The 65,407-nt window shown below is 62.4% G+C and overlaps 7 protein-coding genes across 13 annotated transcripts in view; 5 read left to right on the top strand and 2 right to left on the bottom strand.

Annotated features, from left to right (window-relative positions):
- LOC135292018 (protein timeless homolog) overlaps positions 1 to 1,859 on the top strand; it is a 12,267-nt gene extending 10,408 nt beyond the window's left edge. For 2 of the 4 annotated variants that reach the window (XM_064406265.1, XM_064406263.1), the window contains exons 23-29: positions 182 to 353; positions 431 to 499; positions 573 to 691; positions 767 to 899; positions 982 to 1,018; positions 1,148 to 1,251; positions 1,400 to 1,859. In XM_064406265.1, coding sequence (XP_064262335.1) covers positions 182 to 353; positions 431 to 499; positions 573 to 691; positions 767 to 899; positions 982 to 1,018; positions 1,148 to 1,251; positions 1,400 to 1,536 — 771 coding nt within the window. In that variant the 3' untranslated portion in view covers positions 1,537 to 1,859. Of the gene's footprint in view, positions 1 to 181; positions 354 to 430; positions 500 to 572; positions 692 to 766; positions 900 to 978; positions 1,019 to 1,147; positions 1,252 to 1,399 lie in introns of all 4 variants that reach the window. The other 2 variants (XM_064406264.1, XM_064406261.1) reach the window with 1 other exon arrangement.
- A 65-nt stretch (positions 1,860 to 1,924) lies between these two features.
- Positions 1,925 to 2,970, top strand: LOC135292020 (apolipoprotein F-like). Its single transcript, XM_064406267.1, has one exon. The coding sequence runs from the start codon at positions 2,101 to 2,103 to the stop codon at positions 2,968 to 2,970; it is 870 nt and encodes a 289-aa protein (XP_064262337.1). The 5' UTR covers positions 1,925 to 2,100.
- Positions 2,971 to 4,425: 1,455 nt separating this feature from the next.
- LOC135292022 (signal transducer and activator of transcription 2-like) lies at positions 4,426 to 25,185 on the top strand. Its single transcript, XM_064406269.1, has 25 exons — positions 4,426 to 4,456; positions 5,371 to 5,422; positions 5,532 to 5,586; positions 5,699 to 5,830; positions 5,905 to 6,055; positions 6,136 to 6,234; positions 6,317 to 6,409; positions 6,488 to 6,566; positions 6,647 to 6,732; positions 6,823 to 6,971; positions 7,047 to 7,205; positions 11,449 to 11,601; positions 13,233 to 13,253; positions 15,069 to 15,162; positions 15,748 to 15,804; positions 16,520 to 16,603; positions 17,352 to 17,450; positions 18,933 to 19,068; positions 19,160 to 19,209; positions 21,353 to 21,441; positions 21,513 to 21,649; positions 22,661 to 22,849; positions 22,954 to 23,011; positions 24,661 to 24,866; positions 25,172 to 25,185. Exons 4-25 carry the CDS (start codon positions 5,700 to 5,702, stop codon positions 25,183 to 25,185), a joined length of 2,334 nt encoding a protein of 777 aa, XP_064262339.1. The 5' UTR covers positions 4,426 to 4,456; positions 5,371 to 5,422; positions 5,532 to 5,586; position 5,699.
- Positions 25,186 to 27,761: 2,576 nt separating this feature from the next.
- Positions 27,762 to 32,513, bottom strand: IL23A (interleukin 23 subunit alpha). The gene is made up of 4 exons (XM_064406255.1): positions 32,289 to 32,513; positions 31,433 to 31,531; positions 29,603 to 29,728; positions 27,762 to 27,918 (listed from the first exon to the last, which is right to left on the bottom strand). Exons 1-4 carry the CDS (start codon positions 32,511 to 32,513, stop codon positions 27,778 to 27,780), a joined length of 591 nt encoding a protein of 196 aa, XP_064262325.1. The 3' UTR covers positions 27,762 to 27,777.
- Positions 32,514 to 34,240: 1,727 nt separating this feature from the next.
- On the top strand, positions 34,241 to 56,366 carry LOC135292014 (PAN2-PAN3 deadenylation complex catalytic subunit PAN2). 3 transcript variants are annotated; one of them, XM_064406256.1, is made up of 26 exons: positions 34,253 to 34,378; positions 35,440 to 35,720; positions 40,489 to 40,658; positions 42,313 to 42,433; positions 43,006 to 43,083; positions 43,175 to 43,442; positions 45,083 to 45,425; positions 47,227 to 47,323; positions 47,792 to 47,911; positions 48,001 to 48,120; positions 48,195 to 48,323; positions 48,440 to 48,639; positions 48,949 to 49,091; positions 49,352 to 49,458; positions 49,834 to 49,932; positions 50,306 to 50,382; positions 50,866 to 51,007; positions 51,249 to 51,386; positions 52,005 to 52,064; positions 52,142 to 52,232; positions 52,314 to 52,471; positions 52,560 to 52,703; positions 54,113 to 54,292; positions 54,408 to 54,501; positions 54,585 to 54,782; positions 56,211 to 56,366. In XM_064406256.1, exons 2-26 carry the CDS (start codon positions 35,448 to 35,450, stop codon positions 56,243 to 56,245), a joined length of 3,585 nt encoding a protein of 1,194 aa, XP_064262326.1. In that variant the 5' UTR covers positions 34,253 to 34,378; positions 35,440 to 35,447; the 3' UTR covers positions 56,246 to 56,366. The 3 variants fall into 3 exon arrangements, 2 of the variants coding, with proteins under 2 accessions (XP_064262326.1, XP_064262327.1); XM_064406257.1 differs by having other exon boundaries at positions 34,254 to 34,378; positions 48,952 to 49,091; XR_010354606.1 differs by lacking the exon at positions 56,211 to 56,366 and having other exon boundaries at positions 34,241 to 34,378; positions 54,113 to 54,321; positions 54,585 to 54,723.
- Positions 36,550 to 40,454, bottom strand: LOC135292017 (uncharacterized; the record flags this gene model as incomplete). Its single annotated transcript, XM_064406260.1, has 3 exons — positions 40,443 to 40,454; positions 37,402 to 37,550; positions 36,550 to 36,634 (listed from the first exon to the last, which is right to left on the bottom strand). Coding segments are annotated over exons 1-3 (246 nt in total), but the record flags the coding sequence as incomplete, so codon positions are not given.
- Positions 56,367 to 57,186: 820 nt separating the features above from the next.
- Positions 57,187 to 64,780, top strand: LOC135292015 (protein canopy homolog 2-like). Of its 2 annotated transcripts, XM_064406259.1 has the most exons (6): positions 57,187 to 57,321; positions 58,946 to 59,143; positions 60,081 to 60,196; positions 61,295 to 61,492; positions 61,582 to 61,678; positions 64,043 to 64,780. In XM_064406259.1, the coding sequence occupies exons 2-6, from the start codon at positions 58,966 to 58,968 to the stop codon at positions 64,084 to 64,086; spliced, it is 633 nt and encodes a 210-aa protein (XP_064262329.1). In that variant the 5' UTR covers positions 57,187 to 57,321; positions 58,946 to 58,965; the 3' UTR covers positions 64,087 to 64,780. The 2 variants fall into 2 exon arrangements, with proteins under 2 accessions (XP_064262329.1, XP_064262328.1); XM_064406258.1 differs by lacking the exon at positions 57,187 to 57,321 and having other exon boundaries at positions 58,803 to 59,143.
- Positions 64,781 to 65,407: the final 627 nt, after the last annotated feature.

Raw genomic sequence — 65,407 nt, 5'->3', positions numbered from 1 at the left:
CACCCTGGGGGCACCCAAACAGGGTCCTGTCCCCATCCTGGGGACACCCAAACAGGACCCTGTCCCCATCCTGGGGCTGGAGGGTGCTGGGCTGTGCCCTGGGGTGCTGTCCCACCCTGGGGACACCCAAAAAGGGTCCTGTCCCCATCCTGGGGGCACCCAAACACTGCTGGTCCCACAGGCTGCCACAGGTGTCCCAGCCATGCCCACCCAAGACAGCTCAGGGGAGGATGAGGACAGCGAGGAGGAGGAAGAGGAGGATGAGGACGAAGCAGAGGAAGGCCTCACAGAGGAGCACTGGGTGCCCGAGGAAGGGGCTGGGCAGGACCTGGCGCAGCGCCTGCATCGGGAAGGTGGGCGAGGGGCTCCAAACCCCCCCGGGGGGGCTTGGCGAGGGGCTGGACCCCGTGTCACCTTGTGCTGTCCCCAGGGCTGGCCGGGCCCCTGCGCTGGCTGGAGAACTGCCTGCGGAGGGCAGCGGGGGACCGCGAGGAGGACGGTGAGCGGGGTGGGGGTCGGCCGGGGGGGGGGTCTGCGGGGTCGGGGTCCCGCTGAGGGCGCTCCCCTTCCAGGCGTGTCCCACCCGGTGCCGCTGGTGCCGCTGACGGAGGAGAACGAGGACGCCATGGAGAACCGGCGCTTCCAGAGGCTGCTGCGGCAGCTGGGGCTGCGGCCCCCGGCCAGCGAGCAGGTGAGGTCGCTGTCCCATCCCTGTCCCCATCGCTGTCCCCAGCACAGCCCTGCAATGTCCCCCCCGTCCCCCCAGGAGTCCTTCTGGCGCATCCCCGCCGCCCTCACCCCGCAGCAGCTGCGGCGCGCGGCCGCCTCCATCGCCCACCGTGGCCCCTCAGGGTCCCCCCAGGACCTGCCAGGGCCACCCAGGTGTCCCCAGGAAGCAGGTGAGGGGTGGGGCTGGGGGTGTGGGACCCCCCCCGGGTGTGGGGCTGGCTCTGAGCCCCCTCTCCTTGTGCCCCTCAGCAGAGCCGCTGCCGGCAGGGCTGGGATCAGACTCGGAGAGGTGAGACTGGGATTCCCGTCTCAGCTTGTGGGGTGTCCTGGGTTTGGGAGGGGTCTTCTCCCTGCCTGGGGAGGGGATTCAGCCCCCTGTGTCCTCCCCATGTGGGGCTGAGCTGTGGAACCCCTGCAGCGAGGAGCCTGTCCCCGTCCCCGTCGCCAGCCCGGCACGGCCGCGCACCAAGAGGCGCCGGGAGCTCGCCAGCGAGGATGAGGATGAGGATGGTGGGAGCTCAGGTGGGTTCAGCCCCTCTGCTCGCTCCTGGGGGGGCTCAGCGGGCTCTGGGTGTCACCAGGGGCGCTGCTGGGCCGGGGTTGTCCTCTCCCTGTTCTCTTTGCCATGTCCCCAGGGGGCTCAGCCCTCTCTCCTCTTCCTCATCCGCAGGCACCGAGCCGGCCCCGCCAGCTCCCCACCCCGAGGAGGATGAGGAGGAGGAGGAGGAGGAGGAGGAGGAAGATCCACAGCCCCGGGGGAGGCGGAAGCGCCTCCGCTGCCTGGAAGAGGAAGAGGAGGAGGACTGAGAGGCTTCCCTTAGGCTGCCTGTGCCCAGGCCTTGTGCTGTTTGCTGGGCTTTTTGCAGATTTTATTGGGTTTCTGCAGGTTTTCTGGGGTTTCTACAGCTTTTCTGGGGTTTCTGCAGATTTTCTTCTGCAGGTTTTTATGCTGTTTTTAAAGGCTGCACAAACAAGTTTCTCCACCATCCCCCTCCTTCCTTTAGTGTCACTATCTCTCTGTTTTACCCCAAATTCCTTTTCCTCAGCTGTTGGGGTTGGGATTTTTTTTTTTTCTTAGAAGTTTTTAAATCTAGCCAGGGCCTAAATAAATAAAAGCGACTTTTGCCCTTCTTGGGTGTGTGTGGGTCTGCCGGGGGGCTCAGGGAGTGCCCAGTCCCTGGCCCCGTGTCGCAATCCCTGATAACAGCGGCTATAAATCGGTCACGGGGCCGGCGCGGCCGCAGCGGCCGGACAGGGCAGGGGACGGCGGCGAGCGGGTGAGCCTGGGCACGGGGCGGGCACGGGGGGCTGCAGCCGCGGGGGTCTCACGGCAGCTCCGTCCTTCTCCCCCCTCCCAGAGCCACCACCACCATGATGTGGATTCTGCTCTTCCTCCCGCTCCTCATCCTCGGCGGCGCCGCGTCCGTCGTCACCCCCGGTCTGGCTGCCGGTGACCGGGCGCTGCTGGCCGAGCTGGCGGGGCTGGCAGAGCCCGTCCCTCGGCGGGCACCGGGCATCCCGTGCCGCACCCTCGGCCCCGACGCCCTGCCCGGTTTCTCGCGGCTGCCGCCGCTGCCCCGCGGCCTGGCCCGCGCCGCCATGGCGCTGGCGCTGCTCAAGGCTGGCTGTGCCCCCCAGGCCGACGCCGCGGCGCTGCAGCTGGCACGGGAGCTGGGGACCCCCCGGGCCGCGGCGCTGCTGCGGGGGCTGGCACAGGTACCGGGCGCTCCGGTCCCACGGCCGCTGGCGCTGCTGCTGCTCAGCCTGGCACGGCCGGGGGGCTCTGCCTGCGTGGATCCCACCCGGCTGCGGACCCCCACAGAACCCACGGCACCCTCGGGCTGGCAATTCCCGGTGGCCCGGCCGTGCCGCGGCGCCGCGCGGCGTCGCCGGGAGGACGAGGACGCCTGCAGCCCGGCGGGGGAGCGGGAAGCCCACCGCGTGCTGGACTGGGTGCCGGGAGTCAGCATCTTCTACAACCTGGGCACCAGCGTCTACTTCGCCTTCCAGGGCTGCCAGGCCACGGCGTCCACGCGGGCGCTGGAGGCCGCCGAGGACCTGGGCTACGCCGGGCTGGCGGCGCTCACCGGGGGCCTGGGGGGCCCGGTGGCCTTGGGGGTGCAGCTGGGGCTGCAGCCGGGGCTCAAGGCGGGCGTGCGGGCGCTCGTCGGGTACTTCACGTCGGCCGGGGAGCCCTCGCCGGTGCCCACCGCCCACAGCGGCGCCGTGGTCATCGTCTGAATAAAGGGCACGTGTGGCACTCGGCGTCTGGGGACGGATCGATGGATGAGGGGTCACCCTGCCCTGGGGCACCCGGGCCTCGGCCGCGTGGTGGCAGCGGGGCTGGGCTTGTCACTGTCCCTTTGTGGCTCTGTCGCTGTAGGCCCTGTCCCCACAGCCAGTCTGTACCAATGGCCACGCTGCCTTGTCCCTGTCCCCATGGCTCTCTCCTGTCCCTGTCCCCATGGCTCTCTCCTGTCCCTGTCCCCAGGGCTCTGTCCCTCCTGTCTGTCCCTGTCCCCATGGCTTCCTCCCTCCAGCCTGTCCCTGTCCCCAGGGCTCTCTCCTGTCCCCATCCCCAGGGCTTTCTCCCTCCCTCCAGCCTGTCCCTGTCCCCATGGCTCTCTCCTGTCCCTGTCCCCATGGCTCTCTCCTGTCCCTGTCCTCATGGCTCTCTCCCTCCTGTCTGTCCCTGTCCCCACGGCTCTCTCCTGTCCCTGTCCCCATGGCTTCCTCCCTCCAGCCTGTCCCTGTCCCCATGGCTCTCTCCTGTCCCCATCCCCAGGGCTCTCTCCCTCCTGTCTGTCCCTGTCCCCTTGGCTCTCTCCTGTCCCTGTCCCCAGGGCTCTGTGTCCCTCTCCCCATGGCCCTGACCCTGTCCCCATCCCTGCAGATTCTCCCTGACTCTGTACCCCTGTCCCCACAGCTTGTCACCGTCCCCCTGGCTCTGTCACTGTCCCCCTGTCCCCATGGCCTGTCCCTGTCCCCATGGCCTGTCCCTGTCCTCAGGCTGTCCCTGTCCCCATGGCTCTGTCCCTGTCCCCACCCCCCTGGCTCTGTCCCTGTCCCCAGGCTGTCCCTGTCCCCATGGCTCTGTCCCTGTCCCCATGGCTAGTCCCTGTCCTCAGGCTGTCCCTGTCCCCATAGCCTGTCCCTGTCCCCATGGCTCTGTCCCCATCCCCATGGCCTGTCCCTGTCCCCACAGCCTGTCCCTGTCCCCAGGCTGTCCCCATCCCCCTGTCCCTGTCCCCAGGCTGTCCCCATCCCCCTGTCCCTGTCCCCAGGCTGTCCCCATCCCCCTGGCTCTGTCCCCACGGCCTGTCCCTGTCTCCCTGGCTCTGTCCCCATCCCCACGGCCTGTCCCTGTCCCCAGGCTGTCCCCATCCCCCTGGCTCTGTCCCCATCCCCATGGCCTGTCCCTGTCCCCATCCCCATGGCCTGTCCCTGTCCCCAGGCTGTCCCGGTCCCCTCTGTCCCCGTCCCCGTCCCCCCGCCCATCCCGGGTCCCTCCCCCGTTCTCCGCTGACCCCGCCCCATGACCACGCCCCCATAATAACCCCGCCCGCTAAGCCACGCCCCTCGCGTGACGTAAAATTGGGGAAACGAACAAACATGCTCAAAGCCTCCCGCTACGGGGGCGTGGCCTCGGCGCCGCTCTCCGCCAATCAGCGAGCAGAGCGGGGAGGGGGCGTGGCCAGCCCGCCTTCCTGCTCCGGTGGCGGCCGAGGTGGGTCGGGGGTCCCGGGGGGGACCGGGGGCGGAACGTGGGCGGTCCTGGAGCCCGGGGAGCCCCGGGGAGCCCCGGGGGAGGCGGGCACAGGCAGGGCACCCCGGCTGGGGCACACAGAGCGTCCCTTGGAGGGCTGTCCCGCTGGGCCGGGGGCGTTCGGGGGCACCCACCCCTGCGGGAAGGGCACCGGGGGGTACCCGGGGGGTTCAATGGGGGTCCGGTCTAGGGGGGCTTCTCAGGAGGGGCCTGGGGTGCTGCACAAGGGGTGCTGGGGGTCCTCTTGTGGGCGTTCTGTGCGTGTGCCCCCCGCCCCCGGTGGGGAGCCCCCCTCGGCTCAGCCCCTGCTCCCACCGCAGGACGCGGCTGCCGGTCCGCGACCACCCCCGCGGGAGCCAGGGGACCCCCGGGAGCTGCCGGGGCTGAGGCAGAGCGCAGGGAACCCCGGGACCACCCAGGACCAGAGCAGAGGGGACCCCCGGTACCACCCAGGACCAGAGCAGAGGGGACCCCCGGGACCAAGCAGAAGTGAGGGGACCCCCGGGACCACCCAGGACCGAGCAGGAGCAGAGAGACCCCCGGGACTACCCAGCATCAGAGCACAGGGACCCCCGGGATCACCCAGGACTGGAGCAGAGGGGACCCCCGGGACCACCCAGAACCAGAGCAGAGGGACCCCCGGAACCACCCAGGACCCCCTGAAGCAGCCAGGACTCAGCAAGAGCAGAGGGACCCCCGGGACCACCCAGAGCTGAACAGGAGCAGAGGGACCCCCGGGACCGAGCAGGAGCGAGGGGACCCCCGGGAGCAGCGGGACCCCCGTGCACAGAGGGACCCCCGCGAGCAGAGGGGACCCCCGGGCACAGAGGGACCCCCGGAACAGAGAGACCCCGGGACCACCCAGGACTAAACAGGAGCGAGGGGACCCCCGGGAACAGCGGGACCCCCGGAGCAGCGGGACCCCCGGGCACAGAGGGACCCCCGTGCACAGCGGGACCCCCGTGCACAGAGGGACCCCCGGGAGCAGCGGGACCCCCCGTGCACAGAGGGACCCCCGGGAGCAGCGGGACCCCCGTGCACAGAGGGACCCCCGGGAGCAGCGGGACCCGGGCTGCCGGTGCTGCGGGCAGGTACGTGGCGTGCCAATGCGCCCAGCTGGCACACGCGGCTGTTTCTCACCCTGCGCTCCCTCGGTGGCCCCGGGGGGGTCCCGGGTGCGCCCCTGACCCGCTGTCCCCCCAGCATGGCGCAGTGGCAGGAGGTGCAGAGCTTGGCCAACACTTACCTGGAGCAGGTGCACCAGCTGTACGCGGGCTCGGCGCTGCCCATGGCCGTGCGCCAGTCCTTGGCCGCCTGGATCGAGACCCAGAACTGGTACCGGGGGGGGGATCCGGGGCTGGGGAGGGGGTCCCCGGGGTGGGCGCGGTGCTGAGCCCGCGCTGCCGCAGGCGCCAGGCGGCGGAGCCGCTCTGCTCGCAGGCGCGGATGCTCTTCCACTCCTTACTGGTGGTACTGGGAGAGCGCCTGGGCAGCCTGGGCTCGGACCGCGAGGATTTCATGCTGAAGCACAACCTGCGCAAGGCTCACCGCGACCTCCAGGTGCGCTTCGGGGCCGGGGGGAGCGCGGTGGGGAGGGGTCTCAGGGGCTCTCTCACCTCCCCGAGCCCCCCCCCCCGCAGGCGGAGTTCGAGGAGGAGCCGGAGAGGTTCGCCAACCTGGTGGACAACCTGCTGCAGGAGGAGCGGCGGATCCTGCGCCTTGGGCAGGCCGGGGGGCAGGTAGGGCAGGGCTGGGGGTGCCCCCCAACGCCCCCCGGGGGTCCCGCGGCCGCTGCCCCCCACCCCATCTCTCCCTCCTTAGGGGGGCTCGGCCCCCGCGCCCAGCCCGGCCCCGGAGAGCGGCCGGGAGCAGCAGATCCAGCGGCGCTTGGCCGAGTTCCACACGGCCCTGCAGGTAACCCCGCGACCCCCCAGACCCCCTCGGAGCCCCCCGGGGGCTGCCCGGCCCCTCCTGAGCCCGCTGTGCCCGCAGGAAGCCGAACGAGCCTTCAGGCACCTGGAGGACTTGCAGGACGCCTTTGACTTCTGCTACAAGGTGCACTACCAGCCAGGTGAGCCCCGCGCCGGGGAGATGGGGGGGTGGGCACCGCCCCGAGCCCCCCAAAACCCTGAGCCCGCTCCCTGCCCGCAGGTGAGGAGAGGAATGGAGACCCCGAGTACATCCAGGAGCTCCAATCCCTCCAGGCCAAACTGCAGAACCTGGACCGGCAGCGCCGGGTGAGATGGGGGGGCTCGGGGTGGCCGGGCTGAGTTTTGTGGGGGTCTTACCCCTCTGAGCACCCCCTTAAGAGCCACATCTCCCCCCAGGAGGTGCTGGCTCAGATGCAGCAGCTTTTGGGGCGCAGCGAGACCCTGCAGGAGCTGCTGCAGCAGGAGCTGGGGGGCTGGCGGGTGCGGCAGCAGCACCTGTGCCTGGGGGGCACCGCCGACACCAACCTGCGCCCGCTGGAGACCTGGTACGGCTTGGGGAGGGGGCTCGGGGGGCTCGGGGGGCTGCGGCCGGGCCCCTCTGAGCTCCCTGAGCCTCGCAGGTTCACGGAGCTGGGCCAGGGGTTGTTCCAGCTGCGGCAGCTGCTGCGGGCGCTGGGGGAGCTGCGACAAAAGGTGACGTACGCCAGGGACCCGCTGGTGGCAGAGACGCCCCTGCTGGAGCAGCGGCTGCAGGAGCAGCTCACGCACCTGCTGAGGAGGTTGGGGCCGCGCCGGGAGGGATGGAGGGAGCAGGGAAGGGAGAGGGTCCTCCCCCGAGGGTGGTGGGGCGCTGGGAGGGGGAATGGGGATGGTGCCGAGGGTGGCAAGCAGTGTTTGAGCAACGCTGCCAGGCATGGGGTGGGGTTTTGGGGTGTCTGTGCAGGGTCTGGAGTGGGATTGATGATGCTGGTGGGTTCCTTGCAGCTCTGGGTGTTCTGTAATTCAGGAGGTTTTGCCCCAATTTTAACTTGGAGAGCTCTCCAGGGAATGGTGACAGTCCCAAGGGTGACAGAGCTCTGGAAGTGTTTGAGCAACGCTGCCAGGCATGGGGTGGGGTTTTGGGGTGTCTGTGCAGGGTCTGGAGTGGGATTGATGATCCTGGTGGGTCCCTTGCAGCTCTGGGTGTTCTGTAGTTCAGGAGGTTTTGCCCCAGTTTTAACTTGGGGCAGCTCTTCAGGGAATGGTTGGTGATGGTGCCAAGGGTGGCAGAGCTCCCAGAGTGTTTGGGCAACACTGCCAGGCATGGGGTGGGATTTTGGGGTGTCTGTGCAGGGTCTGGAGTGGGATCAATGATCCTTGTGGGTTCCTTGAAGCTCTGGGTGTTCTGTAATTGAGGAGCTCAGGGAGGGTTTTGCCCCAATTTTAACTTGGGGCCGCTCTTCAGGGAATGGTGACGGTCCCAAGGGTGGGAGAGCTCTGGAAGTGTTTGGGTAACACTGCCAGGCACGGGGTGGGATTTTGGGGTGTCTGTGCAGGGTCTGGAGTGGGATTAATGATCCTCATAGGTTTCTTGCAGCTTTGGGTGTTCTGCAATTCAGGAGCTCAGGGAAGGTTTGGGCAATGCTCTCAGATTTGGGGGAAAGTTTGGCACCTGGAGGATTTGCACTTGTGGCAGCTCTCCAGGGAATGGTGACAGTCCCAAGGGTGACAGAGCTCTGGAAGTGTTTGAGCAACGCTGCCAGGCATGGGGTGGGATTTTGGGGTGTCTGTGCAGGGTCTGGAGTGGGATCAATGATCCTTGTGGGTTCCTTGAAGCTCTGGGTGTTCTGTAATTGAGGAGCTCAGGGAGGGTTTTGCCCCAATTTTAACTTGGGGCAGCTCTCCAGGGAATGGTCATGGTTCTGAGGGTGGCAGAGCTCTGGAAGTGTTTGGGTAACACTGCCAGGCATGGGGTGGGATTTTAGGGTGTCCATGCAGGGTGTGGAGTGGGATCAGTGATCCTCATGGGTTCCTTGTAGCTCTGGGTGTTCTGTAATTCAGGAGGTCAGGGAGGGTTTGGGCAATGCTCTCAGATTTGGGGGAAAGTTTGGCACCTGGAGGATTTGCACTTGTGGCAGCTCTCCAGGGAATGGTGACAGTCCCAAGGGTGACAGAGCTCCCAGAGTGTTTGGAAAACACTGCCAGGCATAGGGTGGGATTTTGGGGTGTCCATGCAGGGTCTGGAGTGGGATCAGCGATCCTGGTGGGTCCCTTGCAGCTCTGGGTGTTCTGTAATTCAGGAGGTTTTGCCCCAATTTTAACTTGGAGAGCTCTCCAGGGAATGGTGACGGTCCCAAGGGTGACAGAGCTCCCGGAGTGTTTGGGCAATGCTGCCCCACACAGGGTGGGATTTTGGGGTGTCCATGCAGGGTGTGGAGTGGGATTAATGATCCTGGTGGGTCCCTTGCAGCTCAGGGTGTTCTGTAACTCAGGAGCTCAGGGAGGGTCCAGGCTCTCAGGGATTTGGTGAAACATTCTGTGGTGTCCTGTGCTGGGCCAGCAGCTGGACTTTGATCCTGGTGGGTCCCTTCCAGCTCTGGATGGTTCAGGAGGTCAGGCAGAGGTTGGACAGCGCTCTCGGGTGTTGGCATTTAGGATTTTTGGAGCTGTCCTGGGACTCAGAGATTGTTGTGGGCCCCTTCCCACCTCAAGGAGCATTTGAGAAGGCTCTCAGGGACAGGGTGGGATTTTGGGGTGTCTTGAGTGTGGAGCTGGGCTTTGATCCCTGTAGGGCCCTTCCAGCTCAGGATATTCCATAATTCCAGGGCTCAGGGACTGTTTGGACACCTCTGTCAGGCCCTCAGTGCTTCAGGTGTTGGGATTTGGGGACTGGGAGGACTTTTGGGGTTGTCCTGTGCTAAACCAGGAGTTTGACTCCTGATGGGTCCTTTTCATCTCTGGGTGTCTGGACACCACTCCAACATTGGGATTTAGGACTGGGCAGATTTTGGAGTGGTCCCATGCCAGAAGTTTGACTCCTGATGGGTCCCTTCCATCTCTGGATGTTCAGACACCACTCCAACATTGGGATTTGGGACAGGGCAGGTTTTGGGATGGTCCCATTCCAGAAATTGGATTTCTGATGGGTCCCTTCCATCTCTGAATGTCTGGACACGACTCAAACATTGGGATTTAGGACTGGGCAGGTTCTGAGGTGGTCCCATTCCAGAAGTTTGACTCCTGATGTGTCCTTCCCATCTCTGGGTGTTTGAACATTGGGATTTAGGACAGGGCAGGTTTTGGGGTGGTCCCATTCCAGAAGTTGGATTTCTGATGGGTCCCTTCCATCTCTGGGTGTTTGGACACCTCTCAAATGTTGGGATTTAGGAGAGGGAAGGTTTTGGGGTTGTCCTGTGCCAAGAGTTGGACTTCTGATGGGTCCTTTTCATCTCTGGGTGTTTGGACACCACTCCAACATTGGGATTTAGGACTGGGGATACTTTTGGGGTTGTCCCGTGCCAAACCAGGAGCTGGAGATGATTCTGAAGGGTCCCTTCCATCTCTGGGTGTTTGGACATGACTCAAACATTGGGATTTAGGACAGGGCAGATTTTGGGGTGGTCCTGTGCCAGAAGTTGGACTTCTGATGGGTCCTTCTCATCTCTGGGTGTTTGGACATCACTCAAATGTTGGGATTTGGGACTGGGGATACTTCAGGGGTTGTCCCATGCTAAACCAGAAGTTTGACTCCTGATGGGTCTCTTCCATCTCTGGGTGTTTGAACACCACTCCAACATTGGAATTTATGACAGAGCAGGTTTTGGGGCTGTCCTGTGGCAGAAGCTGGACTTTTGAAGGGTTCCTTCCATCTCTGGGTGTTTGGACACCACTCCAACATTGGAATTTGGGACAGGGCAGATTTTGGGGAGGTCCCATGCCAAACCAGGAGCTGGAGATGATTCTGATGGGTCCCTTCCATCTCTGGGTGTTTGAACACCACTCCAACATTGGGGTTTAGGACTGGGGGTACTTTTGGGGTTGTCCCGTGCCAAACCAGGAGTTTGACTCCTGATGGGTCCCTTCCATCTGTGGATGTTTGGACGTCACTCAAACACTGGGATTTGGGACAGGGCACATTTTGGGGTTGTCCCGTGCCAGAAGTTGAACTTCTGATGGGTCCTTTTCATCTCTGGGTGTTTGGACACCACTCCAACATTGGGATTTAGGACTGGGAGGAATTTTGGGGCTGTCCCGTGCCCAGCCAGGAGTTGGACTTGGTGATGCTGATGGGTCCCTTCCATCTCTGGGTGTTCAGACACCACTCAAACATTGGGATTTAGGACTGGGCAGATTTTGGAGTGGTCCCATGCCAGAAGTTTGACTCCTGATGGGTCCCTTCCATCTCTGGATGTTTGGACATGACTCAAACATTGGGACTTGGGACAGGGCAGGTTTTGGGGTTGTCCTGTGCCAGGCCAGGAGCTGGCGATGATCCTGATGGGTCCTTCCCATCTCTGGATGTTTGGACATGACTCAAACATTGGGATTTAGGACAGGGCAGGTTTTGGGGTTGTCCTGTGCCAGAAGTTGGACTTCTGATGGGTCCCTTCCATCTCTGGGTGTCTGGACACCACTCCAACATTGGGATTTAGGACTGGGGATACTTTTGGGGTTGTCCCATGCCAAACCAGGAGCTGGAGATGATTCTGGTGGGTCCCTTCCATCTCTGCGTGTTTGAACACCACTCAAACATTGGGATTTAGGACTGGGCAGGTTCTGAGGTGGTCCCATTCCACAAGTTTGACTCCTGATGTGTCCTTCCCATCTCTGGGTGTTTGGACATTGGGATTTAGGACAGGGCAGGTTTTGGGGTGGTCCCATTCCAGAAGTTTGACTCCTGATGGGTCCCTTCCATCTCTGGGTGTCTGGACACGACTCAAACATTGGGATTTAGGACTGGGGGTACTTTTGGGGCTGTCCCGTGCCAAACCAGGAGTGAAACCTGCACGGCTCCCCTCCACCCGGGCTGTCCCGTTTTCCCAGCGCCTTCGTGGTGGAGCAGCAGCCCAGCACGCCCAACGCCGGCAAGCGGCCGCTGGTGCTGCGCACGGCCGGCAAGTTCTCGACGCGCGCGCGGCTGCTGGTGCGGCTGCACGACCGCAACCGCGGCATGGAGGCCAGGATCCACATCGACAGGTGCGACACGGCGCCGCGGAAGGGCCACAGTCAATCAGATTAGATTAGATTGAGTTAAATTAAATTGTTTGTTAAATTAAATTAAATTAAATTAAATTAAATTAAATTAAATTAAATTAGACTAAATTAAATTAAATTAAATTAAATTATTTTGTTTGTTAAATTAAATTAAATTAAATTAAATTATTTTGTTTGTTAAATTAAATTAAATTAAATTAAACTAAATTAAATTAAATTAAATTAAATTATTTTGTTTGTTAAATTAAATTAAATTAAATTAAATTATTTTGTTTGTTAAATTAAATTAAATTAAATTAAAATAACTCAAATTAAATTAAATTAAATTATTTTGTTTGTTAAATTAAATTAAATTAAATTAAATTAGACTAAATTAAATTAAATTAAATTATTTTGTTTGTTAAACTAAATTAAATTAAATTAAAATAGATCAAATTAAATTAAATTAAATAATTATGTTTGTTAAATTAAATTATTTTGTTTGTTAAGTAATTAAATTAAATTAAATTAGATTAAATTAAATTAAATTAGACTAAATTAAATTAAATTAAATTATTTTGTTTGTTAAACTAAATTATTTAATTTGTTAAATTAGATTAAATTATTTAATTTGTTAAATTCATTAATTTAATTCAATTAAATAACAATTATATTATTTAGTATATTAATATTTAAAATTATTCAATTAAATTATTTAATTTATTAAATTAAATAATTATTACTAATTATATTGTTGTATTTATTAAATTAAATAATAATTATAACTATTTCTATTATTGAATTTATTGAATTTATGCTTTATTAATTTATAGCATATATTAATTTTTTATTCAATGAAATTATTGCATTTATAAAATTAAACAATGATTATAAATAACTATTTAATTTATTCATTTTTTATTTATTAAAGTAAATTATTTGAGACCTTAATCCCATCCCTTTAATTAATACAAAAACAGCTCCAGGGGGCACTTAAATTATTTAATTTATGATATCAATAAGTATAAGTATTATATTATTTGGTTTATGAATTGAAATAATAATTAGAACTAATTCAATTATTGAATTTATTTAATTTATGCTTTATTAATTTATAGTATATATTAAATTTTTAATTTATTCAATCAAATTATTGCATTTATAAAATTAAATAATAATTATAAATAATTATTTAATTTATTCATTTTTAAATTCATTAAAGTAAATTATTTGAGACCTTAATCCCATCCCTTTAATTAATACAAAACCAGCTCCAGGGGGCACTTAAATTATTTAATTTATGATATCAATAAGTATAAATATTATATTATTTGGTTTATGAAATGAAATAATAATTAGAACTAATTCAATTATTGAATTTATTGAATTTATGCTTTATTAATTTATAGTATATATTAAATTTTTAATTTCTTCAATCAAATTATTGCATTTATAAAATTAAATAATAATTATATTTAATTTATTCCATTTTTTATTTATGAAAGTAAATTATCGAAGACCTTGATGCCATCCCTTTGATGAACACAAAAGCAGCTCCAGCCCCCCCGAGCCCCCCCTGCCCGCCCGGGGGTCCCGCTGGCCCTGACCCCCCCTCCCCCCTTTGTCTCTTGCAGGGACCCTCCCAACATCAAAGGGTGAGAGCTGGGGCAGCGCGGGAGGGGCTGCGACCCCCCCCCCCGGGGGTCCTGAGCCCCCCCCCCACCATCTCTGGGGGGTCCTGAGCCCCCCTGACATCCCTGGGGGGTCCTGAGCCCCCCCCCCCCACCATCTTTGGGGGGTCCTGAGCCCCCCTCACATCCCTGGGGGGGGGGTCCTGAACCCCCCTGACATCCCTGGGGGGGGTCCTGAACCCCCCCCCCCCACCATCTTTGGGGGGTCCTGAGCCCCCCTCACATCCCTGGGGGGGGTCCTGAGCCCCCCTGCTATTCCTGGGGGGTCCTGAACCCCCCCCCCACCATCTCTGGGGGGTCCTGAGCCCCCCTGACATCCCTGGGGGGATGGGTTCTGAACCCCCCTGACATCCCTGGGGGGGGTCCTGAATCCCCCCCACCATATTTGGGGGGTCCTGAGCCCCCCTGACATCCCTGGGGGGGTGGGTTCTGAAGCCCCCTGCCATTCCTGGGGGGTCCTGAGCCCCCCCCCCCACCATCTCTGGGGGGTCCTGAGCCCCCCTGACATCCCTGGGGGGTGGGTTCTGAAGCCCCCTGCCGTCCTTTGGGGGGGTTCTGAACCCCCCCCCCGTCATCCCTTGGGGGGTCATAAACGCCCCCTGACATCCCTGGGGGGGTCCTGAATCCCCCCCACCATATTTGGGGGGTCCTGATCCCCCCCTGACATCCCTGGGGGGGTGGTCCTGAACCTCCCCTGCCATCCCTTGGGGATTCTGAATCCCCCCCCACCATCTTTGGGGGGTCCTGAAAACCTTCCCTGCCATCCCTGGGGGGGGTCCTGAACCCCCCTCTCCATCCCTGGGGGGGTCCTGACCCCCCCTCTCCATCCCTGGGTGGGGGTCCCAACCAGGGCTGCATCCCCCAGGGGTCTCAATCCCACCCCCAGCCCCTCTGGGGGTCCTGATTCCCCACCCCCAGCCCCTGAGGGAGGGTCCTGAATCCCCCCCACCATCTCTGGGGGGTCCTGAACCTCCCCTGATATCCCTGGGGGGGTCCTGAACCTCCCCTGACATCCCTGGGGGGTCCTGAACCCCCCTGACATCCATGGGGGGGGTGGTTCTGAAGCCCCCTGCCATCCCTGGGGGGGTCCTGACCCCCCCTCTCCATCGCTGGGTGGGGGTCCCAACCAGGGCTGCATCCCCCAGGGGTCTCAATCCCACCCCCCAGCCCCTCTGGGGGTCCTGAACCCCCTCTGACATCCCTGGGGGGCTTCTGAATCCCCCCCCACCATCTTTGGGGAGGGTCCCAAACACCCCCTGCCATCCCTTGGGGGGGTCCTGACCCCCCCTTTGCCATCCCTGGGGGGGTCCTGACCCCCCCTCTCCATCCCTGGGTGGGGGTCCCAACCAGGGCTGCATCCCCCAGGGGTCTCAATCCCACCCCCAGCCCCTCTGGGGGTCCTGATTCCCCACCCCCAGCCCCTGAGGGAGGGTCCCAAACACCCCCTGCCATCTCTGGGGGGGTCCTGAATCCCCCCACCATCTTTGGGGGGTCCTGAAAACCTTCCCTGCCATTCCTGGGGGGTGGTTCTGAAGCCCCCTGCCATCCCTGTGGGGGGTCCTGACCCCCCCTCTCCATCGCTGGGTGGGGGTCCCAACCAGGGCTGCATCCCCCAGGGGTCTCCATCCCACCCCCCAGCCCCTCTGGGGGGGTCCCAACCCCCCCCCCCCACAGCTGGGCAATGTCCCCTCCTGGGAGAGGGGGGGGGTCCTGCCCCTCCCGGGGGTCCTGCCCCCCCCGGGGGTCCCGCCCCCCCCCAGCCCCGCCTGTGCCCCGCAGGTTCCGCCGCTTCAACATCCTGACCTCGAGCAGCAAAACGCTGCTGGCCGGGGACAGCCCCCAGGAGGGGCTGCTCTGCGACTTCCAGTACCTCGTAGGGACCCCCGACCCCGAACCCGCACCCCCAGAACCCAAATACCCCCCCCCAGACCCCACATCCCGCCCTCAGACCCGCCAATCCCCCCCCAGACCCCAAATCCCCTCTCCAGAACTCAAATCCCCCCCAGACCCCCAAATTGACCCCCAAATCCCCCCCAGATCCCAAATTTGCCCCCAGACCCCAAATCCCCCTCCCCAGACCCCAAATCCCCCTCCAGACCCCAAATTGACCCCCAAATCCCCCCCCAGACCCCCAAATCCCCTCCCGACCCCCAAACTGACCCCCAGATCCCCCCCAGACTCCCAAATCCCCCCCAGACCCCAAATCCCCCCCAGACCCCCAAATTGACCCCAAATCCCTCCTAGACCCCAAATCCAACCCCCCAGACCCCAAATCTCCCCCCCAGACCCCCCAAATCCCCCCCCAGACCCCCAAATCTCCCCCCCAGACCCCCCAAATCCCTCCCCCGACCCCCAAATCCCCCCCAGACCCCAAATCCCCCCCCAGACCCCAACCCCCCCCTCGGGGCGGGGGTCTCGGTGGGGACCCCAGCCCAGGCTGGCTCTGCCCTCCCCGCAGACGCTGAAGGAGCAGAAGGAGAGCAGGGCTGGCAAGGGCAAAGGTGCCAGCGGCGAGGTGGGCACGGGAGCGACTGGGAGCGACTGGGGGGGACTGGGGGGGACTGGGAGGGACTGGGATGGACTGGGAGGGACTGGGAGGGACTGGGAGGGACTGGGAATGGGACTGGGATGGACTGGGAGGGACTGGGAGGGACTGGGAGGGACTGGGAGGGACTGGGAATGGGACTGGGATGGACTGGGAGGGACTGGGAGGGACTGGGAGGGACTGGGATGGACTGGGGGGGACTGGGAATGGGACTGGGGGGGACTGGGAGGGACTGGGATGGGACTGGGATGGGACTGGGATTGAACTGGGAGGGACTGGGATGGACTGGGAGGGACTGGGAATGGGACTGGAGGGGACTAGGATGGACTGGGAGGGACTGGGATGGGACTGGGATTGAACTGGGAGGGACTGGGAGGGACTGGGAATGGGACTGGGAAGGACTGGGGGGACTGGGAGTGGGACTGGGAGGGACTGGGATGGACTGGGAGGGACTGGGAGGGACTGAGAGGGACTGGGAATGGGACTGGGATGGACTGGGAGGGACTGGGAGGGACTGGGAGGGACTGGGATGGACTGGGGGGGACTGGGAATGGGACTGGGGGGGACTGGGAGGGACTGGGATGGGACTGGGAGGGACTGGGATGGACTGGGAGGGACTGGGAGGACTGGGATGGACTGGGATGGACTGGGAGGGACTGGGCCGGGTGGTGCCACCTCCCCGCAGGGTCCCCTGGTGGTGACGGAGGAGCTGCACCTCATCACCTTCACGCTGGCTTACGCCTACTGCGGGCTGGAGCTGGAGCTCGAGGTGAGAACGCCGGGCTCGGCTGCCACTCCTCTCTGCCCCAGCTCGGGGAAAGGCGGTTCTGGGCAGGCCGAGCTTTGCAGAAGGAGTCTGGGCTCTTCTTTTGGTCTTCAGTTGAGTTTATTGTTCCTTATCTACAAAGTTTTTCTGTCTGTCCAGCGGGGGTCTGATCAGCAAGGCAGCCAAGGGCACTCTCTCCCGCCCACGGGGTCTCTTTTATAGTAAAAACTACGTGTAAGATATTTTTACCTTCAATTTCCAATACTTTTCGCCCTTGTTAACAAGTGCACTTTCTCTATGGACCAATCCACACATGCCAACATCATCCTGGACATGGATGCCAAGGAGAAGAAAGAAGAAGGACGGGGCACGCCCAAATCCCTCCATTTTAGAACCCCTGACCCCCATGTACAGAATTTCAAACCCCCCTGTACAACATACAAAACCCCCCTGTACAGTGCTCTAAAATTTTCCCCTTCACCCTGTGATTCCTACTTAAATTTTTGTGGCCTGTAGTTCTTTATATAAGGTTGGCAATTAGCTCCATTAATTAAGATCAAGGTTGGCAATTTGCTCTATGAATTAAGATCGAATTTTCAGGTGTCTTTGGCTTCCTGCCAGGGCTTTTAGACATCCAGGGCATCCAGAGAGATGCTCTGGGTTCTGACATGGGGGCTGGGGGTGCTGGGGGGGTTTAGGGGGGCCAGGGGGCGTTGGGGACAGCCAGCCTGAGCCCCTGTCCCCTCCCCAGGCCACCACGCTGCCCTTTGTCATCATCTCCAACAACAACCAGTTCTCCAGCGCCTGGGCCTCCATCCTGTGGTTCAACATGCTCAGCTCGGACCCCAAGGCGAGCGGGACCCCCTGGGCAGTGCCAGCCCTGCCTCGTGTACCCCCTGCTGCTGCCTGTCCCCTCCCTTGCCCAGCCTCTGTCCTGGTTGTCCCCTGTGCCCTGTCCCCGGGTCTAGGCCTGGTCACTGCCCCATCCCCGGTGCAGATCTCTGTCCCCTGCTCCCAGTGCCCTGCTCTGCCTCATGTCCTTGTCCTTGTCCTTGTCCTTGTCCTTGTCCGTGTCCTTGTCCGTGTCCTTGTCCTTGTCCTTGTCCTTGTCCTTGTCCATGTCCTTGTCCGTGTCCTTGTCCTTGTCCTTGTCCTTGTCCGTGTCCTTGTCCTTGTCCTTGTCCTTGTCCCCTGCCCTGCTTTGATGCTGTCCTTGGTCCCTGTCCCCTGCTGCTGCATTTCCCTGTCCCTTGGTCCCTGTCCCCTGCCCTGGTGCCTGTCCCCATCCCTTGAACCCCATCCCTGGCCACTTATCCCATCCCTTAATCCCTGTCCTGTCCCTTAATCCCTGTCCCATCCCCTTGTCCCTGTCCTGTCCCTTAATCCCTGTCCCATCTCCTCATCCTTGTCCTGTCCCCTGGTCCCTGTCCCATCCCCTTGTCCCTGTCCTGTCCCTTAATCCCTGTCCCATCCCCTGGTCCCTGTCCTGTCCCTTAATCCCTGTCCCATCCCCTGGTCCCTGTCCTGTCCCCTGGTCCCTGTCCCCTGCCACTTGTCCCCATCCCCTGGTCCCTGTCCCCCTGTCCCCTGCTCCAGTGCATGTGCCCCCCTCTCCGTGTCCCCCTTCCCTACCCGTGTCCCCCCTCCTGGCCTTTCCCAATGTCCCTGTCCCTCTCCATGTCCCCATGCCCTACTCCAGTGCATGTTCCCATCCCCACCTCATGTCCCCTTCCCCGTGTCCCCATCCCCTCCTGCTGTCCCCAGCCCTGCTCACCCCGTGTCCCCCCGTGTCCCCCGTGTCCCCCATGTCCCCCATATCCCCCATGTCCCCTGCTCACCCCATGTCCCTCGTGTCCCCCCATGTCCCCTGCACACCCCGTGTCCCCCGTGTCCCCTGCTCACCCCCCATGTCCCCCGCTCACCCCGTGTCCCCCCCATGTCCCCCATGTCCTCCGTCTCCCCTGTGTCCCTCGTGTCCCCCATTCACCCCGTGTCCCCCCCCGTGTCCGCCGTGTCCCCCTGTGTCCCCTGCTCACCCTGTGTCCCCCCCGTGTCCCCCGCTCACCCCATGTCCCCCCATCTCCCTCGTGTCCCCCCCGTGTCCCCCCGTGTCCCCCGTTCACCCCGTGTCCCCCCATGTCCCCCATGTCCCCTGTCTCCCCCGTGTCCCCCGTGTCCCCCGCTCACCCCGTGTCCCCCCCATGTCCCCCATGTCCCCTGTCTCCCCCGTGTCCCCCCATGTCCCCTGCTCACCCCGTGTCCCCCCATCTCCCTTGTGTCCCCCTGTGTCCCCCCGTGTCCCCCGCTCACCCCGTGTCCCCCGTGTCCCCAGGCCCAGCAGTTCTTCTCGTCCCCGCCGCCAGCCCCGTGGCCCCGGCTGGCCGAGGTGCTGAGCTGGCAGTTCCAGAGCGTGGCCGAGCGCGGCCTCAGCCGGGACAACCTCCTGATGCTGGCCAAGAAACTGCTGGGTGAGGCTGGGGACACGGGGGACATTGGGGACACGGGGGGACACGGGGGGACATGGCTGCACTGTCCCCCTCACCCTGCTCTCGCCTCAAGGCTCGAAGCCGTCCCTGGACAGCGCCGTGGCCTGGCCCAAGTTCTCAAAGGTCAGTAGGGGCTGTCCCCTCTGTCCCCGTGGCCCTGTCCCCTCTGTCCCCCATGTCCCCCCATGTCCCCATGCCCCCATGTCCCCCCATGTCCCCCCCATGTCCCCCCATGTCCCCATGTCCCCCCATGATTCCCCATGTCCCTCCATGTCCCCATGTCCCATGTCCCCCATGTCCCCATGTCCCCATGTCCCCCATGTCCCCCCATGTCCCCCCATGCCCCCCCATGTCCCCATGTCCCCATGTCCCCGTGTCCCCATGCCCCCCCATGTCCCCCCATGTCCCCATGTCCCCCCATGCCCCCATGTCCCCCATGTCCCCCATGTCCCCCCATGCCCCCATGTCCCCCCATGTCCCCCCCATGTCCCCCCATGTCCCCATGTCCCATGTCCCACATGTCCCCATGTCCCCATGTCCCCATGTCCCCCCATGTCCCCCATGTCCCCCGATGTCCCCCATGTCCCCATGTCCCCCATGTCCATGTCCCCATGTCCCCATGTCCCCCCATGTCCCCCCATGTCCCCCCATGTCCCCCCATGTCCCCCCATGTCCCCCATGTCCCCCATGCCCCCATGTCCCCATGTCCCCATGTCCCCCCATGTCCCCATGTCCCCATGTCCCCCCATGTCCCCATGTCCCCCATGTCCCCCCATGTCCCCCCATGTCCCCATGTCCCCATATCCCCATGTCCCTCCATGTCCCCTCCATGTCCCCATGTCCCCATGTCCCCATGTCCCCATGTCCCCCCATGTCCCCCCATGTCCCCATGTCCCCCCATGCCCCATGTCCCCCATGTCCCCCCCATGTCCCCATGTCCCCCCATGTCCCCATGTCCCCATGTCCCCACCATGTCCCCATGTCCCCATGTCCCCATGTCCCATGTCCCCATGTCCCCATGTCCCATGTCCCCACCATGTCCCCATGTCCCCATGTCCCTCCATGTCCCCCCATGTCCCCAGTCCCCATGTCCCCCATGTCCCCCGATGTCCCCCATGTCCCCATGTCCCCCCCATGTCCCCATGTCCCCATGTCCCCCATGTCCCCATGTCCCTCCATGTCCCCATGTCCCCATGTCCCTCCATGTCCCCCCCATGTCCCCATGTCCCATGTCCCCCCATGTATGTCCCCCGATGTCCCCCATGTCCCCATGTCCCCCCATGTCCCCCATGTCCCCCCATGTCCCCATGTCCCCATGTCCCCATGTCCCCCCATGTCCCCCGATGTCCCCCATGTCCCCATGTCCCCCCATGTCCCCCATGTCCCCCCATGTCCCCATGTCCCCATGTCCCCATGTCCCCCCATGTCCCCCCATGTCCCCATGTCCCCCCATGTCCCCCCATGTCCCATGTCCCCATGTCCCATGTCCCCATGTCCCCATGTCCCCCCATGTCCCATGTCCCCATGTCCCCATGTCCCCATGTCCCCATGTCCCCCATGTCCCCCCATGTCCCCATGTCCCCCATGTCCCCATGTCCCCATGTCCCCCATGTCCCCCATGTCCCCATGTCCCCATGTCCCCCATGTCCCCCCATGTCCCCATGTCCCCCATGTCCCCATGTCCCCATGTCCCCCATGTCCCCCATGTCCCCATGTCCCCATGTCCCCATGTCCCCCATGTCCCCCCCATGTCCCCATGTCCCCATGTCCCCATGTCCCCATGTCCCATGTCCCCATGTCCCCATGTCCCCCATGTCCCCATGTCCCCCATGTCCCCATGTCCCCATGTCCCCCATGTCCCCATGTCCCCATGTCCCCATGTCCCCACCATGTCCCCATGCCCCCATGTCCCCATGTCCCATGTCCCCGTGTCCCCATGTCCCCATGTCCCCATGTTCCCCCATGTCCCCCATGTCCCCCCCATGTCCCCCGATGCCCCCCCATGTCCCCATGTCCCCATGTCCCCATGTCCCCCCATGTCCCCATGTCCCCCATGTCCCCATGTCCCCATGTCCCCCCATGTCCCCATGTCCCCCCCATGTCCCCCCATGTCCCATGTCCCCATGTCCCCCATGTCCCCCATGTCCCCATGTCCCATGTCCCCATGTCCCCCCATGTCCCCATGTCCCATGTCCCCATGTCCCCATGTCCCATGTCCCCATGTCCCCATGTCCCCATGTCCCCATGTCCCCATGTCCTCCCTCAGGACGGCCCCTCCGGTTTCTCCTTCTGGGCCTGGCTGGACGGGATCCTGGGGCTGATCCAGGAGCACCTCAAGCAGCTCTGGAAGAACGGGTAGGAGCAGGGCTGGGGAGGGGTCTGGGGGTCCCGGGGGGGGCCGCAGGAGCTGACGGTGCCTCCCCCAGACTCATCCTGGGCTTCGTGAGCCACAAGCAGGCCGAGAAGCTGCTCAAGTCCAGGAGGACGGGGACGTTCCTGCTGCGCTTCAGCGAGAGCGTCCTGGGGGGTGTCACCTTCACGTGGGTGGAGCACCACGAGACAGGTGAGTGACACCCCCGGGACCCCCCCAGGACCCCCCGGGACCCCCCAGGACCCCCCAGCAGTGCAGCAGTGGAAGCCTCAGGAGATGGGATTCTCCAGGTCCATGGTGAGGTTTATCACGCCTGATAAACCTTTGTGCTGAGCAAATTTTGGGGAGACCCTGGAGGTTCAGTTCCACTGTAAGGCACAGAAAATAAACCTCCATTCCCTGGAGTTTAGCAAGCAAGAGGAGAAATTCAGATTCAGGTTAAAAATGGATGAGGATGGTGAAGCTGAATTCAGATTTAGGTTAAAAATGGATGAGAATAGTGAAGCTGACTTTGAATTTAGGATAAAAATGGACGAGAATGGTGAAGCTGAATTGAGTTTTAGGTTAAAAATGGATGAGAATGCTGAAGCTGAATTCAGATTTAGGTTAAAAATGGATGAGAATGCTGAAGCTGGATTGAGTTTTATGTAAAAAATGGCCAAGAATGGTGAAGCTGAATTCAGATTTAGGTTAAAAATGGATGAGATTGGTGAAGCTGAATTCAGATTCAGATTAAAAATGCATGAGAATAGTGAAGCTGAATTCAGATCTAGGTTAAAAATGGATGAGATTGGTGAAGCTGAATTCAGATTTAGGATAAAAATGGATGAGAATGCTGAAGCTGAATTGAGTTTTAGCTTAAAAATGGACAAGAATGATGAAGCTGAATTCAGATTCAAAATGGATGAGAATAGTGAAGCTGAATTCAGATTCAGGTTAAAAATGGACAAGAATGGTGAAGATGAATTCAGATTTAGGTTAAAAATGGACAAGAATGGTGAAGATGAATTCAGATTTAGGTTAAAAATGGACAAGAATGGTGAAGATGAATTCAGATTTAGGATAAAAATGGACGAGAATGCTAAATCTGAATTGAGTTTTATGTAGAAAATGGACGAGAATGGTGAAGCTGAGCCCCATGCCTGGCACAGCTTTGTGGCACACGGTGTCACCCTCCTGCTGACCCCACTGTCCCCCCTGCAGAGTCCCCCACCTTCCACGCCGTGGAACCCTACACAGCCTCGGAGCTGGTGTCGCTGGCCCTGCCCGACATCATCCGTGACTACCACATGAGCCTGGAGGAGAAGAACCCAGAAAACCCCCTCAAGTTCCTGTACCCCAGCACCCCCCGGGACGAGGCTTTCGGGCCCTTCTACAGCCAGAGGCTGGAGGGTATGGCCTGGCACGGCCTGGCACGGCTTGGCACGGCTTGGCACGGTTTGGAACTGAGCCAGGGCAGCGCCTGCCACCCCCCTGAGGCCTCTGTTTGTCCCCAGGGAGCCTGAGTGAGTCCCAGAAGTACCTGAACCGGCGCCTCATCCGCGTGTCCTCCAGGTGAGGGGCTGTGGGGACACCTCTGTGGGACTCTGGGATCCCCCGACCCCCATCCCTGATCCCAATCCCCATCCCCAACCCTGATCCCAATCCCTGACCCTGATCCCTGTCCCTGACCCGATCCCTGATCCCTGACTGACTCCAATCCCTGACCCCCATCCCTGATCCCAATCCCCATCCCCGACCCTGATCCCAATCCTTGACCCCAATCCCAATCCCTGACCCCAGTCCCTGATCCCCATCCTAATCCCTGACCTCAGTCCCAATCCCTGACCCCAATCCCCATCCCCAACCCTGATCCCTGACTCTGACCCCAATCCCTGACCCCAATCCCTGATCCCAATCCCCACCCCTGACCCCAATCCCAGACCCCAATCCCAGTCCCTGATCCCAATCCCAACCTCTGTCCCAAACCCCTGACCCCTGACTCCAATCCCAGACCCCAATCCCTGACCCCACTCCCTGATCCCCATTCTAATCCCTGACCTCAGTCCCAATCTCTGACTCCAGTCCCAATTCCTGATCCCAATCCCTGACCCTGATCCCTGTCCCTGACCCGATCCCTGATCCCTGATCCCTGATTGACTCCAATCCCTGACCCCCGACTGACTCCAATCCCTGACCCCCATCCCTGATCCCAATCCCCATCCCCAACCCTGATCCCAATCCCTGACCCTGATCCCCATCCCTCACCCGATCCCTGATCCCTGACTCTGACCCCAATCCCTGACCCCACTCCCCATCCCTGACCCCAATCCCCAGCCCTGACCCCAATCCCTGACTCCAGTCCCTGACCCCAATCCCAACCCCTGACCCAAACCCCTGACTCCTGGCTCCAATCCCAGACCCCAACCCCTGACCCCAATCCCAACCCCTAAGCCCCATCCCAATCCCTGACCCCAATCCCAATCCCTGACCCCAATCCCTGCCCTGACCCCAATCCCAGTCCCTGACCCCGATCCCTGACCCCAATCCCAATCCCTGACCTCAATCCCAATCCCTGATCCCAATCCCAACCCCTGACCCCAACCCCTGACCCCAACCCCTGACCCCAATCCCTGACCCCAATCCCAGCCCTGACCCCAACCCCTGATCCCCATCCCTGACCCTGACCCAAATCCCTGACTCTGACCCCAATCCCTGACCCCAATCCCCATCCCTGACCCCAATCCCTGACTCCAGTCCCAGTCCCTGACCCCAATCCCAGCTCTGACCCCAACCCCTGACTCCTGGCTCCAATCCCAGACCCCAACCCCTGACCCCAATCCCAACCCCTGACCCCGATCCCAGTCCCTGACCCCAATCCCTGCCCTGACCCCAATCCCTGCCCTGACCCCGATCCCTGACCTCAATCCCAATCCCTGATCCCAATCCCAATCCCAATCCCAACCCCAACCCCTGACCCCAACCCCTGACCCCAATCCCAGCCCTGACCCCAACCCCTGATCCCCATCCCTGACCCTGACCCAAATCCCTGACCCTGATCCCTGACCCCGATCCCCAACCCCAATCCCAATCCCTGACCCCAATCCCCGACCCCAATCCCAATCCCTGACCTCAATCCCAGTCCCTGACCCCAATCCCCGACCCCAATCCCAACCCCTGACCCCAACCCCTGACCCCAACCCCTGTCCCCTGTCTGTCCCCAGGCCCCCCAGCAAGCAGCAGACAGAGGAGGAGCTGGCGGTGGCCACGGAGAACCTGGAGACGCTGCGGCTGCAGCCCCGGGGGCAGGGGACACCGGGGGGCCTGGGGACACCGGGGGGCCTGGGGACACCGCAGGGCCTGGGCACACCGCAGGGCTTGGGGACACCGGGGGGCCTGGGGACACCGGGGGGCCTGGGGACACCGCAGGGCTTGGGGACACCGGGGGGCCTGGGGACACCGGGGGGCCTGGGGACACCGCAGGGCTTGGGGACACTGCAGGGCCTGGGGACACCGGGGGGCCTGGGGACACCGCAGGGCTTGGGGACACCTCAGAGGGTGGCCACGAGCCCAGGGACACCACAGGGGGTGGCCACAAGCCCAGGGACACTGCAGGTCACCCCTGGGACCTTGGGGACACCACAGGTGATAGCCACAAACCAAGGGACACTACAGGTGGTGGCCATGAGCCCAGGGACACTTCAGGTCACTTCTGGGAGCTTGGGGACACTTCAGGGGGTGGCCACTAGCCCAGGGACACTGCAAGGGGTGGCCACAAGCCCAGGGACACTGCAGGTCACTTCTGGGAGCTTGGGGACACCACAGGTGGTGGCCACGAGCCCAGGGACCCTGCAGGTCACGGGCTTGGGGACACTGCACCCACAAAGCCTGGAGCCACCACAGGTGCCATCAGCGGTCCCCAGCATGCAGGGGACACTGCAGGTGACACCAGGGGCTGTGGGGCCCGTGCAGGTGCTGCCTGGGGGGCTGCAGGTGCTGCAGGTGTGCCCAGAGGACCTGGGGACACCGCAGGGGACAGTGGGGACGCTGCAGCTGGGAGCTGCGGAGCCACCACGGGTCCCCGAGGAGCAGGGGACACTGCCAGCCGAGCTGAGGGACCTGGAGCTGCTGCCGGGGGGACAGGACATGCAGGAGCTGCTGCAGGGGAGCCGGGACGTGCAGGAGCTGCTGCTGCAGTCGCTGGAGGGGCTGGAGGCGGCCCCGGGGACCCCGGGGACCCTGGGGACACTGGGGACACTGGGAGTGGCCGAGCTGATGCCCGACGTGGTGGCGACCTTGGAGGAGAGCTTGCAGCTGAGCCCCGGTGAGTGTCGGGGCTGGGGCGGGGACAGAGGTGGCACCTGGGCACTGAGGTGGCACCTGAGCACTGAGCTGTCCCCCATATCACTGAGCGGTCCCCTGGGCACTGCCCTGTCCCTCTGGTCACTGCCCTGTCCCCTGGGCACTCAGCTGTCCCTGGGTCACTGAGCTGTCCCCGGGCACTGCCCTGTCCCCATGTCACCGAGCTGTCCCCTGGTCACTCAGCTGTCCCCTGGGCAGTGCTCGGTCCCTCTGGGCACAGAGCTGTCCCCCAGGTCACCGAGCTGTCCCCCGGGTCACTGCCCTGTCCCCATGTCACCGAGCTGTCCCCATGTCACCGAGCTGTCCCCCGGGTCACTGCCCTGTCCCCATGTCACCGAGCTGTCCCCATGTCACCGAGCTGCCCCCGGGTCACTGCCCTGTCCCCATGTCACTGCCCTGTCCCCATGTCACCGAGCTGTCCCCACGTCACCGAGCTGTCCCCGTCCCCTCGGCAGGCAGCGCTGCTCTCCTGGACCAGCACGATCCGTTCCTGCCGCAGCCCGAGGACTCGGCCGTGCCCTCGGTGCCCTCGCTCTTCACCGACTTCCCCCCGCTGCACATCGACGCCAGCGACTTCCAGTGACCCCTGCCCGGGACCCCTCCCCAGCGACTTCCAGTGACCCCTGCCCGGTCCCTCCGTCCCTGGGACCCCTCCCCAGCCCCTCCCGGGGACCCCTCCCCGGTCCCTTCCCTTCTCTCCCCGATCGCTTCTGGGGACCCTTCCCCGGTCCCTTTCATTCCAGGGACCCCTCCTCAGCCCCTTCCCTTCCAGGGACCCCTTCTGGGGACCCCTCCCTGGTCCCTTCTCTCCCAGGGACCCCTCCCAGGGACCCCTCCCCAGTCCCTTCCTGAGACCCCTCCCTGGTCCCTTCCCTCCCAGGGACCCCTCCCCAGTCCCTTCTGTTCCAGGGACCCCTCCCCAGTCCCTTCCTGGGACCCCTCCCCAGCCCCTTCCCTCCCAGGGACCCCTCCCCGGTCCCTTTCATCCCAGGGACCCCTCCCCTTTTCCCTCCCTGTAAATACCCCCCTCCCCACCCCGCACACCCAGCCGCCTCTCCGATCTCCGCGGGAGCTTTATTAGAAACTCATAAATACCCGAGTTAAATAAAACAGCGGCTGGCGCCATAAATAACCCCTGGGGGAGGGGCAATAAATACGGGGGGCGGGGGTCTCAGGGGGCCGTGTCCGGGGCTCGGGGGCAGTGTCGGGGGTCTCAGGAGGGGTGTCCGGGGGTCGGGGCAGTGTCGGGGCAGGGGGGCGATGTCCGGGGGTCTCATGGGGCGGTGCCGGGGGTCTCAGCGGGCAGTGTCCGGGGTGGGGGCGGTGTCGGGGGTCTCAGGGGGCTGTGTCCGGGGGTCTCAGGGGCGGTGCCGGGGGTCTCAGGGGGCCGTGTCCGGGGTGGGGGCGTTGTCGGGGGTCTCGGCGGTGTCCGGGGGTCTCGGGGGGCGCTGTCGGGGGTCTCAGGGGCGGTGCCGGGGGTCGGGGCAGTGTCGGGGCAGGGGGGCGATGTCCGGGGGTCTCAGCTGGCAGTGTCCGGGGTGGGGGCGCTGTCGGGGGTCTCGGCGGTGTCCGGGGGTCTCGGGGGGCGGTGCCGGGGGTCTCGGCGATGTCCGGGGGTCTCAGGGGCGGTGTCGGGGGTCTCAGGGGCCGTGTCCGGGGTGGGGGCGGTGTCGGGGGTCGGGGCCGTGTCCGGGGGTCTCAGGGGCGGTGCCGGGGGTCTCAGCGGGCAGTGTCCGGGGTGGGGGCGCTGTCGGGGATCTCGGCGGTGTCCGGGGGTCTCGGGGGGCGTTGTCGGGGGTCTCAGGGGCGGTGCCGGGGGTCTCAGGGGCCGTGTCCGGGGGTCTCAGGGGGCGGTCGGGGGTCTCAGCGGGCAGTGTCCGGGGTGGGGGCGCTGTCGGGGGTCTCGGCGGTGTCCGGGGGTCTCGGCGGTGTCCGGGGGTCTCGGCGGTATCCGGGGGTCTCGGCGATGTCCGGGGGTCTCAGCGGGCGCTGTGGCTGAAGACGCGGCCGATGAGCGCGGCGAAGGAGCGCAGGCGGTTCAGGGCCAGGTGTCGCTGCAGCGGCTGCTCCCAGAGCTGGGTGGGCGCCAGGAGGGGCCGGGGGGGGCGGCCCTGCCCGTCCTGGGGGGACACGGGGGTCAGGGGGGCTCGGGGGGGGGCGTGTGGGTCACCCCCGGGGGAGATCTGGGGACAGCGAGGGACACTGAGGGACACTGAGGGACGTTTGGGGACACTGGGGGGACACCGAGGGACAGCAAAGGACACTGAGGGACAGTGAGGGACGTTTGGGGACACTGGGGGACACCGAGGGATAATGAGGGACACTGAGGGACACTGAGAGACATTTGGGACATTGAGGGACATTGAGGGATACTGAGAGACACTGAGGGATCCCGGGGGACACTGAGGGACCTTCAGGGACAGTGGGGGACATTTGGGGACACGGAGGGACACCAAAGGACACTGAGGGAGACTGAGGGACAGGCTGGGACACTGAGGAGACACTGAGAGACACTGAGGGACCCCATGGGACACTGAGGGACATCGGGGGACACTAAGGGACACTGAGGGACACTGAGGGACAGGATGGGACACTGAGGGACCCTCAGGGTCACCAAGAGACACCGAGGGACACCAGGGGACACTGAGGAACAGTGAGGTACACTGAGGGACACCGGGGGACACTGAGGGACAATAAGGGATAGTGTGGGACAATAAGGGACGCTGAGGGACATGGGGGACACTGAGGGGACACTGAGGGACAGGATGGGACACTGAGGGACCCTCAGGGTCACCAAGAGACACCGAGGGACACCAGGGGACACTGAGGAACACTGAGAGACATTGAGGGACCCCGGGGGACACTGAGGGACATTTGGGACACTGAGGGACATTGAGGGACACCAGGGGACACTGAAGGACACTGGGGGACATTTGGGGACACTGGGGGACACTGGGGGACAGTGGGGGACATTTGGGGACACTGAGAGACATTGAGGGACCCTCATGGACACCGGGGAACACCGAGGGACACCGAGGGACACTGGGGGACATTGAGGGACACTGAGACATACCAAAGGACACTGAGGGACACCGAGGGACAATAAGGGACACTATGGGACAATGAGGGTCATTGAGAGACATGGGGGGACACTGAGGGACACCAAAGGACACGAGGAACACACTGGGGGACATTCAGGGACACTGGGGGACACCAGGGGACACTGAGAGATACCAGGGGACACTGAGGGACCTTCAGGGACCCTGGGGGACATTTGGAGACACTGAGAGGACACTGAGGAACATCGGGGGACATCGGGGGACACTGAGGAACAATGAGGGACCCTGAGGGACCATGAGGGACATTGAGGGACACCGAGGGACACGGAGGGACCCTCAGGGACATTGAGGGACATCGGGGGACACCGAGGAACAATGAGGGACCCTGAGGGACACTGAGGGACATTGAGGGACACTGAGGGACAATGAGGGACACCGGGGGACACTGAGGGACACTGGGGGACACTGAGGGACACCGGGGGGCACCGGGGGACACTGAGGAACAGTGAGGGACACTGAGAGACACCGAGGGACACCGGGGGACAGGGTGGGACACTGAGGGACCCTCAGGGACATTGAGGGACATCGGGGGACACCGAGGGACAATGAGGAACACCGAGGGACCCTGAGGAACCCTGAGGGACACTGGTGGACACCGCGGGACAATGAGGGACACTGTGGGACATTGAGGGACACCGGGGGACACCGGGGGCCGCCCCGGCCGCCCCGCAGCCCCGGCGCTCACCGGGACGTGGCGCAGCAGCCGCTCCAGGGCGCTCTGCAGCTGCGGCTGCGGCCGCTCGCGGAAGATGTCGGAGCCCAGCAGGTCCCGGTAGTGCTGCAGCGCCTGCCGGACCCGCTGCAGGCAGCGCTGCGGGCGCGGGGGTCAGCTGGGGGGCGGGACCCCGCCGGGACCCCCCGACCCCCGAGGGCATCCCTGGGACCCCCAGAATCCCTGAGACCCCCTAGGGCATCCCTGAGACCCCGCCGGGAGATCCAAATGCGTCCTTGGGACCCCCGGGACCCCCAGAATCCCTGAGACCCCTCCGGGGGCTCCAAACGCGGCTCTGGGACCCCCGGGACCCCCAGAATCCCTGAGACCCCTCTGGGAGCTCCAAATGCATCCCCGGGACCCCCGGGACCCCCAGAATCCCTGAGACCCCGCCGGGGGCTCCAAACCCGGCCCTGGGACCCCCAGAATCCCTGAGACCCCTCTGGGAGCTCCAAATGCGTCCTTGGGACCCCCGGGACCCCCAGAATCCCTGAGACCCCTCCGGGAGCTCCAAATGCATCCTTGAGATCCCCGGGACCCCCAAGTTCATCCTAAGCGTCCCTGGGACCCCCGCGAACCCCGAGAGCATCCCTGAGACCCCTCCGGGGGCTCCAAATGCATCCCCGGGACCCCCAGAATCCTGGAGACCCCTCTGGGGGCTCCAAATGCATCCCCGGGACCCCCAAGTCCCCCAGAATCCCTGAGACCCCTCCGGGAGATCCAAATGCGTCCTTGGGACCCCCGGGACCCCCAAGTTCATCCTAAGCATCCCTGGGACCCCCGCGACCCCCGAATGCATCCCTGAGACCCCTCCGGGGGCTCCAAACGCGGCTCTGGGACCCCCGGGACCTCCAGAATCCCTGAGACCCCCGAGGGCATCCTTGAGACCCCGCCGGGGGCTCCAAATGCATCCCCGGGACCCCCAGAATCCCTGAGACCCCGCCCGGAGCTTCCAAACGCGTCCTTGGCACCCCCGGGACCCCCAAGTTCATCCTCAGCATCCCTGAGACCCCCAGACATCCCCAGGACCCCCAGAATCCCCGAGACCCCTCTGGGACCTCCAAATGCATCCCCGGGACCCCCAAGACCCCCGAAGGCATCCCCAGGGCCCCCAAGTGCATCCCTGGGACCCCTCTGGGACCCCCAAGTTCATCCTCAGCATCCCTGAGACCCCCAGACATCCCCAGGACCCCCAGGATCCCCGAGACCCCTCTGGGACCTCCAAATGCGTCCTTGGGACCCCCGGGACCCCCAGGATCCCCAAGTTCATTCTCGGTATCCCTGGGACCCCCAGACAGCCTCAGGACCCCCCAGACGAAACGCAGAGCATCCCTGGGACCCCTCTGGGACCCCCCAAGTTCATCTTCAGCATCCCTAGGACCCCCAGACATCTTTGGGACCCCCCCAGACGAACCCCAGAGCATCCCCAGGACCCCCAGACACCCCCGGGACCCCTCTGGGACCCCTCAGGGACCCCCAGCTTCATCCTCACGACCCCCAGGCACCCCCGGGACCCCCCAGACGAACCCCCAAGCATCCCCTGGGACTTCCCAGACACCCCTGGGACCCCCGAGTGCCTCCCCAGGACCCCCAGACACTCCCGGGGACCCCTCTGGGACCCCCAGCTTCATCCCCAGCATTCCTGAGACCCCCCCCAGACACCCCCGGGACCCCTCTGGGACCCTTCAGGGACCCCCAGCTTCATCCCCAGCACCCCTGGGGCCCCCCCCGAGCCCCGCAGCCCCTCTCGGTGATCCCGGCAGCCCCCCCCGGGCCCCCCCGAGCCCCCGGGCCCCCCGGTACCGTGTGGTTGCTCTCCAGGCTCAGGGGGTCGCAGGCGTCGCTGCAGCGGATCCGGGGGGGCCAATTTTGGGGTTCGTCCTCGAGCAGCTGCAGCCCCTCCTGCAGCAGAGATCGGGGCCGCGCCCCCGTGTCCGGTACCGGGGGGGACACCGAGCACCGGGGGCACCGAGCACCGGGGGAGCACCGAGCACCGAACCCCCCCGGGCCCACCCCCGCCGCGATGCCCCCGCGTCTCCCGGTGCCTCCCGAGCTTCCCGGTGCCCCCAGCCGAGCTCCCGGTGCCCGCCGGTGGTGCCCCCCGGTACTCTGGCTGAGCCCCCCCGGTGCCTCCCGAACCCCTCGGTGCTTCCCGAGCTCCAGCTCCCCCCGGCCGAGCCTCCCGGTGCTCTGGCTGAGACTCCCGGTGTTTCCCGAGCCCCCCGGTTCCTCCCGAGACCCCCGATGCTTCTCGAGCCCCCCGGTGCTTCCTAAGCTCCCCGGTTGAGCTCCCGGTCTCCCTGGCGGACCCGCCCGGTCTTCTGGCTGAGCCCCCGGTTCTTCCCGAGCTTCTCGGTGTCCCTGGCGGAGCCCCCGGTGCCTCCCGAACCTCCCGGTGCTTCTCGAGCCCCCCGCTCTCCCTAGCCGAGCCCCCGGTACTCTAGCTGAGCTCCCCGGTGCTTCCCGAGCTCCCCGGTACCCCGGTTGAGCTCCCGGTACTCCGGCTGAGCTCCCGGTGCTTCCTAAACTCCCCGGTACCCCGGCTGAGCTCTCGCTGCCCCCGGCGGAGCTCCCCGGTACTCTGGCTCAGCCCCGCCGTGTTTCCCGTGCCCCGGTGCCTCCCGAGCCCCCCGGTGCCTCCCGAGCCCCCCGCACTCACCAGCACCGGGTGCGGCTCCCTGACCGTCCCCAGCAGCCGCGAGAGCTCCCGGGACAGGACCCTGCAGGCGGCCCAGTCCGGTACCGGTACCGCTGTCTGTCCCGGTGTCTGTCCCGCTGTCTGTCCCGGTGCCTGTCCCGGTGCCGGTGCCGGTGCCGGGGCGGCGGGAGGCGGCGGCAGCAGAGCCAGCAGCAGGCAGAGGCGGAGGCGGCGGAGCGGAGCCATCGCTGCCCGGTCTGTGCCGCCACCGGCGCCGCCACCGGGCTCTTATGGGGCGGCGGCAGGTGGGGAATCCCGGGGCAGGTGCTCCCGCCCCGCCGAAAGCAGAACCGATACCGGGCCGGGGTCCCCGCGCTGCGCCCCGCCGCACCGGGACGGGACGGGACGGGCAGGAAAACCCGGGGCAGTTCCTGGCGGCGCGGGAGGCACCGGGACCGGCACCGGGACAGATACCGGGACAGACACCGGGACAGACACCGGGACAGACACCGGGACCGGCACCGGGACAGGCACCGGGACAGACACCGGGACCGGCACCGGGACAGACACCGGGACAGACACCGGGACAGACACCGGGACAAGCACTGGCACTGGCACTGACACCGACACCGGGGCAATCCCTCGGTTCACTGCTCCCCGGTGCCGCCGTGTCCGAGCCGGTGTCCCCGGTGTTCCCGGTTGTCCCGGGTTGTCCCGGTATTCCCGGTTGTCCCAGTGTTCCCGGTTGTCCCGGTTGTCCCCGGTTGTCCCCGGTATTCCCGGTGTTCCCGGTGTTCCCGGTTGTCCCCGGTTGTCCCCGGTATTCCCGGTGTTCCCGGTTGTCCCCGGTTGTCCCGGTATTCCCGGTATTCCCGGTGTTCCCGGTTGTCCCCGGTTGTCCCGGTATTCCCGGTTGTCCCAGTGTTCCCGGTTGTCCCGGTTGTCCCCGGTATTCCCGGTGTTCCCGGTTGTTCCCGGTTGTCCCCGGTATTCCCGGTGTTCCCGGTTGTCCCCGGTTGTCCCCGGTATTCCCGGTATTCCCGGTGTTCCCGGTTGTCCCCGGTATTCCCGGTGTTCCCGGTTGTTCCCGGTTGTCCCCGGTATTCCCGGTATTCCCGGTATTCCCGGTTGTCCCGGGTCGGACCGGGCCGTGCTGCCGCAATCTTGGCGGCTCCGGCGCTTCCCGCTCCGCCCGCCGGGGCTGCCCCCGGTTTTCCCCGGCACCGGGCGCGCCGCGGGCACCGGGGATGGGCCGGGCACGGGGGGAGCGGGCGGGGACACGGCGGGGACAGCGGGGGACACTGAGAGACACCAAAGGACACTGAGGGACATTTGGGACATGGAGGGACACTGAGGGACATTGAGGGACACTGAGGGACATTTGGGACACCAGCGGACACGATGAGATACCAAGGGACAGAGCGGGACACCTGGGGACACTTGGGGACACTTGGGGACACTTGGGGACACTTGGGGACACTTGGGGACATTTGGGGACACTTGGGGACATTCTGCGGTGCCGTGTGACCCCAGGGGACATTGTGGGACCCCCGTGCACGCTGTGTAGGAATGCCAAGGGACACTTGGCGACACCTGGGGACATTGGGGACCCCGAGGGGTGCCAGGCATGTCCCAAATGTCCCCGCGCTGCTCCGTGACACCCCGCAGGCTCTCGTAGGTGACCGGGGACGCTGCGGGACACCCGTGGGACCCCACAGGCCGCAACCGCCGCGCGGCTCGGCAGCGCCCGGGGCTCCGAGAGGCTCCGAGAGGCTCCGAGAGGCTCCGAGAGGCTCCGAGAGGCTCCCGGTGCTCCCGGTGCTCAAACCGGGGCTCCCCCGCCGCGAACCAGAGGAATACAGCCTTTTTGTCCCGTGCGGCGCCCCGTCCCGCCTCTCCGCTTAGTCCCGCCTCCCTCCAGCGCTGATTGGTCGGCGCCCGGCGCTCCGCGCTGCCATTGGCCGGCGGCGCGGGGCGGGCCCGGTGCACCGGGCACGGGGCGCGGTTGCCGTAGCGACGGCGGGAGCGGCCCCGGCCCGGCCCGGCCGCGGCGGCGCAGCGGGACGAGCCCGGCAGCGCGGCCCCGGCGCGGCTCTGCCCGCGGAGCCTCGGTAACGGCGCGCGGCGGGGGTGGCGGCTCCGGTGCTCGGTGGGAGCGGCCGCTCGGGCCGGGCCCTCCGTGCCCCGCCCCGGGACTGCGGCCGCTGATAGCGGCGGTGCGGGACGGTGTGGGCTGGCGGTGATAAAGGCGGCGGGTGCGGAGCTGGCCCGGAGCCCCGGGGAGGGCGCGGGGCGGGGCCCGGTTTGGCTCCCCGGGAGGCCCCCGGTGCCCCGGGACACTGCCCGGTACCCCCGGGAGGCTGCCTGGTATCCCCGGGAGGCTGCCTGGTATTCCCGGGAGGCTGCCCGGTTCGCCCGGGTGATGCCCGGTGCCCAGGGACGGGGCCCGGTGCTCCCGTTAATCCCGGCTGCCGTCCCCGTCCCTCACCCCCGGGGATCCCGTTAATCCCGGTTGCCGGTCCTGCCTCTCAGCCCCGTTCCTGCCCCTCACTCCCGGTGATTCCCGTTCCTGCCCCTCACTCGCGGTAATCCCGCCGCCGTTCCCCTCCCGTCCCCATTTCCAGCCCCCATCCCCATTTCCATCCCCATTTCCAGCCCCCATCCCAATTTCCAGCCCCCCATTTCCAGCTCCCCTTTTCCATTCCCCCATCCTCGTTTCCATTCCCTATCCCCATTTCCATCCCCATTTCTATCCCCATTTCTATCCCCATTTCCATCCCCATTTCCATCCCCATTTCCATCCCCCCCGTCCCCATTCCCACCCCCATTTCCACCCCCCATCCCCATTTCCATCCCCATCCCCATTTCCACCCCCCATCCCCGTTTCCAGCCCCCAGCCCCATTTCCATCCCCATTTCCATCCCCCATCCCCATTTCCAGCCCCCCATTCCCACCCCCCAGCCCCATTTCCACCCCCCATCCCCATTTCCCCCCCATTTCCATCCCCATTCCCACCCCCCATCCCCATTTCCACCCCCCCATCCCCATTTCCACCCCCCCATCCCCATTTCCACCCCCCATCCCCATTTCCAGCCCCATTTCCACCCCCCCACCCCCATTCCCACCCCCCATCCCCACCCCCCGCCCCTCACCCGGTCCCTCTCCCCCCCAGGCCCCACCATGAACTTCGAGGGTCTCCCCCCCTCGCTGGCCGAGTTCGGTGCCCCCCTGCACGCGGCGCTGGAGCCGGTGCTGGACCCGCACCTGGCGCCGGGGCTGGTGGAGCTGGACCCCGAGGGGGTGGCCCTGGAGGGGCTGCCGGTGCCCGACGCCGTGCCCCTCATGGAGGGCATCTACAGCGAGCTGCACACGGCCGTCTCCGAGGTCGGCGTGCCCGCCGCCGTGGCACACTTCGACCTGCACGAGGAGATGCTGTGGGTCGGCAACCACGGGGTGCGTGGGCAGCGCTGGACGGGGTTTTGAGAGGTTCTGGGGGGTCTGGGGGGGTTTGGGGAGCTCTGGAGAGGGTCTGGAGGGGTTCTGGAGGGGTTGTGAGGAGGTCTGGAGGGGTTCTGGGGAGGTCTGGAGGGGTTCTGGGAGGTTCTGGAGGGGTTGTGAGGAGGTCTGGAGGGGTTCTGGGAGGTTCTGGGAGGTTCTGGAGGGGTTCTGGGAGGTTCTGGAGGGGTTTGGGAAGTTCTGGAGAGGGTCTGGAGGGGTTCTGGGAGGTTCTGGAGGGGTTCTGGGAGGTTCTGGAGGGGTTCTGGGGAGGTCTGGAGGGGTTCTGGGAGGGTCTGGAGGGGTTGTGAGGAGGTCTGGAGGGGTTCTGGGAGGGTCTGGAGGGGTTTGGGAAGTTCTGGAGAGGGTCTGGAGGGGTTCTGGGGAGGTCTGGAGGGGTTCTGGGAGGGTCTGGAGGGGTTCTGGGGAGGTCTGGAGGGGTTCTGGGAGGGTCTGGAGGGGTTTGGGAAGTTCTGGAGAGGGTCTGGAGGGGTTCTGGGGAGCTCTGGAGGGGTTCTGGGGGGGTCTGGAGGGGTTCTGGGAGGTTCTGGAGGGGTTCTGGGAGGGTCTGGAGGGGTTCTGGGAGGGTCTGGAGGGGTTCTGGGAGGGTCTGGAGGGGTTCTGGGGAGGTCTGGAGGGGTTCTGGGGAGGTTCTGGAGGGGTTCTGGGAGGTTCTGGAGGGGTTCTGGGAGGGTCTGGAGGGGTCTGGGAGGGTCTGGAGGGGTTTGGGGAGCTCTGGAGAGGTTTTGGGGAGGTTTTGGGAGGTTCTAGAGATGTTTGGGGAGCTCTGGAGACGTTCTGGAGAGGTTTTGGGGACCTCTGGAGGGGTTCTGCGAGGTTCTGGGGAGCTCTGGAGAGGGTCTGAGGAGGTTCTGGAGGGGTTTGGGGAGGTCTGGAGAGGTTCTGGAGGGGCTCTGGGAGGTTCTGGGAGCCTGGAGGGGTTTGGGGAGCTCTGTAGGGGTTCTGGAGAGGTCTTGGGAAGCTCTGGAGAGGTTTTGAGATGTTCTGGGAGGTTCTGGGGAGGTTCTGGAGGGGTTTGGGGAGCTCTGGAGAGGGTCTGGAGGGGTTCTGGGAGGGTGTGGGGAGGTTCTGGAGGGGTTCTGGGAGGGTCTGGAGGGGTTCTGGGAGGGTCTGGAGGGGTTTGGGGAGCTCTGGAGAGGTTTTGGGGAGGTTCTGGGGAGCTCTGGAGAGGTTTTGGGGAGGTTCTGGGGAGGTCTGGAGAGGTTTTGGGTGGTTCTAGAGATGTTTGGGGAGCTCTGGAGATGTTTTGGAGAGGTTTTGGGGAGCTCTGGAGAGGTTTGGGGAGCTCTGGAGGGGTTCTGGGAGGTTCTGGGGAGGTTCTGGAGGGATTTGGGGAGCTCTGGAGAGGTTTGGGGAGCTCTGGAGAGGTTTTGTGGCGCTCTGGAGAGCATCTGCAGGGGTTCGGGGGGGGTTCTGGAGAGGTTTGGGGAGCTCTGGAGAGCGTCTGCAGGGGTTCTGGGGGGGTTCTGGGAGGTTCTGGAGGGGTTCAAGGAGCTCTGGAGAGGGTCTGGAGGTCTTCTGGGAGGTTCTGGGGAGGTCTGGAGAGGTTTTGTGAGGTTCTGAAGGGATTTGGGGAGCTCAGGAGGTTTTGGGAGGTTCTGGAGAGGTTTTGGGGAGATCTAAGGAGATTTTGGGAAACTTTGAAGAGGTTTTGGGAGGTTCTGGGGAGGTTTTGAGAAGCTCTGGAGAGGTTTTGGGAGGTTCTGGGGAGGGTCTGGAGGAGTTCTGGGAAGGTTTTGGAGAGGCTTTGGAAAGCTGTGGGAAGCTCTGGAGAGGTTTTAGGAAGGTCTGGAGAGGTTTTGAGGAGGTTTTGGGAAGATCTGGGAAGGTTTTGAGAAGTTGTGGAGAGGTTTTGGAAGATCTGGAAAGGTTTTGGGAAGCTCTGGGGAGGTTTGGAAGCTCTGGAGAGGTTTTGGGAAGCTCTGGGGAGGTTTGGGAAGCTCTGGAGAGGTTTTGGGAGGTTCTGGAGAGGTTTTGGGAAGCTCTGGGGAGGTTTGGGAAGCTCTGGAGAGGTTTTGGGAGGTTCTGGAGAGTTTTTGGGGAGATCTAATGAGGTCTTGGGAAGCTCTGGGAAGGTTTTGGGGTTCAGTGGAGTCGTGGGATGGAAAGGGAGAGGAAAACTCATCCAGTGATGCCTGGAGAGGCTCCCTAGAACAGAGACCAGCCAGAGCTGAAGAATAAAGGAAATGATTTCTTGAAAAACCTTCAAAGGTGCACCTTGGGCAGAGCAGGAGCTCGCAGAACCCACACCCAGGGGGGATAAAACCCACGAGGTTTTCAGCCAGATAAAAGTTTGGTTTATTTGCATATCAGACTTTAATTGTCCAATTAGAGCTTGAGGTAATTCAGTCACATTCCCCCGGTTTGCTCCCCACAATTCCCTTTTTGTTTGCGTTTTTCAGGGCCTGAGACAATCAGGTGTCCTTGAGTTTGAGGCTGAGAGAGGAATTGTTTTGTCTGGGTAAAAGAGCAGCTGACAGGCTGTGGGGTTTTGGGGTTACACCCTAAAGCAGTCACCGAGCTGGAAATTAAAAACCTCAAACTTGAGTTTGAGTTAAAACCCAAAATTAATGTCCCTGTTCTGTGGCCTCCCACCAGCCCAGGTTATGGGGTTAATGGGGTTAATGGGGTTGTGGGGTTATGGGTTATAGGAAAACCCCCATAATCTGGAAAAATCTAACACATAACCTAGGTTTATGGGGTTATGGGGTTAATGGGGTTATGGGTTATGGGGTTATGGGTTGTGGGGTTATGGGTTATAGGAAAACCCCCATAATCTGGAAAAATCTAACACATAACCTAGGTTTATGGGGTTATGGGGTTAATGGAGTTATGGGGTTATGGGGTTATGGGTTGTGGGGTTAATGGGTTATAGGAAAACCCCCATAACCTGGAAAAGTCTAACCCATAACCTGGGGTTATGGGGTTATGGGGTTAATGGGGTTGTGGGGTTATGGGGTTATGGGTTGTGGGGTTATGGGTTATAGGAAAACCCCCATAACCTGGAAAAGTCTAACCCATAACCTGGGGTTATGGGGTTATGGGGTTAATGGGGTTGTGGGGTTATGGGGTTATGGGTTGTGGGGTTATGGGTTGTGGGGTTATGGGTTGTGGGGTTAATGGGTTATAGGAAAACCCCCATAACCTAGAAAAGCCTAACCCATAACCTGGGGTTATGGGGTTAATGGGGTTGTGGGGTTATGGGGTTATGGGTTGTGGGGTTAATGGGTTATAGGAAAACCCCCATAATGTGGAAAAGTCTAACCCATAACTTGGGGTTATGGGGTTAATGGAGTTATGGGGTTATGGGTTACAGGAAAACCCCCATAACCTGGAAAAGCCTATCCCATAATCTGGGGTTATAGAGTTAATGGGTTAATGGGGTTAATGGGATTATGGGGTTATGGGTTATAGGAAAACCCCCACAACCTGGAAAAGTCTATCCCATAACCTGGGGTAATGGGGTTAGTGGGGTTGTGGGGTTAATGGGGCTATAGGGTTATGGGTTATGGAAAACCCCCATAACCTGTAAAAGCCTCCCCTAACTATAATGTAGGCTAATGGGGTTATGGGGTAATGAGTCATGGGAAAACCCCCATAACCTGGAAAAGCCTAACCCATAACCTGGGGTTATGGGATTAATGGGGTTATGGGGTAATGGGTTATAGGAAAACCCCCATAACCAGGATCTGGCAGAGGACAAAGTGACACTCAGCTGTGTCACACCCACCGGGACATGGGGTTGGGACACCTCTGTCCCCTCTCCTTTCAGGGCAGAGGGGACGTGTTGGGATTTTTTATTTATGCAGGGAAAAGCCTGAGCTGCCTTCCCTGGCTTGGAGCACCCAGGAGTGCCAGGAGTGCCCCCAAACCTGGAAAATCTGGGATTTTGCAGAGGACAAAGCGAGGCTCAGCTGTGTCACACCCACCAGGACATGGGGTTGGGACACTTCTGTCCCCTCTCAGGGCAGAGGGGACGTGTTGGGATTTTTTATTTATGCAGCCTGAGCTGCCTTCCCTGGTTTGGAGCACCCAGGAGTGCCCCCATAACCTGGAAAATCCGGGATTTTGCAGAGGATAAAGCAACACTCATCTGTGTCACACCCACCAGGACATGGGGTTGTGACACCTCTGTCCCCTCTCCTTTCAGGGCAGCGAGGACATGTTGGGATTTTTTATTTATCCAGGGAAAAGCCTGAGCTGCCTTCCCTGGTTTGGAGCACCCAGGAGTGCCCCCATAACCTGGAAAATCCGGGATTTTGCAGAGGATAAAGCAACACTCATCTGTGTCACACCCACTGGGGCATGGGGTTGTGACACCTCTGTCCCCTCTCAGGGCAGAGGGGACGTGTTGGGATTTTTTATTTATCCAGCCTGAGCTGCCTTCCCTGGCTTGGAGCCCCCAGGAGTGCCAGGAATGCCCCCAAACCCGGAAAATCCGGGATCTGGCAGGGGACAAAGTGACACTCAGCTGTGTCACACCCACCAGGACATGGGGTTGTGACACCTCTGTCCCCTCTCAGGGCAGAGGGGACGTGTTGGGATTTTTTATTTATCCAGGGAAAAGCCTGAGCTGGCTTGGAGCACCCAGGAATGCCCCCATAACCTGGAAAATCCAGGATTTTGCAGAGGATAAAGCAACACTCATCTGTGTCACACCCACAGGGACATGGGGTTGTGACATCCCTGTCCCCTCTCCTTTCAGGGCCATGCCACCTCCTTCTTCGGGCCCACGCTGGAGCGCTACTCCTCCTTCCAGGTGAACAGCAGCGATGACATCCGCCAGATCCAGAGCCTGGAGAACGGCGTCCTCTTCCTCACCAAAACCAACCTCAAGTACATGTCCCGGGGCGGCCTCATCATTTTCGACTACCTGTGAGTGCTCCTGGCCCCTCCAGCCCCTCCCTGCTCCCTCCAGGGGCTGGGCAGGGTCTCACGGGTCTCTGGGGTATCAGGGGTCTCAGAGGTATCAGGTGTGTCAGGGATCTCAGGAGTCTCAGGGGTCTCAAGGGTCCCTAGGGTTTCAGGGGTCTCTGGGGTGTCAGGGGTCTCTGGGGTCTCAAGGGTCACAGAGGTGTCAGGTGTGTCAGGGGGCTCAGGAGCCTCAGGGGTCCCTAGGGTCTCAGGGTCTCAGGGGTCTCAGGTGTGTCAGGAGCCTCAGGGGTGTCAGGGGTCCCAGGGGTCTCTGGAGTCTCAGGTGTGTCAGGGGTCTCTGGGGTGTCAGGGGTCTCTGGGGTCTCGGGTTTCAGGGGTCTCAGAGGTCTCTGGAGTCTCAGGGGTCTCAGGTGTATCAGGGGTCTCAGGTCTGTCAGGAGTCTCAGGGGTCTCAGGGGTCCCTAGGGTCTCAGGTGTGTCAGGGGTCTCTGGGGTGTCAGGGGTCTGAGGGGTCTCAGGGGTCTCTGGAGTCTCAGGTGTGTCAGGGGTCTCTGGGGTGTCAGGATTCTCAGAGGTGTCAGGTGTGTCAGGGGTCTCAGGAGTCTCAGGGGTCCCTAGGGTCTCAGGGGTTTCAGGGGTCTCTGGAGTCTCAGGGGCATCAGGGGTTTCAGGGGTCTCTGGGGTGTCAGGGGTCTCAGGTGTGTAGGGGTCTCAGGGATCTCAGGGATCTCAGGGGTTTCAGGGGTCTCTGGGGTCTCAGGGCTGTCAGGTGTGTCAAGGGTCTCTAAGGTGGCAGGGGTCTCAGGGGTGGCAGGAGCCTCAGGGCAGGCAGAGCACTCAGGTGTGTCAGGGGTCTCGGGAGTCTCAGGAGTCTCAGGGATCTCTGGTGTGCCAGGGGTCTCAGGGGTCTCTAGGGTCACAGGGGTGTCAGGGGTCTCTGAAGTCTCGGGGATGTCAGGAGTCTCAGGGATTTCAGGGGTCTCAGAGGTCTCAGGAGTCTCAGGGGTCTCAGATGTGTCAGGGGTCTCTGGGGTTTCAGGGGTCTCAGGGGTCTCAGATGTGTCAGGGGTCTCTGGGGTCTCAGGGGTCTCAGGTGTGCCAGGGGTCTCTGGGGTTTCAGGGGTCTCAGGGGTCTCAGATGTGTCAGGGGTCTCTGGGGTCTCAGGGGTCTCAGGTGTGCCAGGGGTCTCTGGGGTTTCAGGGGTCTCAGGGGTCTCAGATGTGTCAGGGGTCTCTGGGGTTTCAGGGGTCTCAGATGTGTCAGGGGTCTCTGGGGTTTCAGGGGTCTCAGGGGTCTCAGGTGTGCCAGGGGTCTCTGGGGTTTCAGGGGTGGCAGGAGCCTCAGGTGTGTCAGGGGTCTCTAAGGTGGCAGGGGTCTCAGGGGTGGCAGGAGCCTTAGGGGTGTCAGAGCACTCAGGTGTCTCAGGGGTCTCGGGAGTCTCAGGGGTCTCAGGGATCTCTGGTGTGTCAGGGGTCTCAGGGGTGTCAGAGGACTCTGGGATCTCAGGGGTCTCTGGGGTCTCTAGGGTCACAAGGGTGTCAGGTGTGTCAGGAGCCTCAGGGATTTCAGGGATCTCAGGGGTGTCAGGGGTCTCTGGGATCTCAGGACTCTCAGGACTCTCAGGGGTCTCAGGGTGTCCTGCCTGTCCCCCAGCATGGATGAGTCCGAGGACATGCACAGCCTCCTGCTGACAGACAACAACACCCTGCTGGTGGCCGGGCTGCAGAACCACGTCCTGGAGGTGGACCTCAACACCGTGCAGGAGACACAGAAGGTGTGGCAGGGCCGGGGGCTGCTCCCTGGAGCTTTGCTCTGGGAGTCCTCCCTGCTCTTCCCTGCCCATCCCTGCTCATCCCTGCTCATCTCTGCTCATATCTGCTCTTCCTTGGTCATCTCTGCTCTTCCCTGGTCATCCCTGCTCTCATCCCTGCCCATCCCTGCCCATCCCTGCCCATCCCTGTCCATCCCTGCCCATCCCTGCTCATCCCTGTCCATCCCTGTCCATCCCTGCTCCCATCCCCGCCCATCCCTCTCCATCCCTGTCCATCCCTGCCCATCCCTGCTCCCATCCCTGCCCATCCCTGCCCATCCCTGTCCATCCCTGCCCATCCCTGTCCATCCCTGCCCATCCCTGCCCATCCCTGTCCATCCCTGCCCATCCCTGTCCATCCCTGCCCATCCCTGCCCATCCCTGCCCATCCCTGCCCATCCCTGCCCATCCCTGCTCCCATCCCTGCCCATCCCTGTCCATCCCTGCTCCCATCCCTGCCCATCCCTGCCCATCCCTGCCCATCCCTGCCCATCCCTGCTCTTTGCTCATCCCCACTCTCCCCACCTCTCTCCCAGTACACCGTGGAGGTGCCCGGCATCACCATCATGAGGCAATCCAACCGCTTCTTCTTCTGCGGCCACACCTCGGGCAAGGTAACCCGGCTGAAGTGAGGGAAATCCCAGGATCTGAGCTCTTCCCACACCTCCAGAGCCTGGGTGACCACAGCAGGACGTCCCCTCACAGGTGTCCCTGCGTGACCTGCGCACCTTCGTGGTGGAGCACGAGTTTGACGCCCACTCCGGCAGCCTGTCGGACTTTGACGTGCACGGCAACCTGCTGGTGACCTGTGGCTTCTCCAGCCGCATGAATGGCCTGGCCTGTGACCGCTTCCTCAAGGTCTACGACCTGAGGATGATGAGGGCCACCACGCCCCTGCAGGTCCACATCGACCCCTTCTTCCTCCGCTTCATCCCCACCTACACGTCGCGCCTGGCCATCATCTCCCAGACAGGTGCGGTCACGCTGTGGGTGACGCTTCTATCAAGATTTAAAAATTCTCTGCAGTTCCATTTCCCTCATCTGGGGATGGCCGTGGTGTCCTCAAGTTCAGGGTTGGATCCTGTGGGATTCAGGCTGGAGCAGAGGAGGATGAGGGGAGAGCTCACAAATTCCTCGCTTTGCTCTCTGGGGTGGTGACCCAAGGGAATGGCTGGGGATGTTTAGGTGGGATTTTGGGAAAAGGTTCTTCCTCCAGAGGGTGGTTGGGCACTGAACAGGCTCTTGGTCATGGTCCCAAGGCTGCCAGAGCTCCAGGAGTGTTTGGGCAGCGCTCTCAGGCACAGGGTGGGATTTTGGAGTGTCCTCTGCAAGGACAGGAGTTGGACTTCCATCCTTGTGGGTCTCTTGCAGCTCAGGTTATTCCATGATTCCAGAGACCAGAGAGTGTTTGGACAATGCTCTCAAGTCCTTAACGCTCTCAGGTGTTGGGATTTGGGGATTTGAGGAGTTTTTGGGGTTGTCCTGTGCAAGGACAGGAGCTGGACTCGAGGATCCTTGTGAGTTCTTTTCAGCTCAGGATATTCCATGATTCTGGAGATCCTGGAGTCTTTGGACAATGCTCTCAGGTGTTGGGATTTGGGGACTGGAGAACTTTTGGGCTTGTCCTGTGCAAGGACAGGAGTTGGACTCGGTGATCCTTGTGAGTTCCTTTCAGCTCAGGATTTTCCACAATTCCAGAGACCAGGGAGTGCTTGGACAACGCTCTCAGGTGTTGGGATTTGGGGATTTGAGGAACTTTTGGGCTGCAAGGACAGGAGTTGGACTCGATCCTTGTGAGTTCCTTTCAGCTCAGGATTTTCCACAATTCCAGAGACCAGGGAGTCTTTGGACAACGCTCTCAGGTGTTGGGATTTGGGGATTTGAGGAGTTTTTGGGGTTGTCCTGTGCAAGGACAGGAGCTGGACTCGAGGATCCTTGTGAGTTCTTTTCAGCTCAGGATATTCCATGATTCTGGAGATCCTGGAGTCTTTGGACAACGCTCTCAGGTGTTGGGATTTGAGGAACTTTTGGGCTTATCCTGTGCAAGGACAGGAGTTGGACTCGAGGATCCTTGTGCGTTCCTTTCAACTCAGGATTTTCCACAATTCCAGAGACCAGGGAGTCTTTGGACAACGCTCTCAGGTGTTGGGATTTGGGGATTTGAGGAACTTTTGGGCTGCAAGGACAGGAATTGGACTCAATGATCCTTGTGCGTTCCTTTCAGCTCAGGATTTTCCACAATTCCAGAGGCCAGGGATTGCTTGGACAATGTTCTCAGGTGTTGGGATTTGAGGAACTTTTGGGCTTGTCCTGTGCAAGGACAGGAGTTGGACTCGAGGATCCTTGTGAGTTCCTTTTGGTTTAGGATTTTCCACAATTCCAGAGACCAGGGAGTGCTTGTACAACGCTCTCAGGTGTTGGGATTTGGGGACTGGAGAACTTTTGGGCTTATCCTCCACAGGACCAGGAGCAGGACTTTGATCCTTGTGCCTCCCTTCCCACTCAGGACACTCCACAATGCTCATCCAAGTGCTGCTATCCCCTTCCAGCGGCGTGCCTGACTCCCACCCACACTTCCCCATTTTCACTGCCCCATTTCCCCCCCGCCACCAGGCCAGTGCCAGTTCTGCGAGCCCACCGGGCTGGCCAACCCCGCCGACATCTTCCACGTCAACACCGTGGGGCCGCTCATCATGACCTTCGACGTGTCGGCCAGCAAGCAGGCGCTGGCCTTCGGCGACTCCGAGGGCTGCGTCCACCTCTGGGCCGACTCCCCCGAGGTCACCTTCAACGCCTACTCCCGCGAGACCGATTTTGCCCTGCCCTGCATGGTGGACACGCTGCCACAGCTGGATTGGAACCAGGACCTGGTGCCTCTGTCGCTGATCCCGGTGCCGCTGACCAGCGACACGCTGCTCTCCGACTGGCCGGCCGCCAACTCCGCGCCGGCGCCGCGGTAATCCCCAAATTCCTGCTGGAAGGGGTTCTGGTAGAGTTCTTCTCTTTCCTCGTGGCTGGAGGGGCTGGCTAGAGCAGAGGATAGAGGGATTAAATGCAATTAAAAGTAGGTTTTTATGGAAGGGCTTCGATAGGTGCACCTTGGGTAGTTAAAGCCTCCCAGAGGTTACACCCGAGATGTTGGTTGTGAGTTTTTCACACTTATAAGTTTGGTGTATTTACATATCAGGGGTTAATCCTCCAATTACAGCTTCAGGTAATGGAGTTATTCACTCCAGTTACAGCCTCAGGTAATGGAGTTTACTCCAATTACAGCTTCAGGTAATGGAGTTATTCACTCCAGTTCCAGCCTCAGGTAATGGAGTTACTCACTCCAGTTCCAGCCTCAGGTAATGGAGTTACTCACTCCAGTTCCAGCCTCAGGTAATGGAGTTATTCACTCCAATTACAGCCTCAGGTAATGGAGTTATTCACTCCAGTTACAGCCTCAGGTAATGGAGTTATTCACTCCAATTACAGCCTCAGGTAATGGAGTTACTCACTCCAGTTACAGCCTCAGGTAATGGAGTTATTCACTCCAGTTACAGCCTCAGGTAATGGAGTTACTCACTCCAGTTACAGCCTCGGGTAATGGAGTTTACTCCAATTACAGCCTCAGGTAATGGAGTTACTCACTCCAGTTACAGCCTCGGGTAATGGAGTTACTCACTCCAGTTACAGCCTCAGGTAATGGAGTTATTCACTCCAATTACAGCCTCAGGTAATGGAGTTTACTCCAGTTACAGCCTCAGGTAATGGAGTTTACTCCAGTTACAGCCTCAGGTAATGGAGTTACTCACTCCAGTTACAGCCTCAGGTAATGGAGTTACTCACTCCAGTTACAGCCTCAGGTAATGGAGTTATTCACTCCAATTACAGCCTCAGGTAATGGAGTTTACTCCAGTTACAGCCTCGGGTAATGGAGTTTACTCCAATTACAGCCTCAGGTAATGGAGTTACTCACTCCAGTTACAGCCTCAGGTAATGGAGTTACTCACTCCAGTTACAGCCTCAGGTAATGGAGTTTACTCCAATTACAGCCTCAGGTAATGGAGTTATTCACTCCAATTACAGCCTCAGGTAATGGAGTTACTCACTCCAGTTACAGCCTCAGGTAATGGAGTTATTCACTCCAGTTACAGCCTCAGGTAATGGAGTTATTCACTCCAATTACAGCCTCAGGTAATGGAGTTACTCACTCCAGTTACAGCCTCAGGTAATGGAGTTTACTCCAATTACAGCCTGTTATTTATTATTTAGTTATTATTACTATATTGTTAGTTATTATTTACTCCAAGTTTGCCCCCCTAAATTCAGTTGTTTCCATCTCTAGCAGCTTGAGTCAGGTGTCCTTGAGTTTCGGAGAGGAATTGTTTTATTTAAATAAAATGGGAGAACAGCAGCTGACAGGCTGTGGAGTTGCAGAGTTATACCATAAAGCACTACAAGACCTGAAAAATATAAAAGCTAAATCCTAAAGCATCATTCCTGCTTACCTGTGAAACACCAGACGAGTTTCCTGCAGTGGAGGTGTGAGGATGGTGGGACATGGTCCCAACTCCCTCCCACTCCCAGTGGGATCCTGCCCATGGGGAATCTCCTTTTCCCTCTTCCTAACACCCCCCCATGCTCAGCGTCCCTTGTTGGGATGGAAAATGAACCTGGGGAGGGGGGAACACTCAGGACCACCCTCAGGGTGGGTCCCTGAGCCCCCCCAGGGTGGGTGGGAGGTGCTGCTCTGAGCCAGGGGGTGTTTCCAGGCGAGCCCCCCCGGTGGATCCCGAGATCCTGCGCACCATGAAGAAGGTGGGGTTCATCGGCTACGCCCCAAACCCCAGGACCAAGCTCCGTAACCAGGTACCCACTGCCAGCAGGGGATTTTGGGAGGGTGGAGCTCTGCAGCCTGGGAGGGGATGGAGCTCTCTGCGTGCTGAGGGATCCCCGAGGTTTCGGGGCAAAAGGTGGAATCCCATCCCGTTCCCTTGGTGGAGTTTGGAGGTGGCAGCTCCTCCTGAGCAGGGAAAGGGATGGAGTTTTCCCAGTTCCATCCCTCCGTGGCTCTGAGGGCAGGGGAGGTCTGAGCTGTTGGGAGGTTCATGGCACGTCCCTCAGCCTTGGGAAAACACTGCCCTGTGCTTTCCCACAGTGACAAATCCCTGCGAGCAGGAAGGTGTGGAGGCCTCGTGCAGGTCCAGGGAGGGCCCCACTCTGCTCTGGTGGATCCCTTTGCTCATTCAGGGAGGCAGGAAAGCCCGGGAGTTGCTTGTGGGGTTTCTCCCCACCTCAGGGCTCAGCTGCTCACCCCTTCTCTCTCCCTGCTCCAAGATTCCTTATAGGTTAAAGGAGATGGACAACGAGTTTGACAACTTCAGCCAAGTCCCCGAGTCCCCCATCGGGCGTGAGGAGGAGCCACATCTCTACAGGGTGGCCAAGAAGTACAGGAAGGTGGTGGCCTTGGGGGGCTGCTGGGGGCACGGTGGGGAAAAGTCTCCATGGGGTGAGGTGTTTGTTTCACTTGTCACATCTCTGCTCAGGTCACCATCAAATACTCCAAGCTGGGGCTGGAGGATTTTGACTTCAAGCATTACAACAAGACGCTGTTTGCGGGGCTGGAGCCTCACATTCCCAACGCTTACTGCAACTGCATGATCCAGGTGGGAGCTGCCCCAGGCCCACCCAGACCCCCGTGGCCTCCCCAAAGCCCCCCTGACTGCTGGCTCTCTCCCAGGTGCTCTATTTCCTGGAGCCAGTTCGCTGCCTGGTCCAGAACCACCTGTGCCAGAAGGAATTCTGCCTGGGCTGCGAGCTGGGCTTGCTCTTCCACATGCTGGACCTGTCCCGAGGAGACCCCTGCCAGGTCTGTGCTGGGCTGGGCTGCCCAGGGCGTGGCAGAGGAACGGGAGTGGTGCTGGGCAGGCTGATGGAAACTCCTGTCACTCGGCCTTGGTGACATTGCTCTTGCCCCATGCCCAGGGAAGCAATTTCCTGCGGGCTTTCCGCACGATCCCGGAGGCGTCGGCGCTGGGCTTGATCCTGGCAGACTCAGATGAAGCCACGGGGAAGGTGAACCTGGGGAGGCTGATTCAGAGCTGGAACCGTTTCATCCTGACTCAGCTGCACCAGGAAACCCAGGAGCAGGAGGGACCCCAGGCCTACCGGGGGGCTGGCAGCAGGTGAGGCCCTGGCATGGGGATGGCACAGGGAATGAGCAGGCTGGGGAGGGGGACTGCTCACCAGAGACCCCACCCATCCCTCAGGAAGTTTTTTTGCCACTCATGCCTTGAGGGATCCATGGGAACTGCAGTTCTCCACATATTTGAACCCTGTGCCCCCCTAAAACCTGTTTGGAGGCGTGAGGCTTTACAGAGGGGCTTGGAAGGTTGGGACTGCTCAGGTGGCCGATTCCCCGAAATCTGCTGGAATCTGGGAGCTGTGGGCCCTCAGCTTAGGGATCCCTGCTGATCCCAGTGCTGTTTTTCCAGCAGCTTTGGCTCCTCGGGGGACTCTGTGATCGGGCAGCTCTTCAGTTGTGAGATGGAGAACTGCAGCATGTGCCGCTGTGGGAAGGAGACTGTCCGTGTGTCCTCCACGCTGCTCTTCACCCTCTCCTACCCCGACAGCACCGGTAACAGCAGGGCCCAGCCCCCTCAGCTGGGTGGGGTTTGTTTTCCAGGATTTTTCCAGCTGGAACACAGCCACAGCCAGGAGCTGCCTCAGCTCCAGGAATGGGTTTCCAACCAGCCGAGCTTTTGGCTTCCGAAAGACACTTTTGGGGCTTGACCTTCTGGCTGGTGGTTAAGAGGAAAACCCCAGAGGTTTGGCTGAGCTCAGCTGGTCAAGGTTTGTGTGCTGGAGAGGTGACGTTATTCTCCTTTCTCCCTCCAGAAAAACCAGCCAAGGATTACGAGTTCGCCCAAATTTTAAAGCGTAGCATCTGCTTGGAGCAGAACACCCAGGCCTGGTGTGAGAACTGTGAGAAATACCAGCCCACGGTGAGCCTGGCACGGGGGGCACGGGCACGAGGGGCTGTGGGACACGGGCATGAAGGGGGCAGTTTCTCCCTGAGTCACCGGGGAACTCATCCTGAGCGGATTCCCTGGGAGATTCGGTTCCTGGCCCGGCTGGCAGCCGTGGGGTATTTCCTGGGCTCTGTGAATTCCTCTCGCAGGGGCAAGGATTCAGCAGGGAGAAACAACCCCCCAGGAGCTGCTGGAGCAGCTCTGGTGTCCTGGAAGTGCCCCCAGGACTGCAGCCAGGCAGGGGAGGAAGCACTGCGGGCCAAGGCGGTGGCAGATGTCCCAAATCCTGCTCGGATGTCCCAAATCCCTCTCCAGGGCTCTCATTCCCACCTCCAACTCTCCCTGCAGGTGCAGACCAGGAACATCCGCTGCCTGCCAGACGTGCTGGTCATTAACTGTGAGGTGAACAGCTCCAAGGAGGCAGATTTCTGGAAGACCCAGGCTGAGGTGGGGCAGACACGCCGGGCACGCGGGGGTTGCGGTGCCCGGCCCCGCCGAGGTTTTCACTCTGCCCTCGCTGTCTCTGGCCTCTCTCCCTCCACCCGAGGACCTGGTGCAGTTGGGTCGTGCCTGGGGCACGGTCTGTGCCTTTGGAGTTGGAAAACACGAGATCTCCAGGCGTGGCAGAGCTGAAGGGACTGCAGGAGTGACTTTGTCCTTCCCCCACCCCCCCCGGGAGCACCTTGGGTTTCCCTTGCTTTTTCCTTGTCACCGATTTTCTATCCCTGTGTTTTCCCTGCTCCTGGCCTGGCTGTCACCCACGTGTCCCCAGGGCTGGCCTGTCACCGTGTGCTGACACTTGCCTGTGTTTCGTTGCCAGTATTCCTTTCAGAAAGCCATGATGAAGAGAGGAGGCTTTGACATCACCAAGGGAAAGGAGATCTCTCTTGGAGACTGGTAGGTGACCACTCAGGAGGAATTTCTTCATGGAAAGAGTTTGGACGTGCCCAGGGAGTCACCATCCCTGGAGGTGGCCCAGGAATGAGTGGATGTGGCACTCTGGTCTGGGTGATTGACCAGAGGTTGGACTTGATGACCTTGGAAAGCTTTTCCAACCTCAAGGATTCTGGGATTCTGTTCCTGGGCCGGCAGCTCTGAGCAGTGACACCTCCTGGGTGATTCTCTGGGCTATTTCTCATGTAAATAATGTTGATTTGATAACCTGCGTGTCTGAGGCTGCACCACATCCCCTTTGTCACCCACCTCGTGCCCCTTTTGTAACTGACAAAAGCCCCAAAACCACATTGGCTCAGCACCTCTCCCAGAGTCCTGCTCCAGGCAGCTCCAGCTTCCCACAGAAATTTCAGGAATCAGCTGGGTGGGAGTCCTGGCCTGGGTGACATCTCCCTCCAGCTCAGCTTTCCATGATTCCCCGTGCAGGAAGGATCTGGGGAACCCCGACACGGGGCATTCGTATCCTTCCGTGGAGGAACTGAAGAACATTTGGATCCCTCACGCCATCAAGATGAGGTTGACCAAGAGCAAAGAGCTCGACGTGAGCAACTGGAGCGAGAGCGACGAGGTAAAGTGCCAGAATCACCGTGGGTGAGGTGACAGAATCACTGTGGGTGAGGTGACAGAGTCACCGTGGGTGAAGTCACAGAATCGCCGCGGGTGAAGTGACAGAGGCACGTGGGGCTGTGGGAGCAGAGCTGCCTCAGAACCACTTTCTGCTGAGAGATGATGAGGAGATAACTCAGGGGAGCACGGAAATATCCGGGCTGGTGCTTTGGGGGCTCGGACATTCCCGGTTCCTCCCACAGCTGAGCCCAACAGACGACCCCGAGTCCGTGTACATCTACGACCTCATGGCCACCGTTGTCCACATCCTGGATCCCCGCACGGGGGGCAGCCTGGTGGGGCACATCAAGGTGGGAGAGACCTACCACCAGCGGAAGGAGGTGAGACCCTGCAGGACCCCCAGCACCTCCTGGGACCCCCCCCCCCGTGCAGGACCCCCAGCACCTCCTGGGAGCCCCCCCCGAGGGGGATCTGTCGTTCCTGGCTCTCCCAGCCAAGTGTGGAGGGTTTGGCTGAACGCCAAAAGCTGCTGGGGCCTCTCACAGGGAGGGAAGGGTTGAAGAAATCTTCTTCCCACACCCACTCAGGCTGGTTCCTCCTGGCCACGGGCACGGTGCCAGCTTGTCCTTGTACTTCCAGGTAAGGGCAGGGACGTCATCTCCCTTCCCGAGGAAAGGGCTGGTCTGGGCACTCCTGGTTTCTGCTGGAGATGCCCAAGGCAGGAGTTCCCAGAGTGTGTCAAGGCTCCATCCCTGTCTCTTATCTCTTGCATCTCCCTGGAGTTTTGCTCAGGAGCTGGGCAGAGCCCGGAGCCCGTCCAGCCCAATCCTTTCTGGTCCCCTGTCACCACCCAGGGCAGCAGGGATTTCCCCACGGTGTCCCAGGAAGGGCGGGGGTTCCCCCATGGCACCGTCACACCCTCCTTTCCCTGGTAACTGGGCAGAGGAGTCACTGCTCTGGCCTGGGGGGGCCCCTAAGGCTGTGCCTTCCCTCCCCAGGGAGTCACCCACCAGCAGTGGTACCTCTTCAACGACTTCCTCATCGAGCCCGTGGACAAGGTGAGCGCCGAGGTGACACCGTGGCCGCCCCGTGGAGCCACCCAGGCCGCCCCTGACCGTCCCCCCTTCCCCTGCAGTGCGAGGCCGTGCAGTTTGACATGAGCTGGAAGGTGCCAGCCATCCTCTACTACGCCCGGAGGAACCTCAACGCCAAGTACAACCTCGTCAGTGAGTGCCCCTGGCGTGGAAGCAGCGGCGGGGCCGGCGCCGCCGCGGCGCCGCTGAGCTCCTTCCCCTTTCCCTGCACAGTCAAGAACCCCATCGAGGCCAACGTGCTGCTGGCCGAGGCCTCGCTGGCCCGCAAGCAGCGCAAGTGCCACGCCACCTTCATCCCCCTCATGCTCAACGAGATGCCCCAGGCTGGAGACCTGGTGGGGCTGGACGCCGAGTTCGTCACGCTGAACGAGGTGGGGGAGCTCTCTGGTTGGGGACACGGGGCACAGGGATGGCCCCTCTGGGGTGGTCGGTCACCACGTGTCCCGTTCCCGGTGGCAGGAGGAGGCTGAGCTGCGCAGTGATGGCACCAAGTCCACCATCAAGCCCAGCCAGATGTCGGTGGCCCGGATCACCTGCGTGCGTGGGCAGGGCCCCAACGAGGGCGTGCCCTTCATCGATGACTACATCTCCACCCAGGAGCAGGTATGGGGGCACACCTGGCCTCACGCTGCTCCCCAGGCCACCGGGAGGGACGTGGGCCTGCTCTGCAGGTGACAGTGACCTCATCTGGGCACATGTGTGTTGTCCGTGGTGACCTCATTTGGACACCTTGGTGTTCCCCGTGGTGACCTCACCTGGGCTTCTGTGTGTTCCCCGTGGTGACCTCACCTGGGCATGTGTTTGTTCTCTGTGGTGACCTCATTTGGACACCTCTGTGTTCTCTCTGGTGACCTCATTTGGACACCTGGGTGTTCTCCATGGTGACCTCACTTGGACACCTGGGTGTTCTCCATGGTGACCTCACCTGGGTTCCTGTGTGTTCTCCATGGTGACCTCATTTGGACACCTCTGTGTTCTCTCTGGTGACCTCATTTGGACACCTGGGTGTTCTCCATGGTGACCTCACCTGGGCATGTGTTTGTTCTCTGTGGTGACCTTACTTGGACACCTTTGTGTTCTCCATGGTGACCTCATGTGGGTACCTGTGTGTTCTCCATGGTGACCTCATCTGGGTTCCTGAGTGTTCTCCTTGGTTACCTCACCTGGGCACTTGGGTGCTCCCCATGAACTCCTCTGTCCTCCACGGTGACCGTATCTGGACACCTCTGTGCTCCCCGTGGACACCTGGCTGCTGTCCAGGGACTCCTTTGTCCCCTTTGGTGACCTTACCTGGACTCCTGTGTTCTCCATGGTGACCTCACTTGGACACCCACCCACTTGGGTGCTCTCCATGGACACTTGGGTGCTCTCCATGGACACTTGGGTGCTCTCCAGGGACACCTGGGTGCTCTCCATGGACATCTGGGTGTTCTCCATGGACACCTGGGTGTTCTCCATGGACACTTGGGTGCTCTCCTGGACACCTGTGTGCTCTCCATGGACACTTGGGTGCTCTCCAGGGATATCTGGGTGTTCTCCATGGACACCTGGGTGCTCCCTATGGACACCTGGGTGCCCTCCATGAACACCTGGGTGCTCTCCATGGACACCTGGGTGCTCCCTATAGACACCTGGATGTTCTCCATGGATACTGGGTGTTCTCCATGAACACCTGGGTGCTCTCCTGGACACCTGGGTGCTGACCATGGACATCTGGATGTTCTCCATGAACACCTGGGTGCTCTCCTGGACACCTGGGTGCTCTCCAGGGATATCTGGGTGTTCTCCATGAACACCTGGGTGCTCTCCTGGACACCTGGGTGTTCCCCTGTGTCCTCTGTGGTGACCTCACCTGCATTCCCGTGTCCTCACTGGACTCCCACGTCCTCCATGCTCACCTGTGGCTGTTGTCCTCCACCACCAGCCCCCTCCCCAGGGTGCTGAGAGGGGAATTGGGGAGGGGGCAGAGCCCTGGGCCCTGCAGCCCCCTCCAGGTGCCCCGGTCTCCGCAGGTGGTGGATTACCTGACCCAGTACTCGGGGATCAAGCCAGGAGACCTGGACGCCAAGATCTCCTCCAAGCACCTGACCACCCTCAAGTCCACCTACCTGAAGCTTCGTTTCCTCATCGACGTGGGCGTCAAGTTCGTGGGCCACGGGCTGCAGAAGGATTTCCGTGTCATCAACCTGATGGTGACAGCCTGCCCCCCTCCCTGGCCACGGTGGGGGGCTGGGGTGGGGCTGGGAGGGCTCAGACCGGCCCCATGTCCCCCCCCAGCCCCGACAGCAGGACCTGTCCCCTCCCCAGGTGCCCAAGGACCAGGTGATCGACACCGTGTACCTGTTCCACATCCCGAGGAAGAGGATGATCTCCCTGCGCTTCCTCGCCTGGTACTTCCTGGGTGGGTACCGCAGCTCCGGGAGCCGGGAAGGGGCGGATCCCCCCGCCGGGGGTCCCCGCGCTGAGCCGGGGGTGTCCCCGCAGACCTGAAGATCCAGGGGGAGACCCACGACAGCATCGAGGACGCGCGCACGGCGCTGCAGCTGTACCGCAAGTACCTGGAGCTGAGCCCGCAGGGCGCGGAGCCCGAGGAGTTCCGCAAGGTGCTCAAGGGGCTCTACGAGAAGGGCCGCAAGCTGGACTGGAAGGTGCCCGAGCCCGACAGCCAGAGCAGCCCCAAGCGTAAGATGGCACCGCTGTCCCCTCCCCGTGGCCCCTGTCCCCTCCCCGTGTTCCCTGTCCCCTCCTCGTGTCCCCTCTCTCGCTCCTTGCTGTGTTCCTTCTCACCCCGCCGTGTCCCCGCAGACGGGGCAGTGTTCCCTCCTGGCTGCTGCCCCCTCCCCCTGTCCAGTCTTCGTGTCCCCTGTCCCCTCTTCGTGTCCTCCGTCCCCTCCCCGTGGCCCCTGTCACCTCCTCGTGTCCCCTGTCCCCTCCCCGTGTCCCCTCCCCGTGTCCCCTGTCACCCCACCATGTCCCCTCTCTTGCTCCTTGCTGTGTCTCCTGTCACCCCGCCGTGTCCCCGCAGACGGAGCCATGTTCCCCCCTGTCCCCTCTCCCCCCGCGGTGTCCCCTGTCCACTCCCCGTGTCCCCCGTCCCCTCCCCATGTCCCCTCTCTCGACCCTTGCTGTGTCTCCTGTCACCCCGCCATCTCCTGTCACCCTGCCGTGTTCCCTCCTGGCTGCTGCCCCTTCCCCCTGTCCCCTCCCCGTCTCCCCTGTCGCCTCCACGTGTCCCCTCTCCCCCCGTGTCCCCTGTCCCCTCCCCGTGTCCCCTCTCCCCCGTGCTGTCCCCTGTCACCGCGCTGTCCCTGTCATCCCCGGTGTCCCTGTCACCCCCGGTGTCCCCTCTCCCCCTGTTGTGTCCCCTGTCACTCCCTGTCCCCTATCACCGAGCTGTCCCTGTCACTCCCTGTCCCTGTCACCCCCGTGTCCCTTCTCCCCCCGGTTTCCCTGTCACCCCGGTGTCCCTGTCACCCCCTGTCCCCTGTTACCCCCTGTCCCCTTTCACCCCGGTGTCCCTCTGTCACCCCGCTGTCCCTCTCCCCCGCCGTGTCCCCTCTCCCCCTGTTTTGTCCGGTCACCCCGGTGTCCCCTCTCCCCCCCGGTGTACCCTGTCACCCCCGTGTCCCCTCTTCCCCTGTTGTGTTCCTGTCACCCCGGTGTCCCTGTCACTCCCTGTCCCCTGTCACCCCGGTGTCCCTGTCACCCCCTGTCCCCCGTCACCGCGGTGTCCTTGTCACTCCCTGTCCCCTGTCACCGCGCTGTCCCCTCTCCCCACTGCTGTCCTTGTCACCCCCTGTCCCTGTCCCCGGGCTGTCCCCTGTCACTCCCTGTCCCCTATCACCGAGCTGTCCCTGTCACTCCCTGTCCCTGTCACCCCAGTGTCCCCTCTCCCCCCGGTTTCCCTGTCACCCCGGTGTCCCTGTCACTCCCTGTCCCCTGTCACCCCCGTGTCCCCTCTCCCCCTGTTGTGTCCCTGTCACCGGGCTGTCCCCTGTCACTCCCTGTCCCCTGTCACCCCCGTGTCCCCTCTCCCCCTGCCGTGTCCCTGTCACCCCCTGTCCCCTGTCACGCCCTGTCCCCTGTCACGCCCTGTCCCTGTCCCCGCAGACGCGGCCGTGTTCCCGCCGGTGCTGGCGCTGTGACCGGAGCCCCGCGAGCAGCAGCGGCCGCGCGTGGGACGGAACCAGCAGCGGGCCCGGGGCTGCCCCCGCCCGCCCCCGCCCCGGGCCCGGTGCCCCGGGGCTCCCCCTTCCCTGCCGGTACCGGCAGCACTGCCCGGGCCCGGTGCCCCGGGGCTCCCCCTTCCCTGCCGGTACCGGCAGCACTGCCCGCCGGCCCGGGCGCCCCCATAAAGAACCTCGGACCCCCGAGACCGTGTCCTCCTTGGCTCCGGGGGGCGGCACCGGCACCGGGGCGCGGAGGAGCCGAACCGGGACCGGGACCGGGCACAGAGCAAGGAGCAGGGCTGGCACCGGGAGCACCGGGACCGGGAATGGGAGCAGGGACACGGTGCAGGGGAACCGGCCCGGGGCTGGCACCGGGGACAGAGCAGGAATTACCGGGACCGGGCTCGGAACGGAACCAGCACCGGGGCACGGCAGGACGGACTCGGTCCGGGGCTCAGACCGGGAGAACGGCAGGACGGACCGGGACCGGACCGGGGGCACGGCGGGGAGGAACGGGACCCAGGCTCGGTCCGGGGCTCACACCGGGGGCACGGCGGGACCTGGGGCACGGCAGAGCGGACCAGGACCCAGGCTCGGTCCGGGGCTCAGACCGGGGGCACGGCGGGACGAACCCCGATCCCAGTGTCCCAATCCCGATCCCGGTGTCCCGGTCCCGGTCCCGGTTGAGCCGGGGTGGGGGCGTGGCCAGACCGGCCCAGTAGGCGGAGCCACGTCAGACCCCGCCCACTCGGGGCCGAGCGCCACGCGGCCGGGCCCTGGCAACGGCGGGGCCCTCGCCTGCCGTCCGGGGCTGCCCTCGGCGCCGCCTGCTCGCGGGACGGCCCCGCCGCGGCCCGAGGAGCCGCCCGTGCCGGTCTGACCGGTCCGACCGGCTCCGCCGCCCGTCGCGGCTCGGCCGCCGCCTGCTCCGAGCGGCCGTGACCCGCGGCGGTGCGGGCCGGTGGGGCGCGCCGGGACCGGCGGCGCCGCGGGCAGTCGCGGGGCAGCCGGTGGTTGTGAGGGGCGGTGGGAGCGGGACGGGAGAGCGGCCGGTACGGGGGGCGCAGGACGGGGGGGGCTCGGCCGGGCCCGGGGCTCGCGGGGGGGCGCGGCTCGGGACCGGGTCCGGGACCAGGGAGCTTCGGGAAGGCGATGGGCTCGGCCATGGGGGCGAACGGCTCCATAGGGGCTGTGGGGGATCCCGGAGGGGAGGGGGCGCTGTGAGGGCTGAGCGCTGCCCTATGGGGAGGGGTCCCTTAGGGGCTCTGGGCTGTGCCCTCTAGGGGAGGGGTCCCTGTAGGGGCTCTGCCCTATAGGGGAGGTGTCCCTGTGGGGGCTGTGCCCTATAGGGGAGGGGGCTTTGTAGGGACTGTGCCCTATAGGGAAGGGGGCTCTGTGGGGGCTCTGCCATATGGGGAGGGGTCCCTGTGGGGGCTGTGCCCTATAGGGGAGGGGGCTCTGTGGGGGCTGTGCCCTATAGGGGAGGGGGCTCTGTGGATCTCTGGGCTCTGCCCTATTGGGGAGGGGTCAATTTGGGGGCTCTGCCCTATAGGGGAGGGGTCCCTGTTAGGGCTGTGCCTTATGGGGAGGGGGCTCTGTGGGGACTGTGCTCTATAGGGGAGGGGTCCCTGTGGGGGCTCCGGGATCTGCCCTATGGGAAGGGGTCCCTGTAGGGCCTGTGCCTTATGTGGGGAGGGGTCCCTGTGGGGGTTCTGCCCTATGAGGAGGGGGCTCTGTGGGGGCTGTGCCCTATAGGGGAGGGGGCTCTGTGGATCTCTGGGCTCTGCCCTGTTGGGGAGGGGTCCATTTGGGGGCTCTGCCCTATAGGGGAGGGGTCCCTGTTAGGGCTGTGCCTTATGGGGAGGGGGCTCTGTGGGGACTGTGCTCTATAGGGGAGGGGTCCCTGTGGGGGTTCTGCCCTATGAGGAGGGGGCTCTGTGGGGGCTGTGCCCTATGGGAGAGGGGGCTTTATGGATCTCTGGGCTCTGCCCTATGGGGAGGGGTCCCTGTAGGGGCTCTGGGCTCTGCCCTATGGGGAGGGGTCCCTGTGGGGGTTCTGCCCTATGAGGAGGGGGCTCTGTGGGGGCTGTGCCCTATGGGAGAGGGGGCTTTATGGATCTCTGGGCTCTGCCCTATGGGGAGGGGTCCCTGTAGGGGCTCTGGGCTCTGCCCTATGGGGAGGGGTCCCTGTGGGGGCTCTGCTCTATGGGGAGGGGTCCCTGTGGGGGCTCTGCTCTATGGGGAGGGGTCCCTTAAGGGCTTTGGGTTGTGCCCTATGGGGAGGGGGTTCTGTGGGGGTTCTGCCCTATGGGGAGGGGTCCCTGTGGGGGTTCTGTCCTATGGGGAGGGGGTTCTGTGGGGGCTGTGCCCTATGGGGAGGGGTCCCTGTAGGGGCTGTGCCCTATGGGGAGGGGTCTCTGTAGGGGCTGTGCCCTATGGGGAGGGGGCTCTGTGGGGGCTGTGCCCTATGGGGAGGGGTCCCTGTAGGGGCTCTGCCCTATGGGGAGGGGTCCCTGTGGGGTCCAGCACCACTAACGGGACTCAGAGCGGACCGGGAAGGAGAACACCGTGCATGAAACCCTGCGGGGAACGGGGGTCCCGGGGGGGTCCGGGCAGGGATGGCCCTTGGGTGGGGACAGCGCGGCCACCAGCGCTGGAGCTGCCCCGTGCCCGCAGGTGACAGCGCAGCCCTGAGGATGCCGGGCCGGGTCCCGGGAAGCTGCGGGGCCCCGGGGACGCGGGGCCGGGTCCCGGGAAGCTGCGGGGCCCCGGGGATGTGGGGTCGGATCCCAGCCCTGCTCGGCCTGGCCCTGGCCTTGGCATCGCTGCTGCCCGCGGCCGGAGCGCGCCGGAGCCAGGACCTGCACTGCGGAGGTACGGGGGGACACGGGGGGACACGGGGGGGACACGGGGACATGGGGGGGACACGGGGCACCGCGTGGGATGGGACAGCATGGGGACAGGGCAGGACAGGTGGGAAATGGGGGAAAAGGGGGGACAGGGACATGGGGACGGGATGGGACAGGGGAATAGTGGGGACAGGGCAGGACAGGTGGGAAATGGGGAAAGGGAGGACAGGGACATTGGGGACAAGGTGGGGTGGAGGGGACAGAGCAGGACAGGTAGGAAATGGGAGAAAGGGGGGACAGGGACATGGGGACAGGATGGGACAGGGACAATGGGGACACAGGGAACAGGGCAGGACAGGTGGAAAATGGGGGAAAAGGGGGGACGGGATGGGACAGGGGAACAGTGGGGACAGGGTGGAAAATGGGGAAAAAGGGGGGACAGGGATATGGGGACAGGGCGGGACAGGTGGGAAATGGGAGAAAGGGAAGACAGGGACATGGGGATGGGATGGGACAGGGCAGGAAACGGGGGAAAAGGGAGGATAGGGACAATGGGGACAGGGTGGGGTGGAGGCGACAGAGAAGGACAATGGGGGCAGGGTGGGAAATAGAGGAAAGGGAGGACAGGGACATGGGGACAGGATGGGACAGTGGGGACAGGGCAGAACAGGTGGGAAAAGGGAGGACAGTGACATGGGGACAGGATGAAATGGGGAGACAGGGCTGAACAGGGGGACAGGGACAGAGGAGACAGCAAAACAAGACAGGGGACAGGCTCAGGGCTTGCGGGTGTCCAGCTGGACCCCCAGTGTCCCCCAGGGGGACAGGCTGAGGGTCTCCAGCCCATGGGGACCCCTCCCCACACACCCTCCATCCCAGCGTGCCCCGGTCACACCAGCCTGGCTCTGGGCAGCCGCAGGGGCACACGTGCCAGGTGTCCCTTGTCACCGTGTCCCCCACAGCCTGCCGGGCGCTGGTGGATGAGCTGGAGTGGGAGATCGCCCAGGTGGACCCCAGGAAAACCATCCAGATGGGCTCGTTCCGCATCAACCCCGACGGCAGCCAGTCCGTGGTGGAGGTGAGGCCCCTCCCGGGGGTCTCTCCCGGTGTCCCTGCTCCTGGTGTCCCCACTGAGCCCAGCCCGGGACCCCTCCCGGTGTCTCTGCTCACGGGGGACCCTGCTGAGCCCAGCCCGGGGCCGCTCCCAGTGTCCCCACTCCCAGGGCTGCTCCCGGGGACTCTGCTGACCCCTCCCTGGGGTCTCTCTCTGGTGTCCCCACTCCTGGAGTCCCTGGGGCCTCTCCTGGTGTCCCCACTCCCAGTGTTCCCTCTGACCCCTCCTTGGGGCCTCTGCCAATGTCACTGCTCCCAGTGTCGCCACTCCCGGTGTCCCCACTCCTGGTGTCCCTTCTCCCGGTGTCCCTGCTCAGCTATGCTCAGGGCCTCTCCCGGTGTCCCCTCTCCCAGTGTCCCCTCTGACCCCTCCCCGGTGTCCCCACTCTTGGTGTCCCTGCTCCCGGGGCCTCTCCCAGTGTCCCCGCTCCCGGTGGGTGTCCCCTCTGACCCCTCCCCAGTGTTCCGTCTCCCGGTGTCCCCTCTGACCCGGTGTCCCCTCCCTGGTGCCTCTCCTGATGTCCCCTCTGACCCCTCTCCAGTGTCCCCACTCCCGGTGTCCCCTCTGACCCGGTGTCCCCTCCCTGGTGCCTCTCCCGGTGTCCCCTCTGACCCCTCCCCGGGGCCTCTCTCAGTGTCCCCATTCCCGGTGTCCCCTCTGACCCCTCCCGGTGTCCCCGCTCCCGGTGTCCCCGCTGAGCCCAGCCTGGGGTCTCTCCCGGTGTCCCCTCTGACCCCTTGTCCCCTCCCCGGTGCCTCTCCCGGTGTCCCCACTCCCGGTGTCCCCGCTGAGCCCTCTCCCGGTGGGTGTCCCCTCTCCCGGTGTCCCCGCTGAGCCCCGCCTGGGGTCTCTCCTGGTGTCCCCTCTGACCCCTTGTCCCCTCCCCGGTGCCTCTCCCGGTGTCCTCTCTCCCGGTGGGTGTCCCCTCTCCCGGTGTCCCCTCTGACCCCTGCCCGGTGTCCCTGCTCCCGGTGTCCCGGCTGAGCCCCTCCGGTGCCTCTCCCGGTGCCTCTCCCGGTGTCCCCGCTCCGGTGTCGCGGCTGAGCCCCGCCGGTGCCGCAGGTGCCGTACGCCCGTTCCGAGGCGCACCTGACGGAGCTGCTGGAGCGGGTGTGCGAGAAGATGAAGGAGTACGGCGAGCGGCTGGACCCGGCCACGCAGCGCAAGAGCTACGTGCGCGTCATCTCCCGCGACGGCGCCAAGATGGACCTGTCCGGCCTCAAGTTCGACGGGGACGTCACCTCCAGCCTGAAATTCGCGGTGCGTGAGGGGCCGGGGGGGTCCTGGGGGGTGTGGGTGGCACGGGGGGGTCCCGCGGGCTGGCGGTGTCACCGGTGTCGCCGTTGCAGTGCGAGAGCATCGCCGAGGAGTACGAGGACGAGCTCATCGAGTTCCTGTCGCACGAGGCCGAGAACGTCAAGGACCGGCTGTGCAGCAAGAGGACGGGTGAGATGGGGGGGCCGGGGGGCTCTGCTGCTGCTCCCGGGGCCGTGGCTGCTCCCTCGGTGCTGGGTGAGCTGAGCTGGGCTGAGCTGAGATGAGCTGAGCTGAGCTGAGATGAGCTGAGCTGAGATGAGCTGAGATGCCAGCCCAGAGCTGGGTCTGTTCCTGAGGGTCTCTCCTGCTGTTCCTGCTCCATCAGTGCTGGGATAGAAGGAAATGCCATCCCAGAGCTGGGGCTGTTCCTGAGGGTCTTTGCTGCTGTCCCAGGGGGTCTCTCCTGCTCTTCCAGGGGTCTCTCCTGATCCATCAGTGCTGGGATAGAAGGAAATGCCAGCCCAGAGCTGGGGCTGTTCCTGAGGGTCTTTGCTGCTGTCCCAGGGGGTCTCTCCTGCTCTTCCAGGGGTCTCTCCTGATCCATCAGTGCTGGGATAGAAGGAAATGCCAGCCCAGAGCTGGAGCTGTTCCTGAGGGTCTTAGCTCCTGTCCCAGGGGGTCTCTCTGCTGTTCCAGGAGTCTTTCCTGCCCTGTCAGTGCTGGGATAGAATTTTCTGCCAGCCCAGAGCTGGAGCTGTTCCTGAGGGTCTCTCCTGCTCTTCCAGGGGTTTCTCCTGCTCCATCACTGCTGGGATGGGAGGAGATACCATCCCAGAGCAGGGGCTGTTCCTGGGGGTCTTTGCTGCTGTCCCAGGGGGTCTCTCCTGCTGTTCCAGGGGTCTCTCCATCGGTGCTGGGGTAGGAGGAAATGCCAGCCCAGAGCAGAGGTTGTTCCTGGGGGTCTTTGCTGCTGTTCCTGGAGGTCTCTCCTGCTGTTCTGGGTCTTTCCTGCTGTCCCAGGGGTCTCTTCTGGGGGTCTCTCCTGCTCTGCCAGTGCTGGGATGGGATTTTGTGCCAGCCCAGGGCAGGGAGGAGTTCCAGGGGTCTCTTCTGGGGGTCTCTCCTGCTGTTCCAGGGGTCTCTCCTGCTCTGCCAGTGCTGGGATGGGATTTTGTGCCAGCCCAGGGCAGGGAGGAGTTCCAGGGGTCTCTTCTCGGGGTCTCTCCTGCTGTTCCAGGGGTCTTTCCTGCTCTGCCAGTGCTGGGATGGGATTTTGTGCCAGCCCAGGGCAGGGAGGAGTTCCAGGGGTCTCTTCTGGGGGTCTCTCCTGCTCTGCCAGTGCTGGGATGGGATTTTGTGCCAGCCCAGGGCAGGGAGGAGTTCCAAGTTCTTCCCCAAATCCCAGCAGCCCACGGCAGCGCCGGCAGCCTGCTGGCACTGGGGCTGTTTTGGGATGCTGGGCCCGAGCCAGGGCAGCTGCTGTGCTGACTCTGTGGCCTCTCGTGGCGCATCCAATGGCCCTGTCCCATCCTGGGGCTATTTCCAGCTCACAAACAGCCAGGTCAGGGCACGCTGTGACCTTTGGGCCACTGCAGTCCCGGACGGGGCCCTGGACGGGGCCAGGGCAGGTCCCTTTGTACCTGGCACGGCCTTCAGGGCAATGCTCTGCCCAGGGGCATCCTGAGGGTCTGCACTGCTGCTCCTGGGGCTCCTGCAGCCTGGGGGCTGGAGCAGGGACAGCCACATTTGTCATTAACCACGGGACAAAGGCAGGGAAACGCCTCTGGCCCCTGCTCGGGTCACAGCAGGGATCAGTCCTGGGAGGGGACAGGGAGCACAGAGTCCCACAAGGCTCTGATGTGTCCTGAGGGTCCCACAGGGCTGCCTTGTCGTGGGGGTCTTGTGGGACCTCTGCATCCTGGGGGTCCCACAAGGCTCTGATGTGTCCTGGGGGTCCCACACAGCTCCAGCACTGAGGGTCCCACAGGGCTGCCTTGTCCTGGGGGTCTTGTGGGACCTCTGCATCCTGGGGGTCCCTTGGGGCTCTGATGTGTCCTGAGGGTCCCACAAGGCTTGGATGTGACCCAAGGGTCCCACAGGGCTCCAGCACTGAGGGTTCCACAGGGCTGCCATGTTTTGGGGGTCTTGTGGGGGTCTGGGGCATCCTGAAGGTCCCACAGGGCTCCAGCACTGAAGGTCCCCCAAGGCTTGGATGTGTCCTGGGGGTCTCATGGGGGTCTGGTGCATCCTGGGGGTCCCACAAGGCTCCAAAACTGAGGGTCCCACAGGGCTGCCATGTTTTGGGGGGTCTCGTGGGGGTCTAGTTCATCTTGAGGGTCCCATGAGGCTCTGACATGTTCTGGGGGTCTCGTGGGGGTCTGGTGCATCCTGGGGGTCCCACAAGGCTCCAGCTCATCCTGGGGGTCCCACAGGGTTCCAGCACTGAGGGTCCCACAGAGCTGCCATGTTTTGGGGGTCTCGTGGGGGTCTGGTGCATCCTGAGGGTCCCCCATGGCTCTGCCACACCCCCGTTGTCCCCCGCTGTCCCCACAGACCTGTGCGACCACGCGCTCCACATCCCACACGACGAGCTGTGACTGCCTCGGGAGCGGGGACCGGGACGGCACCGGGACGGCACCGGGACCCACGGGGACGTCCCCAGGACCCACGGGGACATCCCTGGGACCCACGGGGACGTCCCCAGAATCCACCAGGACATCCCCGGGACCCACGGGGACGTCCCCAGAATCCACCAGGACATCCCCGGGACCCACGGGGACATCCCCAGGACCCACCGGGACATCCCCAGGATCCACTGGGACAGCACCGGGACCCACGGGGACGTCCCCAAGACCCACCAGGATGTCCCCAGAACCCATGGGGATGTCCCCAGGACCCACCGGGGTGTCCCCAGGATCCACCGGGACGTCCCCAGGATCCACTGGGACATCCCTAGAACCCACCAGGATGTCCCCAGGACCCACTGGGACCCACCAGGACATCCCCAGAATCCACCAGGACATCCCCAGGACAGACACATCTCCGGGACCTCCCCGGTTGCCTCCCCCCGTGCGGAGCTCCCGTCCTATTTATTCCCCATTCGGGGCCACCGGTTCGGCCACGGGGCCAGGGCCACGTCCCGGCTCCTTTTGGGACATTTCAGGGACATTCCTGCCCCGCTGCCGGGGGACACGGGGACACAGCGGGGCTCGGCCCCCGCGGGGTTGGGGGGTGTGGGGACCCCCCTGTGTTTTGCAGGCAATAAAGGGGCTGTGGGCCCACCCGAGGGCAGCTCAGTGTGTGCGTGTGGGGTGGGGACAGCCGTGTCCCCACGGGTCCCCTGTGGGTCACACTCGTGGGGCAGGGATGGCAGTCAGCCCATGGCTCTGTGTCACCCTGTGTCACCCACTGTGGGGACACTGTGGGGGTCCAGCCCCTCAGTTGTGGCTGGTGTCACCTGTGTCCCCTCATGCCATCACCATGGGGGTCTGGCCCCTCGGCTGGTGTCACCTGTGTCCCCTCATGCCATCACCGTGGGGGTCTGGCCCCTCGGTTGGTGTCACCTGTGTCCCCTCATGCCATCACCGTGGGGGTCTGGCCCCTTGGTGTGGCTGGTGTCACCCTGTGTCCCCTCATGCCATCACCATGGGGGTCTGGCCCCTCGGCTGGTGTCACCTGTGTCCCCTCATGCCATCACCGTGGGGGTGCTGGCGCTCAGCTGCCACCCTGTGTCATGCCACCCCTCCGCTGAGAGGGTTCTGGCCTCTGTGCCGTGGCCTGTGTCACCCCACGTCACCCGGCCAGGGGACAGGAGCGGCAGGAGGGCTCTGCCCCTCTCTGTCACCCCATGTCACTCCATTGTGTCACCCGTTGCGCCGGGGCCAGCAGGACAATGTCCTGGGCTCAGCGGGCACGGTG

This window comes from Passer domesticus, unplaced genomic scaffold, assembly GCF_036417665.1.
Source record: "Passer domesticus isolate bPasDom1 unplaced genomic scaffold, bPasDom1.hap1 HAP1_SCAFFOLD_178, whole genome shotgun sequence".
NCBI lineage: Eukaryota > Metazoa > Chordata > Aves > Passeriformes > Passeridae > Passer > Passer domesticus.
The sequence above is the reverse complement of the archived record's forward strand: the minus strand, read 5'-3'. Positions and strand labels throughout refer to the sequence as shown.

Bases quoted from the DNA above. Each gene is read 5' to 3' on its own strand.
- LOC135292020 (XM_064406267.1), top strand. From the start codon at position 2,101: ATGATGTGGATTCTGCTCTTCCTCCCGCTCCTCATCCTCGGCGGCGCC.
- LOC135292022 (XM_064406269.1), top strand. From the start codon at position 5,700: ATGGCGCAGTGGCAGGAGGTGCAGAGCTTGGCCAACACTTACCTGGAG. The intron at 6,733-6,822 runs GTGAGATGGGGG...ATCTCCCCCCAG, and splicing joins ACCTGGACCGGCAGCGCCGG to GAGGTGCTGGCTCAGATGCA. The intron at 16,604-17,351 runs GTGAGAACGCCG...TCCCCTCCCCAG, and splicing joins GGCTGGAGCTGGAGCTCGAG to GCCACCACGCTGCCCTTTGT.
- IL23A (XM_064406255.1), bottom strand. From the start codon at position 32,513: ATGGCTCCGCTCCGCCGCCTCCGCCTCTGCCTGCTGCTGGCTCTGCTG. The intron at 31,532-32,288 runs GTGAGTGCGGGG...TCTCTGCTGCAG, and splicing joins GGGAGCCGCACCCGGTGCTG to GAGGGGCTGCAGCTGCTCGA. The intron at 27,919-29,602 runs GTGAGCGCCGGG...GTGTCCCCCCAG, and splicing joins GGCTGCTGCGCCACGTCCCG to GACGGGCAGGGCCGCCCCCC.
- LOC135292014 (XM_064406256.1), top strand. From the start codon at position 35,448: ATGAACTTCGAGGGTCTCCCCCCCTCGCTGGCCGAGTTCGGTGCCCCC. The intron at 35,721-40,488 runs GTGCGTGGGCAG...CTCTCCTTTCAG, and splicing joins TGTGGGTCGGCAACCACGGG to GGCCATGCCACCTCCTTCTT. The intron at 48,324-48,439 runs GTCTGTGCTGGG...CCCCATGCCCAG, and splicing joins CCCGAGGAGACCCCTGCCAG to GGAAGCAATTTCCTGCGGGC.
- LOC135292015 (XM_064406258.1), top strand. From the start codon at position 58,888: ATGGCCCTTGGGTGGGGACAGCGCGGCCACCAGCGCTGGAGCTGCCCC. The intron at 60,197-61,294 runs GTGAGGCCCCTC...CCGGTGCCGCAG, and splicing joins GCAGCCAGTCCGTGGTGGAG to GTGCCGTACGCCCGTTCCGA. The intron at 61,493-61,581 runs GTGCGTGAGGGG...TCGCCGTTGCAG, and splicing joins CCTCCAGCCTGAAATTCGCG to TGCGAGAGCATCGCCGAGGA.